Genomic DNA, 72,089 nt, shown 5'->3' on the forward strand with positions numbered 1-72,089 from the left:
AAGGGTAACGTGATAAGAGTGTGACGAATCAGGGAGAGACATGTTGTGATGGAGAAGACCCAAACAGGGACAAACAGGGTCTGTGCCATCGTTTCAAAAAGTCTCTGTTCCTGCCTGTTCAGACAAAAATGCATCCTGGAGTTTTCAAGCTAAAACAGGCCCAGCAGTGTTTCCAAAAGTCTCAGTTTTAAGGGCTTAAAAACTCTGTAGTGTGGACACCAGGTGTAAACAGAGCAAAAGTAATGCTTTTTAAAAATGTGTGTGATTAGCCAAAGGCTTTATACATTTGTTATTTCACACTGAGTAGCAGGCTACTTCTTGTGACAGGGAAACTTTATATGTAGAATTAGTGTGGTGCCCCCTCGTCACATTATAAACAGCCTATTGGTAAAATAAGAGCAAATCTCTGTGGCATCTTCAGTATGAATGCACACCACGTGGTTTTCAGCAGTAATCTTTATTCAAAACTAACACTTCACAGATTAAACCTGATTTGGAAAGACAAACATGAAAATGAGAAACTTCCTGCAGCATATTTTCTCTCCCTCATCTCTCCATTCATACTCTATCCTGCCCTCCCTCTCCTCCCACCTATCCTGCCAGCTCCCACCAGTCATTATAGTGGCCTGCTCGCCACTGCTGATGCTGTAATCATCATAGCTGTGGTGGCCTGCTCATTACAGCAGGGCTGTGCTGTGATTTGGACAAATTGCGATGAGATGTCTTCGCTTCTCCACGGGTGAAAAACACTGGTTGGGACACATGGAGCTGGATCAGGAATAAAGAACGTGGACTGGAGAGGGAAGAGAAATCTTCTTATTGTCAGTCAAGATGGAGAATGTGATGTCTTCTTAAACTCATCGTCTTGTGACTGAAATATTGTGATTACACAGTCTCACTGAATAGATGCTGAATACGTTCATACTGCTACTGCTATACTGCGTCATGTGTCACATGTCACATGTTATCATTTCTTGGAGCTAAAGATGCTAAAGCTGTAATGTGACCTGCAAAGAGTTAAATCTGGTGAAAAGTTCTTTCAGCCTATAATCATGGTTCTTGATGTTCAGTGACAAACTAGTTTACCAGGACAACTAGTGTTGCTATCTTGACTTTTAAAGGTCAGCAAGGCTAATGTGCTAATTCTGTAATCTGCATTCATGTTATAATCAAACCCAGGTAGCGAAATAAATCTGGCCCATACTTGGGTCACAAGCTTGTTTTCTTCTGGCCCAGCATACGCCCGTTTCCACAGCTCGAATCTGGCCCATACACAGCATGATTGTAAGATGCTACTTCCACATCTGAACCAATTCTGGCGCATACACAGAAAATCTTCCAGCTGTCAGACAGTACCAGAGGATATCAATAAAAAATTTAATATTCATTTAATACTACTTTATGCATTAATGTGAAAATGAGCCAAAAATCATCCTGATGTTGGCAGAACATCAATGATCACTCTGAACATTGCTGATCAGTGGGATCACTGTCTGTCAGCACCACCCTGTAGTGTTTGTATGTTACATCAGACTAAAGCTGAAGTGAGAATAATGACAGCTTTTTCTGTTCTTCCCATTTTGCTGACTTAGCTTGAATGCTACGTTAGCATAGCCACTTTGCGTTTTTGTGTGACACAGTCTTCATGATATTAACCATGGTTTTCTCCACCGGCCACGTTCACTGGGCTACAGCTACTTTTAGTCAGGACAAACTGTTGATTATTAAGGCTATTATTTTCCAAAGCATCTCTGCCTTGGATAATGACGTTATTTTCCAGTTTGCTTCAGTAACTTACAATAAAACCAAAGCTGCTGAGACTGATTGGAGGGAGCTTCATTTCTCCCTGCATTAGCATGAAAAAGACAAATAGCATATAGATGAAATATCTGCATGTCTGCTCTCAGCACATCTGTAGTTTTGTTTATTGCTGACAAGACTTGCCGGTCTTTGTTTGAGTTGTATATATACAACACGTCTGCAGGTGCATACTGACTTAACCAGTCTGCAGGATGATCCTACCCACCCATCCTACAGCGATGAACCAGTCTGGAAAGAAATGCTTCTACTTTTTGTCTTTAAGTTACTGGGCGTTCTTGTGAATCTTGCTGCTGAAATGTACTCCTTAAACTAATAAGCTGGCAGATGTGAAAAGGTCTACTGTTCCCTATATTGTGGCCTGAAGCTACAGCCAAGTCTGATGTCCTCAGCACTGTGAGCCACTCATCTGTATTCTGAAAGCGCGTTTGCTTTCCTCATCTGATGTTTCACATTCTTCAGTCTACATAGTTGGATGGAACCTCCTCAAGACTACAACACAAATGCTGAGTAAGGTTTGTGACAGACTCCAGGACTAAAAGTTGACCAGGGTCAACCTCACAGATCAGAATGTGGCCTCCACTGAAATCACAGGTTACAGATGGTCAGTTTGCAGTGGGCTCTACGTGGACCGAGCTTCACCCAGAAAGGTTGGACACACCTCTGACCACAGCTCATCTGGCCAAGTGGTTGCACAGAGGTGTTATCACCTTGGCTGCGCTCCTGCACAAACCAAATGTAACTGTGAAACACAAATTAATGCACAAACTGTTAGAATTCATGTTTCACTCCTATAAATCTGAAATCTTTCTGACCAACTTCTTGTGTTAATGTTGTTTTGAACTGAACAAGTAGTCTACTGTAATGACTGTGTCTCAGAAGTTAAGCTGTCATCCACTTCCTGTCAACTTTGTTGGACTACATCTGCTTCAGTTAGTGGTTTCCACTTTCCCACCATGACATGCAAGAATGAAAACGCATCTTTGCAGCTGTAATACACTGGAGTTTACAGAGTCTGTTGTCCCATGAAGTTTTACCAGTATGGCACTGTGAGTCCTCTATGTCATCATAAGTATTTCTTCCTTATTTATTATATCTACTTACACTATTTTCTAATATTCTCTTCCCCAAAAACATCTGCGTCCTCCCTGTTGATAGCCAAGTGCAAAGCAGCCACATGATGTAGCATAAAAGGCGACAAAGTCTATACAAGGAGGAGGTCATGGTAGACGGATGGGTCAACAAAACACATGGCTTTCAAATGAGATTGGTGTTTGTTTCCCTTTTGAAACCAACAGGCATCATTATTTCTTTTAACCATTACTGTTCCACAACCTTCATTATTATAACCATGGTAACAAGGGTCCTGTAACCTCCAGGAAGTCCAAGCAGTAGTAGTAGTAGTTTTTATGAATAAACTAGGTCTGTCATACGATTCATTTTTTCTTAATCGCAATTAATCGTTGAATTTCAATAGTTAATCGCATGTTCTATCACATGATTAAAATTCTATTATTTTGCATTTCAGAACTGTTTTTAAGTCCGCATTAACAGTTCTTACCAGTGTATCTTGATTGGGAATCAAATGAATGCAAAGAAAGTAGCGTAAGTAACGTTAGCATGTCTAATGTGTAATTATGAAGATGTCTGATCATTTATTTATCCGTAGACGAGCTCTGGGTAAGTTACATTTTTATTTTCCAACTCATTCGGTCCTCACCAATGATGATTCAGGCATTGGATTTAAACACTTCAGGTCTCCCGACATGCCCCTTCATACAGACCGGAACCGTCCCCCTTTTGCTCCCATAGATATGAGCTGCCATGAAGTATCTTGCTCCACCATGTAAAATCTTTGTAGCAAGTGTCTGTGGCAGCTTGACAACAAGTAAGGGTGGGTCAAAGGGTCAAAATAGTAGCAGCCAAAGATTCTAGAACGTAACGCTGTAGAATCGTTGGTAACAGCAGCAGTGACGGTGGAAAATAAAGAATCTTTGGCAGCAGGTGGTTAACTGGATAAAATAAATAAATAAATAACGCACTATGTTCGGTCCTTAATCTCATCGCGATTAACGTGTTAATGCTGACAGCCCTAGAATAAACCTAACCAAACTTTGACTACTCCATAAGCGTAACCACATGCACATAATTGTTACTATGACAACCATAGAGGTGTTTTTCAGGAAACACGCCTATGGGTTGTATCAGAGGGTGGGGACAAAATAACCTATGTGGTCGTTTCGTTTGGAAGACTTGTTGCTATAGGAAGGAGCTTCCTACTGTCAACTGTCTTTTAGCTGCACTGTAAATGCCCTGATGTGTAATTATGTCGTCATCATGCAGCCAGTTTTCCAAATGAATGAAAGAAATCACCAGCAAAAAAACAAAGTGTCCTGGAACAGTGAACTGAGAGCAGTTTTGCATAGTCTGGCGTTAAACACTCCGGTGAAGGAATTCTAACTGCTCAGAAACCCAAACCATCAAAACAGCAAAGCCCAGTTAAAACATGTCCATTCTGGACAGTTAGCTAAAACATGCACTTCTAGCAACCTAACCACTATTAACACCCAATCAAATGGCTGTTCAGCTCTGCAAAACCCAAAGAGCTGATCGTATTTTTACACCCTGGCTCAAGTCACAGCTCAGCCAATCATGGTGGCATCTGGAAAAGCTGCTATTGTTGTGTTTCATGTATTAGTGACCATAAAGAGGCTTCATAGGGCCCAATAGACCCACTGTGGGATCCCAGGGACTACACACAGGGGCCACAACTGGGAAACAGTTGTATTGTTATTCGTAGTGGCAGACACTCAGGTCTCTCCTTTGAGCGCCGTTGGGGGATCCACCGTTACAGGTAGTTGTGAAGTGTCGCTACTTGTTGAGATGAGGGCCCAGTACACAATGAACTGCTGCAGGGTACAATGACTTCAAATAGGTTTCAAGGTAAACTCCCTCTGCACAATAGCGGGGCCCGGGCCCGTCAAGTCACAGACACTGAGGGCCACGTTGCGTATTGAGCTGTGTATTGGTGATTTGTTGCTTTCAGGGTTTTTAGAGTCGTAAATGAACAGAGTAATAACATGTCTGTGCCACGTTTTCCAGTGAATGGAGGAGTGACCCTGTGCGACCCTTGTTGTGATTTAACCTGCTCGGGAACCCGGCCCAGTCTGAGGGTCTGGACAGGCTCACAGTCTGAGTGAACTTTAAAAGATGAGCTGTTATAACCACATATCCTGCTTCCGCCTGCTGCCTTTCTCCAGCTCCTGCATCATGAGGTAACAGCAGCTTTGAGAACATCACTAGTGTCCTCTAGTGGCAGTTTGTGTCAAGTGCAGGAACACAAATCAACTTCTAACACTCCTGTCACTCTCTCTCACTGTAGCTTTACATGAAGAACAGCATAAGGTGAAAACCTGTTTTTAGGTTAGACAAGGTAATAAATGAGAGAGCACATGAACAACAAGCACAATAATCAATAAATAAGACAAATGAAATAAAAGGCCTCATTTTACATCAGCACCATAGAGCTCTTCCTGTTTCCTCACCTACACCATTTGTGCATGTAAGCATTGTTTGCTGTCGCTGCACTGATAAACAATCATGGATTATATTCACAGAAAGGTGTCATCACTGATGTGTTCAGGATTTGACCTGCACAAGATTTGTTATTAGGAGACATTCAGTGTCGGTTTGAGTCTGAGCATTGTATTTGTTGACAAAAAGAAAAATGCCTTTTCAGTTGTGAGACCAGCTGTGAGCATCTGTAGTTTTATCCAAATCTGAGGCTGAGGCTGACTGGACTGTATCATATGGAAACAGGAAGAAGCCAAGAACTATGGCTCTAGCTTTCATGATAAATTTTCCACAAGATATAAATGATTAAGAGCTGTGTAAAAATGAATGAATTTGGGTCACAAGAAGAAGTTGACAATTTTTAGCCTGGAGCTTTGAGGGATCAGTGTATTGTTTTGTATTTTTGTTTATCTGTGTGATCATGTTTTAATGCTTCATATCATATTTATATTCCAGCTGCACTTTGGGTCTGTTTATTTTGTTTTTTTTATAGATGACTAAAGTTGCTTGAAATTGCTGCATACTTTGTGTGATGTGGTAAAACATGGTAAATGACAAAAATGCAGCGTGCAGTGTATAAATGCTGTTATGTGGTGCTGTTGTGTTTGTGTCATATTCATGTCTTTTGTTCAGATACATTCCTGATAAAAGTGATTATTATTAAAAATCACTTTTCATTGCTCATCAAAATCTGGGAATGTTATTGTGTTAATATTGTGTTACACCACATTTGCTGCTGTGAGAAATCATCCAGGCTGCAGCAAAAAGACCAAACATGTCCCTGAATGCACGAGTGAAGTTAGGATGCTATTAAATGGTTAATCATTCACCTTTCACCCTGACAATAGCCTTACATTTCCACTTACAGCACACACACACACACACACAGACACACACACACACACACAGACACACACACACACACACACACACACACACACCGCTCATCCACATCAAAGCCAACAGGTGGAAAAACACCGTAACACACACACATTGAGGAATGAAAGGCTGCAATCAACATGTGACTGTCTTTAATGATGTGGGAGAATAAACGTGAGCTGTGGAGCAGAAACCAGCTCAGCTCTGGAAACAGCTCAGATGCTTATTGGCCAGCCACGTTAGCATACCAGCAACTGTGGCTGTGTCTGTTGTCCCAGGGCAAGGCAGTGGTGATTAACATTTAAAACAAGCCCAGGACCCCCACACTACCCCCACCACCAGCTCTGGAGGAGTGATGCATACTGGGATTTCACCTCTGATATGATTGAGGGTTTGATTTCTGAGCAACAGCTCAGAAATCAAACCCTCAATCATATCATAATGATGACATGATGATAGAAGGTGTGGACAGCTGAACAGCACAGGGTTGTCCAACAAATGAAGCTGACCCAGGCTCAATGTTCAATTTTGGCTTCAAAATACAGATGAGATGAGGAGAAAGTAGATGAAAGGCTGTTTTATTGGAGACTTGTGGGGTAGCAGAGGCTGGACTGTCAGGGGAGGTGGACAGAATTGTTTCTGGTCTGGCAGAGCAGGGCAGGCAGACGTGAACCTTTGGCAGACAAAGGTTCAGCTGGGTTCAGGTAAACACAGGAAAGAACAAGGAAGCAAAGACTGAATGAGCTGGTGAAGGCTGGAGCAAAGAGCAAGGGTTTAAATACTGCAGCAGCTGGTGGAGTTGATGAGGTGACCAGCTGCAGGTGTTCAGGTGGGCAGGTACCGGCCGGCAGGACGAACCCACAGACAGCCAGAACAGACCCAGTGGGGACAAACAAACCACGTGAGGGAGGGGACATTGACAGGGGACCAGTGGGACTGACGGATGGAAACAGCCAAACTACAACTAACATCATCAGGCTAAATGCTGCGTCAGCCAATCAGAAACATGCAACAGCAAATTCCTGGTGGATCACTTTATAGCTTGAATGTTTAGTTGTTTGGATGTTTATTGGCCCTCAGTATGTTCCAGGTACAGACCTCCTCATGTATCGAGTATTTCAGTATGTCTCAACAGTGCAGATGTGGGCGTCCAGTGGAGATTATACAATAGGTGTCAGTGTCCTCACAAAATATGAAGCTGCAGGCTGCAAAAAGCTGACACTGTCAGTCAGAGACAGATGTCATTTACACAGCTGGTCCCTGTGGTTATCAGACACTGATGTGACCGAGTGTATTCAAATGGGACATAGAGACGTAGTACAATGAACGGCAGCAACAACTTCTTTATTTTTACTTACACATGTCACAAGCTGGACTCCACCAACAACTCCTGCCTTAAGGGGTCACACTACCTCAGAAACTGAACCTACACACTTTACCTAGGGTTAGGGGTTAGGGGTTAGGGGTGAGGGGGTTGTACCTGATTAGGGTTATTAGGTATGTACACCAATGTAAAACTGGTGTCAGGGCTGTCTCTCCTATGTGTGTTCACCAGAACCAGCTGTAACATGGACTTCACAGGTACAGGTGGAGTCACTAATGTGCAGCAGAGGATTCTGGGATGAGTCAAGCCAGTTCAAGTCCAGCACTCAAAACAGGTGAAGAAGTATTTATGTGACACCACGTCCACATGAAGCCAGTTTTTTCATGTGACAGAGAGAAAACACCCAAACAACTGACAGACAATTCATCTCTTCTTCTTCTTCTTCATCCTCTTTTTAGTTAACAAACAACAAAACTACAACATGGTGAGGACTGAGACAGACAGCTGCTGATATACACAATTTAATGACATCAGCTCTGCTGTGTATTTAAGTAAGTGACATTTAAAAATAGCCTTACAGAGGACGTTAGAGAGGACTGAAAGTTGTCTTCTTCATGTTACTGTCACAAAAATATGTGGTTACAAATTCTACTGGTTTCATGTGAATCAGTCACTGGTTCCCATTTTGACTTGAGACCCTTTATATACAAGCCTTACCTGCTCAAATGTGCGAACCCTCATGTCTGCAAGCTGTTGAGCAGCTCATCCAAAGAGCTGGCTCATCTCTTATCACCGATCAGCTTACTTCATTTGCTTTGATTTGTTTTCAGAGGGCCTGAATGAGCAAAGCTGTGCAGCTTTCACAAGAAAAAAACAAACACACTAAACAATACATGCAACTCTCCCTGGGGATTCCCAGCCTGCACCTTGGTGTATTTATGTGAGGGGGGAAACGTGTGCATGGCCACAGAGCTGTCTGAGTGGCAGCATGGTGCCAAAGCATAAAGAATAGGCCGGCCCAGTCGTAACACACTCTGTCACAAAACACTTCAGCCTGTAGCAGAGAAGTGCCACATTCATCAGCTCTCTGCCAGAGCATTTACACACCCGCCATCAACAGCTCCGACAGACAGAGGACACAGGGAAAGAGACGGGTAATGAGGACCTGCAAAACCTGACAACAGTGTGAGGAGTGATTTGTTTATGAGGCAAACTGTATGAATAAGGATAATAACTTTTATTATTAAAGGTCAAACAGAGGAGAGGTTTTCTTGTTTCAGAGCTGAAGAAACACAAAGCTGTTTAAGCTGCGTCACTGTGAATGAACAGCTCTCCACACAGGAAGCACTCGGTTCTATTATAAAGCATTTTTCATTTAAAGCTCTGAGTGACAGTATTAAAGGAAAAAGGTGCCCTGAGAATGCCTCTTTGTTCTGAAACAGGTCTTTAAAAACCAGATCCAGACAGTCAGAGCTATGTGGAAGTACAATACACTTCTAATCTCTAATTAACCCTCCTAATGTGTTAGTGTTACGGGTCAAATTTGACCTGTGTTTCAAGTTATTAACAAAAACTGACCGTTTAAGTTACTTATTATACATCCATTTACTTACTTTGATATTTTCTGTAGTTTAGACTCAAAACTCAAAATGTAAAAATAGTTTTTAGTTCAAGATAGGCAAAATTGACCCATTCTATTACTTATTATTGTTTTGTTGTCATGTTTTTTATTCATGATGGTTTGGTTTTTCCAATAGGCATTTAAAAAAAAGAAAAATTATCAAAATGTGTTTTATTATATTTAGAAGGTCATTGTTGAGGATATCATGAAGTCTTGTTTTGATTAGAAAAAATATTAAAGGTATGTGTCACAAATCTAAACTTGAAAACACAATAGGAGGGTTAAATCTATGATCGCTCATTTTAAATACCGTTGTCGCTGCTGTCACTACAGAAAACTGATTATTCTGTCAGGCGACTTTACAATCATGTAATAATGACTTAATTATCACAGCATAGCGGCACAGGAATTACTGTTTGTCGGGTGTTAATTATGAGCCATTATAAAGTGACTGTTTTATACTTGCACAGTTGTCTGTGAACAGAAGAAAAAAACAGTTGAATTGTGAGTTTATGTGGCGCTGACAAGAAACATCCCTCTGGTGGTCTTTGGAGCAGAGTGATGCTCTGCCGGACCACACTGAGGTGCGGATGAGGAACCTGATCTTTTTGTCAGTCATCACAGACAATGTCTGTTTCATTTAGCTAATTACACAACACAGGTATCATCATTTACAAAGTGTATCTCTGTCTTTTATGATTTTATGATGACTGCATGGACATCAAACAGTGATGTGAGTGAGCGTCCTGATGCATCAGTGTTGAGCAGTTCTATAACTGATAGTTGTTGTTAGCAGACAACAACACCTGGGAGGAGCCTCCTCTTCCTCCTTCTCCTCCTCCTCCTCCTCCTCCCAGATGGAGGCAGTAGATGGCCTGATGGGCTGCAGCTGTCAGACAGGTGCTGATGCTGCAGTTCTAAATAACCCCCACAGGATGGAACAACACTACTGCAGCATTTACATCAGATTCCTCATTCTTCTCTTCTCCCACCTAGTCAGACATGCATTTGTGCTTAACAACTATAATATCATAGTTCTATCTCAGTTTGACTTGGTTTGATGTTCTCTGTGGTCCCCTCCTCCTCTCTTCCTCTCTGGTTTAATTACAGCAGCTGTGAGTGGCTGTACTGTTGCTCCTGGATCATCCATCCAGTTTTATTACTCAGTGACGTCGCCTCCACTCGATCTGTCACCGGCCTCGTTCCATGATAACAGACATTTGTCACTATCTTGTGCCTCCCTGATGTAATACCATCAGAGACCGGTGACAGCCACTTGGCAAGGGACACCGACACACACACACACACACACACACACACACACACTCACACACACACACACACACACACTCACACACACACACACACACACACACACACACACACACACACTCACACACACACACACACACACACACACACACACACACACACACACACACACACACACAAACAAACACACAAACACACACACAAACAGAGGGAGAGAGCTTGTATGACCGGAGGGGAACACTGCAATAAAGATCACCAGAATGCTTATTAGGGACAGAGGCACTGCCATTAATTACAATACTGAGATGTGCAAGGTGGCATTTGTGTGCACGTGTATATGTGTGTCTGTGTGTGTGTGTGTGTGTGTGTAAGTGAAAAGACGGCTTCATTGTTTTGGACCTCTATTAGAACTATGGAGGTGGTTTTTTTATAAGTGGGTTTTGTTTATCTCATGCACGAGGACACATGAGGAAGTAAATTCACTCATGTTGGTTTCTCAGTGTTTGGTGAATAACACTCAATATAAACACAACTATACTTTGTTTTACAAGAAAACTAAACAGCACCTTTTATCAAGTGTAATCAAGTAAGACTGGACTTTTATAGGACAGTTCCCCTTTTGACCACTGGGGGTCAGGAGTGAGTCAGGGTTGGTGTTGGTGCTGTGTGTGTGTGTGTGTATTCGTGTAATTGAGTGTATTACATAAAAGCCTCAGGTGAGTTGCTTTTAATCAATAGTATCAGCCTGTACAAACCCTGAGGCCTGTCCCACAGCACGCACCTGGACAGGTGTAAATAACTGATGGGTGAGTTCAGGTCCAGGGTCCTGGTACTGTCCGTGCTGGATCACTGTCACTCTGCTGTGTAAAAGGCCTCTCACTGGATGACTGACTCAAGTGCATCATCCTCTGCATCATATGGTGACACAGACTCATGAGGAACACATGATCAATAAAACAAACCACATGACTGTGTTAGAGACCACACACACAACCATAAAGATCCCATCAAAGATGTTGAGCTTTAATCAGTCTGATGAATCCCAGACTCAGTGTTCACAGGTTGAGCGTGGTCCTGCTGTGGGGGAAATATGTCGGGATGGGAGCTGTTCATATTGTTCTCATTACTGTACAGTATGGTGGCCCAGAGAGCTCAACACACTGCAACGTAACAAAACACATGCAAATTCAGGAAACATCTTCATCAATTTGACAAAACATGCACTGCAAATTTTCTGAACACAAATCCAACGCACAATCACTACACAAACACTAAAAAATGCTGAACCTGGCTGGGACGCAGTTGTTCATTTGTGACTTTTGAAGGTAAAAGCATTGAACAACAAGTGCATATGAATGCATTATAAAACATTGTTTTATTATAATACATCCATGCAAGTGTGTCCTTCTCTGGCAGTGACAGGAAAGTCAGGGAGAGAGAGAGGATGACATGCAGCAAAGAGCCACGGGTCGGACTCAAACCCACGAACCGCTGCCTTCATGGTACCTGCTCTACCCGCTGCGCTCCTCCTCATCACTGTTGTTTGTCCGCTGGAAACACTCCCATTGTGTTGTGAGTATTTCCAGTGCATTTGTGTATTTGGTTGTGTTGTGAGTATTTGCAGCATGTGTGTTAAAGTGATGAAGATGTTTTCTGAATTTGCATGTGTTTTCTTACATTGAAGTGTGTTGATCTCTCAGGGCCACCGTAGATAGAGCTGAACACTGACGTGGACGGAGAGAGAGTAAACTGTTTGAGAATAACAGTCAGTTCTTAAAACACACCAAGACATGACTTTATAGCATTATTCAGGTATGTAATTATCTTTAAAAAAGGGCTGATATACATCCTGTATGTGCACATATTCATGTATTCAAACACACTGGATTTTGCTGTTTGTAGGGAACACACTGTAGTCCTTCACAGTACTTCACAGTACTCTGATACAGTCTGTAAAATGACTGCAGAGGGATTTTATTTCATTACAAGTCAAACAATATTAACATGTCATATTACTTTACAGCCAAAAGGAGATGATGTATTCAAAAACATGCATAAATATCCATAGATTTTAGATCATTTCTTTACTGCAATATACAGATTAAAGATGAAAGATTAAAGATTAAAACATGCAACAAGGTTAATTTCTGACACTCATGCATTCTGCACACTCCCACAAGCTGCTGTGTCTACATCCACAAGCTCAACCCTGTGTGTTGCCATGCCAACATGTGGGACACTTGTGTTTACAATGTCTAGCTAGCTGCTAGCATTCAAACAATGAAAGCAGGTACATGGTAGCTTGCAGCTAGCTGCGCTCATTATATTACAAACACAACTAAATGATGAAAGTGCCATAACAGAACCCCCCCCACCCCCCACCCCTCCACCCCCCACTCCCCCCACCGCCCCACCCCCAGTAATGCTAACCCCAGTGTTATAAATGTCTGCTGAGGAAAAGCTGCAGTTTAAACACAGACTCCAACATTACATTGATAAAAAGTTACCAGGACTGCATACTGAACTGTAGCTTCGGCATTGTTGTGTGTGTGTTACCTGAGTGTGATCCAAGTCCAGCTTCACCCAACAAGAGCCCACCGAGTCCATGTGAGGTGGCGTTTGGTGAATGTGCATATATCAGAAGACATGAATGTACAAGAGGAAGTGATGAGTGCTTTTGTAGTCCCAGTGGGAACCTGAGGCTCAGTTAAGGTACAGAAGAAGAGCTGTCGAACTCCAGCGATGCATGTTCCATTCCGCCGTAACCGTTCATCTTCTTCAGCTTCAGCTGGTCCACGTGGAGCAGGCCCTGGGTCTCTAGGACCGCCTCCTTCTTAGAGAACATTCGGCTGATCTCCATGAAGGTCTTGTTTTTGGTCTCTGGGATCATGATGTAGACGTAGATGGCCACGGACAGACAAATGGTGGCAAACACCAAGTAGCAGTAAGACCCCGCCGACATCTGATGGACGGATCGAGAGAAGAAGATAAAAGAATGAGTTTGAGAACATCATCTTAATAAAGCGAGTAAACTGAAGTCATCTGTACTTAATCTAACCACCCTGTTGCAACCTCATTTAGTAATTCACCTTAAGGTTCTCAGTATCTACGTATTCATATTATATCAAACCTTAATTATGACCCACTAATTAATTCTGATGTGCTCTGTTAATAAATGTTCACATCTCTTAGTCTCAATTTGATGCATCAGTATCATTAAAGTGAATATTTTTTGTATATTGGTTCCAGTCCATTGTACCAAAGGTTTTATAACATATATATGGAATAATAACAAATCATGGATGAGATGGAATCAACTGTATTTGTCATATGATGGTGCAGCAGTTTCTCAACTTCTATTGGCCTTACTTTGTAAGAGCAGCAATGTTTTGGTTCTCAGACTCTTCAGATATTCTGGGGTAACAACTGAACAGAATACAGCTAATTAAAGAAGATACACAAAAGGGACTGAAGGAAGCCACTGTATATTAAAACAGAACAAATACTATTATAAAACATCTCTATAACTCACATCAGATTGCATATACACCTATGAATGCCAGTCTAAAGAGGAGAGAGTTTGTCTCAGAGGGGCTCAAACCAGGAAGAAAGACTAGGGGCAAGGTTTAAGAATTGATGACATCATGAACACACTGACGCCTCTCGTCAGCCAGGTATAGACAGATCAACTTTGTGCTCAGACTACCCTCTGGAGCTGATCTGTGATGTGAACAATTGTAAATCATGAACGTGGAAATCTCTCCCACCCCCACCATCCATACCACATGACTGAACACGTCACAGATGATCTCAGACACTTGTGTGACTGGTCAAGCAGATGTGACATAACATCCCAGCAAGGACAATTACAACAAACACAACGGCAACCACACCCTCAACCAAGACAACTAAACCTTTAGAAGAGGAAGAGGAGCAACAGTAACGTCCCAGGTTGGATCATGTCACAGTCCTGTGTCTCATTATAAAAGAATCACACCTGTTCTGGTGAGCTGCTGGCTTGTGGGAAAACATCTGTATCTCTGATGCAGTTATTCATTTCAGCTTCAAGTATCATTTCTCCTGCAAAATGACTCTTTTTGTTTATGAGCCTCTGATGGTGGATCAGAAAATCAAAAAATGCAGCAAATGTATGTTTCAACAAATGTGACATATGAGGGAGATTTTAAACTGGCTGATGTCATTTGACCTTTCAAGCTGCTCTGTGATCAGTCAGGAGAGAGCTGATCACAAGTTTAAGGGAACATTACAGCTCCCAAAAGTAACAAGCAGCTTCTGCTGGGAGCTTTCTAAAAAGGACCTGTGGTGGTGAGCAGGGCTGTGCTGCATGTAGCTCTCACCTGTAAGAAGGGGAAGACGAAGCCCACAGTGAAGTTGGATAGCCAGTTGAGTGATCCTCCCACAATGTAGGCTGCTGGGCGGTGGGACTGTTTAAACAGCTCTGCTGTGATCAGGAAGGGAACCCCCGCTGGAACAGGGACAATGTCAAACACAGAAAAACATCAAGACAAGTTTACTGAGAGGGACAAGCTATGGTTTAGCATGAGTTCCTTCATTAGTGTGGGCTGCTTCTGAGACAGATTAAAAAGAGGGACAGCCACTCTGACTGAGACTCTGTTCTCAGAGGCCGAGTGTGACAGCAGCATGTGTTCCTTCCCTTCAAGTCTTCTTCCATACAACATGATGTTCTTTTTTTAAAATTCATAAGTTATGCTCCATTCAGAGGAAAATAGATGATAAAGCAGAGTATGCTCTAGGGCGGGGCTACCGTGTGATTGACTGACTGTACCACACACAGTGACCTGCCTGACAATCAGGATAGAGTAGAGAGCAGGTCAGATGTCTCCCCTGTCTCCCCTGTAGCTCCGCCCAGGCTGCACCTGGCCTGGGAGGGAAGGGTTTAAAAGCTCTGGTGCCAGCATCAGTAAGGGCAGAGGCTTCTGGCATGGGGAATGTTGGTCTTGCTGCCTCTCAGCCTGGGTTTTTGGTTGTTGTTGTTACCTGATGTTATGCCTCCTGTAGTATTAATTTGGTGTCCTGGTTATTTGTATATTTGTGTGAAATAACTTCTGTGGACTTTGTTGTTGTACACTGCAAAACTTGCATTTTTTGGCCTAAAACAGTCATTTAAGTTGGCTAAACTTGAAAATATAATTATTGACATTTGAGGCAATAACATTAGTGAGCACAACAAAGCAAGCCAGTTGTGTGCTCCAAAACAACTGGGTTGGATGGTAATACTTATATCTTTAAGTTGGAGTTCAATACAAGGGACAACAGTTCTGCAAACTCTTAATTTTTTTTTGTGAAACGCGGGAAAGCCAACTTTCCGAGTTGGCACTCTTGAAGTCTCACTTTCATTGTGGCCATTCCGCCTCGATGCTAGCGGCGCGGCATCAGTTAGCATTAGCCGCTAGCTTGTCTGGGTAAATGCCGGCCTAGTATCTTCTGACTGGTTGGTATCGTGTCAATTCATGTACGATAACATGTTACAGCCAGTAACCATCAGGGTATCAATGCCGATTCAAAATTGTGGTCGCAACATTACCTGACATTTCATGGCGGTGTTACTAACACTCGTACCAATTTAGCATATTGTCTATGCTCAGGACCGCAGCGCAGGCGAGCTGCAGGGTGGTTTGACAGCAGGGACGGAGAGCGGAGCCGGAGTGGACCCGGAGACTGAGCCGGCCACAGGCGGCGGCTCGGTTCGCTGTGCAGTTAGTTTGCTGTCAGACTCTCTACTCAGTTCTCTTTACCGGCTGCTGGAACTCGGATAACCGGTGTGTGCATGTGTGAAGTAGGCTACAGTTATTTTAGCGTGTCCTCCGTATTTTAGCCGGTCGCTACCGGAGGTTTATTTAAAAAAAAAAAGAAAAAAAAAAAGGTTTGGGTTACACAGTGCACCCCTTCATTAATATAAACCTCAACCGCAAAGCTCTCTGTCCTCAGACTGTCCTGACCTGTCCCTGAACATCTCACAGAGACAACATGGAGCTGCTTGTGTGACTGGTTGAGTTTTATGAATGTTTACATCAGGCTGACTTCTATACTATATGCTACTGTGATTTTAAGTATTAGAATAATAAGATGTAATCCATATCAGAGTTAATATCATCATAATAGTGTAGTGGCAAGAAAGACCGATTCACCTGTATGTATCAAATATTGTGTTGGTAATAATATACCGATATGTTACTGCTTTGTTTTATACTGACTGCTGACCTTCTTAACCTAGACTGTTGTAGGTGTTAGTTAAGTAGTGTCCTTAATTAATGTATGTTAATTGTAATTATTCTTATTGCAGTAAAATGTATTGAAAATTAAAAATGGGACAGAATATTATATTGTCAGTCTTGTCAACCCTTGTCCAGTCTATTGTTTACATTGTCATTAAATTGATAAAATGTTTAAAAATTCTACTGACTGCTTTACTAATACCCAGCAAATTGTTATCTTTGTTTTTCAGATTGAAATTAATGCAGTGCAAGTTCTGCAAGTTCATTCACGCCATTGAAGCTGTTCTGCTGAAACACTGTCGACTGCATCACAGAGGCTCAACCTGGCCTTGCATCCACAGGGACTGCTGTTGCACTTTCAGAACCATTAGTGCTTTGAAATCACATCTTTCAAGATTACACAGGACTATCCCCAGGCAAGAGAACTTATCATTTCAGTGCTGGTTGTGTGAATACAAGGACATTTGCTGTAAAAAAGAAAATATTAATTCATTTGCATCATCACCTTAGACGCAAAGAGATAGTGTGTTGCCCATTTGTGGGGTGCAGCTTTGAAACCAACCGCCTTAATAGTTTTACTGGACATACATCACGGAATCATAAAAACCATAATCTGAGAGATTTTCTGACACCAGTCAGAGCAGTTAGTGATTTTCAGTCTAATGACACAAACCAGCCATGTAATGTTGATCCTGAAGCTGGGTTTTCTTTGACAAGTTGTCCTAGATTGGATTCCACAGAAAAAGGTGAACCCGATCATGTACAGAATGTAGACTCTGAAATACTTCAGCACAAATTAGCTTCCCTTTTTCTTCGTATGCAATGTCTGCTACATGTGTCGAAACATGCAATACAGGCAATTATAGAAGAATTTAATGATATTTTGTCCCTTTCCAAGTTTCATACAACTGAAATTCTCAAAGAGGTTTTTGCAAAACATAATATTGAGGTTGAGGAAGAAATTATTCAAGAGATAAGTAACAGTGTGTTTGACAAAAATCCCGTACTTGTTACTACATCAGAAAAAGGTACATTATCAACAGATTATAGGAGAAACAAATATTTCAGGGAGCATTTCTCCATCATTGAACCAACTGAGTTATTGTACGACCGGACTTCAAAAAAAGCCTTTGTTTATGTTTCCGTGAATCAGGTTATTGAGCTTTTATTGAATAGAGCAGAGTTTCTGGAAAAACTTGTTTTCACTGAAGAGTCTACTCCAGGGTTTTACAAGACTTTTCAAGATGGTTCTTACTTTAAACAAAATGAACATTTTGGAGAACAGGAGCTGTCTATTTCACTAGCTCTCTATATAGATGATTTTGAATTGTGTAACCCATTAGGCACATCGAAGAAAATTCATAAGATTACTGCTCTTTATTGGGTTATTTTTAATTTGCCCTCAAAGTTTCGTTCCACTTTACACTCAATTCATCTAGCTCTTCTTGGAAAGACTAGTGATGTTAAGCAGTTTGGTTATGAAAAGTTTCTCAGTCCCTTACTTAAGGATTTAAAGTCACTGGAACAAACAGGTCTCTTTGTGCAAACTCTTAATAACTATGTAAAAGGTTCAGTATTTTGTGTCTGTGCAGACAATTTAGGAGCTCATGCACTTGCCGGCTTTCAGGAAAGTTTCAATGTAAAGAATTTCTGTAGATTTTGTGTAACAAATCGAGGTGAAATAGCAACTACTGCAATTTCTGATTTTCTGCTACAGCTTAATAATGAAAATGTTCCACATGTAAATGGTGTTAAAAGTGAATGTGTTTTAAGTAAGCATCTGTCATATTTTCACCCTGTCACTGGTTTTCCACCAGACATATTGCATGACTTTTTTGAAGGTGTTATTCCTGTTGAACTGTCTTTGTGTCTGAAAAAGTTTATTTCAAAAGGCTATATTACTTTGGACAGACTGAATAGCCTAATCACTTCATTTCCTTACAAATATTCAGACAGGGTGAATAAACCAAAGGCAATTTCTAAATCAAATGTTGAAAAGGGTAACATAGGTGGCAATGGCCATGAAAATTGGACCCTGTTACGATTTCTCCCTCTTCTCATTGGAAAGAGCATACCAGAACAAGAACCTGCATAGGAAATGCTGATGGACCTCAAAGAAATTGTTGAGATTGTTGTCTCACCTGTTTTCTCAGAGGAAATATTGCACTACTTGGAGATCAAGTTGTCTGATCACAGAAGGCTGCTCACAGACACTTTTCCTGATTTTAGCTTGCGTCCAAAGCACCACTTTGCTGAACATTATCCTTACCTTCTACGCTGCTTTGGGCCATTGGTGGAATTATGGACAATGAGGTTCGAGTCAAAACATAGCTTCTTCAAGAAGACTATGCATGATGTTCAAAACTTTAAAAATGTACTCCTCACGCTGTCCTTAAAACACCAGCAGATGATGGCATGCCAGCTTGATAGTCGGACTCTTTTCAAGCCAATGTTACATGTGGAGAAAGTAACTGACATCAAAACAACTTCTTTGGATGCTGCCCTGCACACAGTGATTAAGAGAAAGTATCCACATCTTGAAACTGTGTCCCTTTCTAAAGACATTTATTTTCATGGGACCCGATATGTGGAGGGTATGATTCTTTCATCTGGACACTGCAGTGGACTGCCAGAATTCTATAAAATCGTGACCATAGTAGTTGCCCCTGAAAAAGTAGCCTTTGTTGGCAAAAAGCTCACATCATGGTACCTTGAACATTTTAGGTCTTTCGAGCTTGTGGAGAGCATCTATGCAGACATTGATATTTTTGATCCTTAGGCTCTCAATGACCATTATCCATTGGTTGCATACACAGTGGGAGGGAAGGTGCTGGTGACTCCAAAAGTGTGCCTGCTCCATTGAAGTGACACAGAATGGTGAGTGAACTCTGATTACACGTTATATAGACAAAACTATGTTGCTCTCACTCACATTTTCACCCTTTCTCTCATTCAAACAAGATGCTGTCACAGCTTGTCTGTCATTTTATTTTTGAAAGATTTTCTGTTAGTTTTACATCCTGTGTTTTCCCTCCTGAGTTGATTTCCTGATTTGTTTCATCTGTGTCTTGTTTCATTCACCTGTGTCCTGTTTGCAATCACCCCTTATGTGTGTGTTTAGGGTTGGTTTTCAGTGCAGTCTTTGTTGGATCCTTTTGTAATTTGTGTGTTCTTTGGCTGCACCAGCTTGCTCTGCCTAAGGAGACATCTGCTTTTTTTTTTGGTCAATATCTGATTTGCTTGTTAGAAGCACATATCTCATTTATTATAATGATTTGCAGGTAGAATACAATGCAAGACTTTGCTACATTGTTTATGAATTTAACTTTCAAGTAATTGTCTTGAAAGTCTCTGCAACCTGACCCCTCTGTGTTTTGTCCTTGTTTCTTGTGACACAGGCTGGATTATTGCTGCTGGTGAAAATCTCCCCAAGAATGTCCCGTAAAGTGGCACTTCCTGAAGTACCTGAATCAGTTGAACAGTTGCAAAACATTCTTCAGGAAAATCTTCAACTTCAAGGCAGCTTCACACTACAATATGAGGACCCAGACTTTAACAATGCTCTCTGTAATTTAATTGACATCCATGAGTTGCCACCTGAGCGTGCCATCTTGCACATTCTTTGGGATGAGTCTGCACTTGTTCAGCAAGAGTCAGACTCTGTTGATTCAGTGTCTTCCCTGGACACAGCCAGTTTATCCAGCAGAGAGTCACTCCAGAGTCCCTCAGCTTTTATCAAGAACAATCTGCAAAGTGTATCAGAGTGGCCTTCACCTTTTCCCATCCCATCCTTCTCCTACGATGTGGAGTTGAAGTTGCGCAAAGGCAAAGAGGCATATGAACAGACCAAGAAAGGTATCAGCCTAACAAGAGACATGAAGATAGAGATTTTGGACAAGATTGCTCAGGCAGTTTTTGATGTGAAAGCATATCCTGATCAAGACCAGATTGAGTCAGTTGCTTCTTCTCTCATCAGTAGACACCCCTGCCTTCGGGAACTAGGCAGTGAGACAGACAGACAAGCTGTGACAGCATCTTGTTTGAATGAGAGAAAGGGTGAAAATGTGAGTGAGAGCAACATAGTTTTGTCTATATAACGTGTAATCAGAGTTCACTCACCATTCTGTGTCACTTCAATGGAGCAGGCACACTTTTGGAGTCACCAGCACCTTCCCTCCCACTGTGTATGCAACCAATGGATAATGGTCATTGAGAGCCTAAGGATCAAAAATATCAATGTCTGCATAGATGCTCTCCACAAGCTCGAAAGACCTAAAATGTTCAAGGTACCATGATGTGAGCTTTTTGCCAACAAAGGCTACTTTTTCAGGGGCAACTACTATGGTCACGATTTTATAGAATTCTGGCAGTCCACTGCAGTGTCCAGATGAAAGAATCATACCCTCCACATATCGAGTCCCATGAAAATAAATGTCTTTAGAAAGGGACACAGTTTCAAGATGTGGATACTTTCTCTTAATCACTGTGTGCAGGGCAGCATCCAAAGAAGTTGTTTTGATGTCAGTTACTTTCTCCACATGTAACATTGGCTTGAAAAGAGTCCGACTATCAAGCTGGCATGCCATCATCTGCTGGTGTTTTAAGGACAGCGTGAGGAGTACATTTTCAGAGCAGCCCTTCATCAGCACACTTGGAGGCTCCTGAGACTCTATCGGGCGAGGAGGACAGCTTTTTCATCTCAGATGGATCAGATCCTTAACAACCTGGATCAAGAGGTGAATTCTAGATGTAGTAATTTAATAGCTCTGAACATCATGGATATAAAAGGAATTTTGTCTTTTCTATGAAGCTGTTGTAGTAATTTTAGTTTGCAGTTGTTACAATGTTAAGTGATCCTTGTAGTGACAAACCCTCAAAATAAATGCATGTGTGTCTAAGGGACTGACATAATAGTACAAACAAGTAAACCAATTCAGGGAGTGGTTGATCAAATACATAAAATTACTGAGATACAGTGCTTCTTGTTAAACAAAGGGTATCTTAATCTTTAAAAAAATATCTTGCTCATTAGGGATCCTTTTCATAATGTTAGACACTGATAATATAAGCCTGTCAGTGACACAAAAAGCACTTACCCTTTAAAAGGAGTAAACCTTTGATGTGCAATCACCAGGAATTTTCTGCATTTGGAAGAGGTAAGCTGCTTGCATGTTTACTCTACTTATACAGTTTTATCTTGTAATGTTTCATGCAACTCTTTGTTTCAGACATCTGGCATCACTGCACATCGACAAACTGCAGCATTGAAGGGCCTTCCCTTGTATCTCCGTGACAGTCAGAAGCTCTTCAGGAACTGTCTTGTGAGTGGTTATAAATATAAATTGTTATTATACTGTATTTATAATACTGTATTTAATGTTGACTTAAACCATTACCTCTCTGTCCTCCTTGTTCCCTTCATCTTTCCCAATATCAAGGGTGTCTTCAATAGTTGTACTGTCCTGGCTATGACTTGATGTAGCCTAATAGTGTAATTATTCTGATTCACAGGATTTTAATGACAAATGTCTTGCACTTCATGTGTTGGTCTTTTACTGTCTGTCAACATAAGGACACTGACCCAGAAGTGGGGCAGACGAAGGGCCTCATTGTGGGTATCCTCTATGTGTTGGAGGATGATGACAGCGCAGCTCCTCAAAATGTCTTGAGTGTTGCTGTTGTTGTGGAAGAAGAGATTTTCCTTCAATCTGCCAACCGCTTTTGCTCACCTCTTTGGACTGATCTATGCTTTAAACCTTAAGTACCCAAAAGATCTCAGGTACACATTTGAAACTGTTCAGAAGGTTTTCATGGAACTTGGCACAGACCTCTCTGCAAGAGTCAGATCCCTCAAAAACAAACTCCTTCAGTGAATCCACAAGTTAACTGACAATGTCAGATCTAGAATTGTTGACCTCTGAACACCATGTTAATTTACTCTTCCTGTTATTCACCCTCAACTCTGATGTACCTCGAACTCCCACTCTCTTACATTTGTTTTACACTTAATTGGGTTTTCCTTAAACATATTACATGTTAAGATTCAGTGTTTGTAAATTGTCACATAGTATTGAGCAGTGTTACAAAAAAGAATTTGCTGATCATTTTGAGACCGGAAGTTCTGGCGTTCAGTGACCTTTAACAGATTTGAGATTCATAGTTGTGTATCATACTGGTTCTGTATGGTATTATATACATGACTCATTTTTGATATTTTGAGACCAGAAGTTATGGCACTCAGTAACCTTGTTAACAAATGTGTTAGATTCATAGTTTACACTGGTTCTGTATGGTCTTGGATATATCACTAATGTTTGAACTTTTATTCATACTGGTTCTGTATGGTCTTGGATATATGCAGTATGCAATGTAGCGGAAGTTGACTGCTAGGACTTGGACAATTGGGTCCCATTAGTTTGCATTTACTTGGCCCTGTTGGAAGGGATTTGATGCTGGTACAGGTTAAATAAAACAAATGTTTTGAATGTACATGTTGCATCTGTAATTATTTATACATTTGATTAGAAGTTATTGGTATAAAATGATAAGGTAGTACAACTTACAGGAGAGTTAGCAGAAGTAAGGATTAAAAGTTATTACCAAGTAAAATTATAAGTTGGTACAACTTAGGGGAGAGTTGACAAAAATCAGAATTCAGAGTTGAGCAAACTCAAAAGCAAAACTAAAAATATTTAGTTTAATTGCCAAACTTAAAATTTTATCGAAGTTTGTTGCCTTGAAATTTTGAGTTCACCCAACTTTTCTTTTTTTTGCAGTGTAGAGGTGTCTTGTGAGTCTGATTTGGGTCACTAATGGAGTGTTGTGTGCCCCTTCAGGCCCTGACTGATGACTGATCCTACATTTCCCTTAATGCAACTAATCCAACAACTATTGCAACTGTCTTTCATTATGTCCACATCTACTCTCCACTCCCAAAATCAGACTTTCCTCCGGCTCTCAACGAAGGCGGACGCATCTTCCCCCTCTCTCCTCTCCCTTTTTGTCCCTGCCTTGCATCTCACGTCTCGTCCTGTCTTGTCTAAACCTTGGAAGCCTCTCTCCGCACTGCTCTCTAAATCTAAAATCATGGAATTGGTCAACTGGTCTCTCAACGCAATTGACAGGATCTTCTCGACGAGAAGCCCGGGTTCGGGGGAACCTGTCTGCCCTGGCGGAACGTACGCCGCTGGTTACATGAGGGACTCCTGGGAGGACTGGAGGGTCGTGTGCCTGGCGATTCTTTCCGTTGAGGACATCGAAGATCTCTATATATTCAGAACTGTGATATCAGGCTTTCTGCTGATTGGATTAGGCATTGCCCTGGTGTATCGGAAAATTCGGAAGACGGTGACAGCAGTCCAAATCCCCACGCTGCCCGACATAATTGATGGAGTGAGTAAAGCTGTAAGCACTCAGACTGTGATTGTGAACCGCAACTTGGGAACCACCTTGGAAGGAGCTGTCAACACCCTGTCTGTGGCAATAGACAGAGCTGTTAACGCTCAGACTGTGGTCATAAATTGCAATATGGGTCACATCTTGGAGAAGCTTTCAGCTTTGCAAAGGAGAATGGATGGAGATGACCAGAATGGACTAACAGAGTAAGCCGTGTCTATTGAAATACGACTGCTCGCCCTAACCCAAACAATCATAATCTCATCTGCGTTCCGGCCCCCGTAGCACCAGCCTTGGCCAAGGCCGGTGCTGGAACAACTCCCCCACGAGATCGCTGCAGTGAGACGCTTCTACTCCTACCCCCCCCTCCTTTCCTCCACGGACATCTGTTGATTGTTGACTCCGTCCGGGACCCAATCAAGGATGTCTCCATGGCAACTTGCTGTGTTATCGCGATGACACCCTGCGAACTGAGGCACTGATTGTGAACTAGACGAAGCGACTCTCCAGGCCTATGCACACACACACATTCACGGCACTCCTCACATGTACATATGCGACACACACCCCAACCCCCAACCCCATCCCACGCCTTCGCCGCTTGAACCCCCCCCCCCCCCCCCCCTTTTTTTGCTACAGTCATCCTGCTATGTTATGTGTTGACGGGGTGATTGTTGTAATTTCGCTGCAATTGTACTTGTTACTGTTACAGTGACAATAAAGCCAATCCAATCCAACTGTTCTCACATGCTGAGTAGTTCAACCTTGACAAGTAAACTGACCTTAAAGTGTAAAAAGCCTCTTTAGTCATTTTAAATTCACAAATTAAAGTAGTTCATGTTTTCATTGTTGAGAGTTAATTATCCAGAGTCACTGCAGCACCTGCCGAAAACTGCTGTTTTTCATAAGATTGAAAATAATTTTTTCAGACAGCACACAGGAAGCAGCTTCCTTGAGCCACGTGGAGGAAGACGAAGGGTTAAACAGAATGTTTTTCTCACACAAATCAACTGCTGTGTGTTTTTTATAAAGGGAAATGGAGATGAGCCTCCTAACAGGATACGGGCGGCTTTGTGAAGAATATATTATTCATGTCCCTGATTTGTTTATTCATGTTCATTCATCATCTTTCACACCAATAAGGTTTATGAAAAGCTAATTAGAGATAAACAGAATCAGCCAATCCGATGAGGCTCAGGCCAGCATGTGGACATGAGAGTCATATATCACAGGATACATATTACTAATATTTTATTATTAAATTCTATCATTAAAATTGAATTATTTGTCTCTCTTACTGGGGGCATGGAGCATGGATTTGTCAGCATGCATAATTGCAAGGAGGAAAATAAACAGGCATATTCATCACTCACTGTGGAAAGCCTTACTTACAATTTGAAATGTACGATATTATTCCTATACAAATAAATCATAGATATTCTTATGTATAATAATACTTGTAAATATTATTAATTAATTAGAAATGAACAGATTTGACCATGAGTGAAAATGCAGATTAGCACAGCAGCTTTAGGTGTTGAAGGAGTAACAGTGCGTTTAGTGTTATGTTTAGGGTTTGACCTCCAGAGGGCGCCAAGCAATAACACAAAGCTTAACAGATGAAAGATTAACCAGGTCAGTGGGACTGTTCATCACCTGGAAAATGGAGACGTTGAACAGAACGAGTGTGATTTTAAAATTGAGCTGTAGTTAAATAATGAAATCATCAAACTGACATATTTTCATGGTTACAGCAGCATCTCTCAATATAGTTTTGCTTTTATTTGACTTCAGCCTCCACCCCAATACAGCAGAGAAATGTTGAAATATTTAAAATATTAATTTCAGAGTCTGTATTTATCAAACTGTACAGAAGTATCTACAGTGTGAGCAATGAGACACATTTATCAGTGACCTCCTCATACGTACAATAGAAAAGTCACTCCTTACAGTTTATTTAGGGATTATTCAACAGAACACATGAGAAATCAGTTTAATGGTGTCCTGTTTACAGCTGTAGAGCATCTTACCTGGACCGATGCAGAAGCCTGCGATGATGCCGACCACGCAGCAGACACTGATGTAGCGCATGAATGATAAGTGAACCTGCAGGGAGGGAAACAGCACAACATGAAGAAGTCAGTTTGATCACACTGAGTTATTTTCTCCATCACTGCCTCTCCCTTCAGTCCACTGCTCCATGGCTCTGCATGTAAATCACTGTTCCACAACACAAAGCAGGAGTACAGTGCATCCTGTCAAGTGAAAGGGAAACAGGCGCAGCTGCTCCTCCACACACTTATCCTCCTGCTGAACATCTGGGATTCGTTCATTTGTCTTTGCCTCTCCTCCCTCAGTGAGGAAGGGAAGGGAGGAGAGTGACTGACAGAAGAGCAGATAAGAAGCCAGTCTGGAGCCTTCTGTGAGGAGTTAGAGTGTCCTCATGGCAGCCTGGGTTTCTTCCAACAGAATCATGCACTCTGTGTTTGTGTGTCCGTGGTGTTTAGACTGGAAACAGCACTACGTGAACAAACACACAACTGATTTAAATGTACTATTTACCATATAATACAGCTGCTAAAATCACTTTTAGCAGCTGTATTATCTAGTGAAAAGTTAGTTTTAAATATGAATTCACCACATACAGCTATGTCATGTTCTCACTAAGTCTCTTTAAAAGTCCATATTTTAACTTCTGTGTTTTATCTGAAGTGTCGATCTCCATCAGAAGATATATCTGTGGTTTTAAGAACCAAAAACCATCTCAGTGTAGTTTTACATTTCCTCTCTCAGGCTGCTCTCTGGAGCTCTATCAACAACAGGTCAGTGAGCCAATCAGAAGAGAGGCTCTGATCCTCTCTTGTGATTGGCTGACTGTTTTCTGAGCAACCTAATAGAAATATAGGAGATTTCAGATAAACACTCAGGGAAGCCAAATCCTGCAAGGTTGGATGGTGGGTCCAGGTGGGCAGGGCTTGGGGTATGGCTGAGAGAGGTGACTGCTTTGTTGTGACATCACAAAGTTACAGAAGTCCTGCCGGCTGGTTTTAAGGCTCAGTTTCTGAATACAGGCTGTGCGCATTTCTCTGTGGACTGAGGCTTTGATACTTTCACAGTATTAATATAGAACCTAGACCTGCTTTATAATCACAAACACATGGACATCTACCTTTATACTATATGGGATCCTTAAACTCACACAGGGAGAAGAAGAGCATTCCCTCTACTGCTGAAAAAGCAGTTACTGAGGTAGGAGCTTGCTTACTGTCACTACATCTCACTGCACTGGAAAGATTCAGGTCACAAGAGTTTTAGGGAAATACCCTCTCACACACACATACACACACCTGTAAAATGAGCGCACATGTGATTCCAGCACTGCAGATGCCCATCATGGCAAACCCCCCGATCATGAGAGGCCTCCTGCCCAGCTTCTCTATGGTGAAACACTACAGGAGACACAGAGCTCAAATGAAGACACACTACAGAAGACAGAAGAACACAAACCTCACTGAGCTTTAGTGAACAGTGACTGATATCAATGTTCAGATGATATCAGTCTCATGTCTGTGTTAGGCACAGAGATGGAGCCAGGACATAGTTAGCCTATCTTAGGATACATACTGGAAACAGAGGCAAACAGGTAGCCTGGCTCTTTATTTCAGAAGTACATCTATCAACACTGATGAACATGTTGTGTCTCATTTGTTTAACAAATGTAGTTTGTGTTTGTGGGGGCAGTTAGGAGTTACAGTATGTGCTGGAACTGTTTCTTGAAATTACATCTTATATTGATATTTGAACTGTGGACATCTGCATCCAGTCTTTATGCTAAGCTAGGCTAACCATGTCCTGGCTATCACTCAGAAATTAGGCTGATCCATCATCTTATCTCAGATCAGTCAATTATAAAAGATTAAATAAAATGATAACACCAGCTACAGTATAACTGCACCTCTTTAATTTTTAAGTTTACCCCAATGAGTCCAGCGATGATCTCTATGACTCCTGTTCCTGCTGTGGTGTACTGGATCTCTGGAGCTGGGATACCAGCATTTTCAAAGATATCATTGGTATAGAACCAGATCTGTGGAGGAAAAGTGCACAAAGATAAGTGAGGTGAAGTTCATTTCCTCAGTCCCGATCAGTTCAGGGACCAGTTTGTAAAACATCTCGTAGTCATGACTGAACACCAGTGTCTCAGTCTGTGGTTACTGTGGACTCTACAGCCTACAGGTGTGGCGCAGAGTCAAACGCTCACTGCTCAGTGTGTTGGAGACCAAACACACTATAGTTTTTTTTTGTTTTTTTGGTGCTTGTACACCAAATAGAATCAAAACAGTGCCATCATACATTATAGGTGGGTGTGTTAGAGGCTGTGACAATCATGGCCACTCACTTTCGCTCCTCTCATCCCCTTTAAACACCGAACCCTCCCCTTCATGTTGCACTGACAGTGTGTGAAGAAACGTATTATTGTCTCAGAGCAGATGGTGTCTCTTTAAGTTGAATTCATGTTTTTGGACAAGTTGAAAATCTTATGATCATCAGGTTTTCTGTGTGCGATTTTCACACAATAATCCATACAATAACCGTGTTCTGTTACATTAGTCTAAAATGCATTCTAGTTTTTCATATTATATTTTCTCTTTTATCTTCTGAAATTATTTTGAAAGTTTCCTTCAGTTAGATTTTCCTGTTTTACATAGAAAATGAAAACTACGACATTTTGAGTGATAAGTGGTGCTGAGTAATGTGGTGTCACTGTGACGCCACCTCTGTCTCATCTAAAGCTGATACTATGTCAGTGTTGTGTGTAAAGCTTATTCCGCTTAGTGGCAAAAATAATCAACGAGTACTGTTTTACACTTTGCTAGTTTCAGACCGACGCAGTTGCCATTTTCCTGTCCACAGCCCAACACTTGCACCCACCTGAGCGCCCATGGGCATGTTGGTCTCAAAATTAGGTGATATCTACAGGCAGAGTGTGCCACAGCGTTCCCCATTCATTACTAAATGTGTCACAATTCACAGTGAACCAAAAACCTCTCTACACGTCTCATGATATAACATAAAATATGTTAACGTTGTGACTCTTCCTTTCACCTCAGTGAGCACAGAGCTGCTGCGTGCATGTGTCAGGACTGGGTTCACTGGTCAGTCACAATATGTAATCAGCTCGCCACAAATATATTCTGATTCTGTGTGGAGCATCATTATAATAGCAGTCTGCCAAGGTGCAAGTGCCCCTGGCTTTTAAAACAAATGGGAGATGGCACTCTGATATCTTTATTATATGTTACGTCCAAAACATGATTAATTAACATGATTAATTCACTAAGTGTAACCATTTTGAACCATGAGTCTGGAGCAGAGACTGTTTTTCCACTGTTAAAATATCAAAAGTGACATGGTCACACTCTAAATGCATTTGTGCAACGCACTTTGGACTGTTAAAATAAAAAGTTCATTGTGATTATAGCATCTTTCAAATTATTTTGTTTCAAAGAAAATCTGACGGTCACTTGAAGATTGATGGAGTCTGAGTGCTGCTTTCAGCCCTTTAGAAGTCATCAAATATAAATATGGTCAAATCCTAAACATAGGCGCTTTAAGATCCCCTGTATGAGCACTTGAGCTGTCTGAAAACTACTGCTGTGACCTCATGAGTCACTGAAACGTCCAACCAATAAAACCACCACAATTTCCAACAGTCTCACCTCTCTTCGTCCCTCTCTCCACACCAACAGTGACTTTAGATTGAACCCTTATTGACCAGTGGCAACAAGAAAGATGTCACATTATGGAAGTAATGATCCCTTTTCATGGAGCCTTTAACCTCACCAAACCCACACCTACTGTAGCTATAACCAGCCAATGACAGTAAAACAGAGGCAGCACCACTTCTGATGACAAGCCCACACATCCGTCTGATACACATTCCTCATGTCCCAGTGAACACTGAATGTGTGAACTGTGCACCGACTCTGGAGGTCAGTGTGGATTATTACACTTGACGAAATGAACACAAGTGAAGTGAAATTTGTTCCATTGAGGTGGGAGAGCAACATCAGTGACAAAGACACAGGCTCATGAATCCCTGACAAATCTGAACTGCAACAGTTTCAAAAACACATTTGCTATTGGTGCCTGCCTGAAGAAGAAATAACAGTGGTGTAAAAATGAAAATGGGGATGCAGACATTTAGGACCTGCGGGCTGCACAGGTGGTGCAGCACTGCCACAGAGAGACAGCAGACATTTGCTCACATTCAATTCTATTCAATTTGAGGCTTCAGGGGGAGCAGGACAGGACAGGAGGTGTATTAACTGGAGACGGCAGACGGTGACGGGAAGAGGTGCAGGCAGATCAGTGCACCAACACAAACAGCTGGCATCAACTCACGCACACACACACACACATACACACACACACACACACACACACACACACACACACACATGGTCTGGTTGTGTGGCAGGAACTGGAAGACTTCCAAACTGTCAGATGCACTTGGGACTAAAGATCATCTCAAACATCTGCTGCTTCATGGTCACAATTACTGCCACCATCATCATCATCATCATCATCATCATCATCATCATCATCACCATCATCATCATCATCATCCTCATCATCCTCGTCATCACCATCATCATCATCATCATCATCATCATCATCACCATCATCATCATCATCATCATCATCACCATCATCATCATCATCATCATCTAATCAGTGTACTCAAGAACGTCCTAAACACAATCAAATGTTTTTCCAGGTCACATTCGTCATCACTGTCATCTTCACTGTAATCATTATCACAGTCAACATCAGGAATGATTGGGATCATGTTTATTAGCTACCTCATTCTCATCATCATCCTTATCCTTATTACTGTATTCTCATTATCCTCCTCCTCATCTTCATTATTGTATCTGTCATCCTCATTATCCCCATGATCATTATCCTAATCATCTTCCTCTTCATTATTCTCATTATCCTCATCTTCATGATCCTCATCGTCATTATTCTAATTATCATCCTCTTCCTACATTATTCATCAGCATCATCATCATTATCATCACACTTATTATTATCATTCTGATCTTAATTATTCTCATTATTCATCATCCTCATCTCATCCTCATCAAACTTAAGCAGTATCACCTCAATCACTGCCATCCTCACTGTATCATGAACATCAAAGCTGTTGTCAGAGTTCAGCAGGGATGATGCATTTGTGTAGGCAAACCTGGATGTTAGCACCACCCTGGCTCCTGTGACAAAAAGCCAATGGGATTTTTCCTCCATCCATCCATCATCTATACCACTTATCTGTACAGGGTTGCAGCATATAGGCATATGACATATAGGAGTTCAGGAGGCTCACTACCGATGGTATCGGCCGCGGGAGAAGTCTGGTTTTAGGACTCACTCCTGCAGCTCTCTATTGTCAAGCACAATCATCACCTTTATCATCACCATCTCTGTTATCACTGTCCTCATCATCATCACACAGGTCATAATTACACATAAAAGTCATTACACTCTCATAAATTATCCTCTCATTCTAGTACCGTCATCATCACCACCTGTAACCCCATAACCCTCCTCAGTGCTGCGCTCAGTAAATGAAAGTTTCAGCACAGCTCCACCGTTGTGGGCAGAGCTAATTAGCAGCTAAAATACAGCCTGGAGAAGGGTGTGCTAATGAGTTCGGCTTCACATCTTACAGTGTGCACTCTCTGGCCCAGGCGCCCTGGTAATCATTTGAATAATTAATTATTCTCCAGGGCATAATTTAGTGAGGGAATCTGGCAAATCGTATCGGCAGAAAAATGATGACACCAGCTTTTGGCTTTATTCACAAGACCACACAAGGCTTGTAAAACCATAAAGGATCATTTAGGCCTATTTTCATCTCAGTGTCTTTGTCTAATAAGCAAGATCAGACCGGGGAACTGCAGGAATTGGGGGGGCGCGGGGGGTAGATAAGAAGGACATAGAGGCTGAAAGGGCAAAAGGAGTGGAAAGGAGAAAGCAAGTGTTGGTGAGGGAGGAGATTTAGTTCAAGCAAAAAAGAGCCAGAATGAACTAAAATCATCTGATGCTGTTTCATTGGGAGTTTGTGCCAGTTTGCCTAAAGACTCAATTTACCAGACACCATTTGGCATGCAGCAGCTGATGGTAAACATGCACAAAGACGGGCTACACACTCAGAATATATCTGCTGATCCCCTTTAAACACCTGCTGAACCCTGAAACGCCCTGTGGACAGCAACAATCCTTTACACCATTGGAGTATTTAGAGCACATTTTGGGGAAATGCCAGTTTAACTACAGGTTACTACAACGGGTGACATTAATATTATTAATCCTATCCTCAGCTAGAATGATTATTTTTTACTGATTTGTACACCAACACATTTTACGTATGCTCATTTGCATAGGTTGTAATAAAAAGTTACATTGACTAAGTGTCAGTTAGTGTCAGAAGAACAGAGTTACCTTACAATCTAGGTAGAACCAAGGTGCCAGTCACAGATTTAAATCTATAAACTAACATAAGCAAATGGTTTAAAATGTTGGGACAAGTTTATGAAACTGTAGCGAGTCGATTCCTCTCAGAATCATTTTCTCTGACAGTCTGCATCTTTCTGTGACGGCTGTAATTCTTGTTTGACAGATTTTCTTCAGTCTTGCAATGATAGGGAAAGAGTCCTTACAGCATCAATGCCGGACAGCTGCATGCCGATGTTGATGACCACCACACTCAGCACCTGCCAGCGGACCGAGTCGTCCAGCAGCAGTCTCCATACTGACAGTGTCTCCACTGACGACAGGGAGCGCTGCTCCTCCTGCATCTCTTCGATCTCCGCCTGGATGTTACCCTTGGCTCTGTACCACTTCAGAGCTGAGGGACAGGGGACAGAGAGCAGAACAGTTACAGAGCATCATGGAAAAGATGCAGCAGCACATCTGAAAGTCATTACAGTCAGACCAGATCTAACAGGCCAAATGCTGAAGTCGAGTGATGTCAGACAGTCATCAGCACCTTTAATATTCTGTGTGCTACAAGCCTTAATTCCCGGTCCTATCTCTGATAGCTACTACTCTTGGTAGCCTTCATTTCTCTGATCATGCTACACTGATGACACACTGTTGTATTAATAACCCCACCTGTGAAGCTCCACACAACTCAAAGCTGCCACACAGCAATAAACGAAAGCTTGTCTCAAAATGTTTTACAACTAAACTGTTGTTTGAAATCAGAAACTAATTTTGATTGGACCAAATTAAATTATTACTCTAATTTAGTTGAAATTCTTTCCCACAGTGTTAAATGTTCTCTTCTTCTTATAAAGCATCTTGTTGTTGATGTGCAGCACCGCCACAACACTTACCTGTGATGGTGGCGTGGACATTGTGTTTCTCAATCAGCAGGTATCTGGGGCTCTCTGGGAACCATGGCAACAGCATCAGCTGGATGAAGGTGGGTACCACCACCACTGAAAGAAAGAGGGGCCAGTGCTCCTCCTGTAACACAGAAGGTCCAACACAGTTAGACTGATGAATGTGAGCTTTAAAGGGAGGCAGCACTAAAATGATTTCATCTGATGACCGATGATTTATCTGTTGTACAGTTAAATGCTACATTGGTTTTCTTTGGGAAGCATTTAATCTGAATAAATCAGGTGGCTATTGACCTTAGATGTCCTAAAATGGGACATCTAAGGTCATGTTCATGTCAGCTTTACTGAGTCCAGGAGGTGCTCTGATGGGTTAGGCTTACAACCACTGCCAGAGTTAAATGTTGGTGGCATCTTGTCGGGGGTGGGACAGGCGCTTGATCAGTTTTCTGTCGCTCACTTGTATATAATGTCAATCACATCATGCCACCGTCTGAGTTGCAGCAGGCGGGAGTGGGTAATTTGACCACAGGTCTCCCCACTGGAGCTGGGCAGCTCAAATAGGGCACTTCTATTTATGTACAGTTTCAGTATTAACGTATTAACGTATTAACATGCAGTTATTGGGCAGATTTCATATGATGATGTAACTGATGACTTTGACATTTAAAATGTGTGTGTCTTGTATAAAGTGTGCAATAATGTAATAATTAGGTTTTCTTAAGTGTATTTATCTATTTGTGGGATAAAGGATTTATGCAATTTAGTAGTTTGAATTTTTATTTTGTTTGTGTATGCACTATCACCCTGGATGCCATACAAGCTAGAACTGCCACTGCTTACAGCAAGCTCAGCTGGAGGTCTTTGGGCTCTTAGCTTGTTAGCTCTTCAGCCAATTGACCTTGTCTACTGGAAGAGCAGAGAACACATGGGATTTAAACGTTGGAAAAATGACGTTTTGACTGAGGTTTTCTTAATAATTTGTGGAAGTGAAGAACTAACAGGACGTAGAGCCGAGCTTTTGCCCCACATGGCCACATGACTGTTGCTTCACTCCTCTGCACACACTGGCTGTTAGTAGAAAGCAGCATTTGATTACTTTTCCTAGAAGCTCATGTAGGCCGAGGACTTGGGCGGCAAAGACTCCAGTGCCGATGAAGATGCTTGGCACGAGACCCAGGAAGCCTCGCAGGTTCTTAGGTGCAATCTCACCCAGGTACATTGGTACGACACTCAGAGAGATGCCTGCAGTGACAAAGCAGAGAAGAAGATCTATGCAACAAAGCACTGATTTCACACTATGATTCAACTATACCGCAAGAAAATAGATAGGGTTAGGGTTATAGACAAAAGTTTGTGGACACTCAAACCATGTGGATGCCCGAACATTACACCAGTAGATATATGATTGTCCAACACAGTCTTGTAAAGTCAAGAGGGATGGGAGTTCTGATGAAGAACATGATGTGAATTCTCTTGCACTTTTGAAATGAAGCTGCCCTGGTACTTTTCACTAAGTCAAAAGAATATGTTGACACAAACCCTGCTAACCCATCCAACCTGCTGAGCAGACATAGACTCCTTCATTCAGGTCAGAGGTCAGTGCTCTGTGCAGGTCAGTCAAATCCTTCCAAACCAAACCTGGAAAAGTATTTCAGCATGGAGCTGGCTTTGAGCATGGGGGCACTGTCAGGTTGAAAAAGCCTTAGCTGGTGTCCACAAACATTTGGCCATAGTGAATATGACATATGTATATGAAATGGGTGCAGCCTGGTGTGCAGTGGATGTAGAGGTGTGTGTGTGTGTGTGTGTGTGTGTGTGTGTGTACCTGAGTGAATTCCTGTGATGAAGCGGCCGAAGATGACCATCTCAGGTGAACCACAAATCCTGCTGAAGCCCATGAGAGAGCCGGCAATAAACACCAGCACTGTTGTGTTCACCACTGTGCCTTTCCTGAAAACACACATGCACACACACACACACACAGACACACACAGACAGACAGACACATACATAATGAATATACATAAAAGCATATGAGCCAGAGGTTTATGAAACAAGGACAGACTCCCAATAGACATGTATGCCTGTATAAGACCTGATTAGCCATAAAATGCTTTCACAGCTCACGGGGGGGGGGGGGGGGGGGGTCATAAACTGTGATTAGTCATAAGCTGTGATTAGCCATAAAACACTGCTGTGTGAAGGAAGTGATCAGCCTGTAAATGGGATTATAAATCGTCTGCTTTTCATTTGCATTTAAATGTCCACTGAAGTTCTGTGAAGTGGTGGAGATGGATGGAGCTTTTTTCACTGTCCTCTGCACTTTGAGGACTGGTTCACTTCTGGAGAGCAGGGGGGACGAAACAAGGCTGGTGCCCTCTAAATGACGACAGGGCACCGGGGGGAGGGGGTTCAGCAACAACAGAGGACAGAGGTGTGAGCTAGTGTCCTTTGTGCCAGAGTTGATGTAGGTGTGTGTTTCTTTCTCTGTGTCTTATTCCTTCATCTGTATGCTCTTTGGTGTGAGTGTGTGTTAGTGGTGTGTGTTCAGTTTGTGTTGGTGGCAGCACCAGATGCTGCTGAGCGTCTCTCAGGCTGCTGCTGCCAACTGGCCACTCTCCACCCTGGTGGTCGGACAGTCTAGGGAGGTAATTGGTGTCAGGATGGAGTGGATCCAGTGTCCAAATCCAGCTCTGAGGGCTGCTGAGGACAAATGTTCCCGGCATGATGTGAAACAGCAGCCTGAGGAGACGTCATTATGGCCTTTATCAATCTGGACTGACAAACGCAACTTCTTCCCTCCAAAGAAACTGTGTGAAAAAATACCTTTTCAGCTTGAAAATGCATCATGCTTGCATCATGTGACATAATGGAATTGTGATCCCTACTGGACACTGTGGGCCAGCAGGTGGAGGTGAGACTGGGCAGGTGTTATTTAGCCAGTCCACCTTTCAGAATCAGAATCAGAATCAGAATCAGAATCAATTTTATTGCCAAGTATGTTTCACATACAAGGAATTTGTTCTGGTGATTGGTGCAGTTGGAGGTTCTTGCAGGTTCTTGTAAACAACATGTTTACACAGTTTTAGTTTCTGCCTGTATGTGGGAATCAGGTGGACCATGACATGGTCAGAGTGGCCCAGTGCAGCCCGGGGGACGGCGGGATAAGCACCACTGATTGTGGGGTAACAGTGGTCCAGAGTGTTCCCCTCTCTGGTCGGGCAATTAACAAACTGTCTGTATTTGGGCAGTTTGTGGTTGAGGTTCCCTTTGTTAAAGTCACCAAGGACAATAACTACGGAGTCCGGGTTGGTCCGCTCCACACACAGTATCTGCTGTGGCCTGTGGTGGGATGTAAACACCGACCAGGATGAATGAGGTGAACTCACGGGGGGAGTAGAAGGGCCTGCAGTTTATGATGAAAGTCTCCAGGTCAGGAGAACAGTGCTGCAGGATCACTGTCACGTCTCTGCACCAGCCACTGTTTGCATAAAAACACATTCCTCCACCTTTGGTTTTGCCGGACAGCTCTGTGTCGCGATCCGCTCTGAAGAGCTGGAAGCCGGCCAGCTCCAGCGCAGAGTCCGGATCGATCCACACAGCCACGTCTCCGTGAAGCACAGGACGGCAGATGAAGAAAAGTCTCTGTTCTTCTGCACCAGTAGCTGAAGTTCATCCAGCTTGTTGGGCAGTGAACGCACGTTGGAGAGAAAGATACCTGGGAGCGGTGTGCGGAGTCCGCGCCGGCGGAGACGCGCATGCGCACCAGCACGTTTTCTTCTCCTCCGGCGTTTCACTGCGAGAGCAGCGGTCAGTGACCTCTGACCAAAATGTCCAATAATTCCACAGGTGAGTCGAGAAAGGTGGAAAAAATCATCTGGAGTTGTTTCTCTGATGTTAATAAGCTTTCTGAACCACTTTCTGAACTAGTTTTAGTTTTGCATTTGGCATCATGGTGACTTGTTGTTTAGAGTCCACAGGCTGAAATGGTTTTTGTGTCTGGGGGGTTTTGAGCGGTGAGGTGATGGGGCTATTCATCTGTACTACTTTCGGTAGCAGTATAATATGTGATAAACTTGACAACAACGAAACATGACAGCAGTGAGGTCATCTCTTATTATTTATGTGTGTTTGCGGACACAGAGCAGGCTGATCACTAACAGGCTTCTGGTCTATCTTATGTATTTTTAACCATCAGTGTCAAAACTAGTGTAAAGATCTATATTTATTATTGTTGAATGTGACTGAACTTGGCTGCTCTCCCTTTCCTGTGGGGTCCAAAAGTACTTGTGTAGAGTCAGGGAAAGATGTTGTCATGGTTCAAAGAAACCAACATTTACTGTTGTAGAACTGGTCCAGGATCCAGAATCCATGTATTATGTGTTACCTGCCAAAGCGAGTGACCAGCATGCCCACGATGAGGGAGCCCAGCAGACCTCCAATCGCGAAGACAGACACAGTGAGAGAGTACATGAGGGTCAGGGTCTCCCCACTGAGTCCCGTTCCATTACGACTCACCACCGTCTTGTTGTAGAAGTCCTTTATGTACTGAGGGTTTGAGGCAGAACGGTAACAGGAAGGAGGACAGAAGAAGAAGAAGATGTTATTGCAGGTGGCAGAAACACTGAAAACTATGACAGAGGAATGAAACTTCTTTCAGGTACTGCTATCAGATTTTCTGTGTCTCTACTGAAAGACAGGACGTCTGCTGGAGCTGGAACTTTGACCGTCACTAGAAGCTCATTTATGTCTCTTTAAAGACACGATCATGTTGAGCAGGAAAAGCAGTTTTTACCAAGCGGCAACCTCCAGGGCTGAGTGCATGCTTGCCACATAACTGCATTCACTCATGTCTTGGCTCCACCTCTTTGTTTGTAGTTAGGTGGTATCAGACACTGCCAAGATGGCAACAGTGGAACAGCCCACTCTGAGCTTCATCATTATCAATCTGTACCAGTTTTAGTACCTGTATGATATGTGATCATAATAAACTTGTCAACATTGAAACATCACAACAAAGAGGTGACCGATGGCTTCAAAAGCACTCTTCAGAAACCTGTGGGTGACGTCATCGAGGCCAGATCCATCTTTATATGCAGTCTATGGTTTTAACACTTATTGGAAAAATCACCTGTAGGAACATCAGATGCTGACAGAAATCAATGTGATTGTGTCTACAGCGTTTTTCAAACATATACGAATATATAATGACAGGCACAGACTGGGGCTTAGACAGAGGAGGAGCTAATGTAATGATGTTTCTTTAGAAAGATTTAGATGGTTGACCGTCCTCATTGATGCTAAATCTGACAGCAACATGAAAGATATCAGAGTGAAAGCAACTTTAATGTCACATTCACACGACAGAGACAGAAGGTTGCTAAATGATTCTTAAAGAGTGCAACAGGAAGAAAAGATAAATCAACTCAACCAGAGACATTATTTCAGTAATCAGGAGCTGCAGTGTGTAATTCTGCAGGACACTGGATGATATGGTAACTACTTCATTTGTCCACTGGTTTGTGTTTCACATCATCACTCAGTGTTAATTTGTTGATGAGATGTAGAAGACTGAGACATAGTTCTTATTTTCAAAGGTAACTTTAGTTTTCACCATGAAGAGAAGGTCATCAACTGATATTTTTCAAAGTTCTTCTGGTATTTTTGCAAATTTGATACAAATTGAGTTTAAACTCATACAGACTGATTTCAGGAAATAGCCATAGCCCACCCTTGTTCTCTAAAGTCGGTTAGTGATAAAAGCTTTCAGCTGCTCATCTTTTACGTGTCACCAGACCAACTGTCAGATATAACAATGAAAGCATTACAACCTTAAACAGTGTTACAAACTCCCTTGAGTACTGGGTTACACAGTTTAGCTTCGGTCAGTGCAGGCGGTGACTGTTTGTCCCTTTAGAGCTTGCCGTAGCTGGTCAGTATTACAAATCCGTGTACTCGGCTCGACTGCTGCTGATACCAGCTCTCATACAGAATTAACCTTTGCTTAACTTTTATACAATTATGAAGGATTCAGATTAAAATAGCAATGGGTAGAGTTGCCATGTAACTTATATTATGGATAGTAAACCCCCCCAGCACCATTAAAGAAATGCTCAGTGAGCTGCAGGAGTCACAGAAGCTGGTGAACACAGCCAGCCCAGAGGCCATGTCAGGGCTTTGACTCTATATTAAATAGTGGACACCGACATTTTCTTTTTCTTTTAGTTCTGGATCAAACAGAACAGTTGTGTAAATGGAAATACTTGTTCTTCTGTTCTCCTTTTACACTGGAACAGGAACGTCTGTATAATTTCACTTTTATTATATTCTAAAAGTAAAGTCACATCTGCTTTAGTTGATTTGAACAGATAGTTGAATGTCTGCTTAAATCAAATCTCAGTATCAGTATAGGTCTAGCTCTCTCTCTCTCTCTCTCTCTCTCTCTCCACTGTACACTCATCCTCACTGACCAAGCCAGATGCCGCATTCCTCCTAATAAAGCCCTGTATGCCAGGCATTTCACATTCCTCACAACAAGCAGCCATTCTCAGACACACACACACACACACTGATATAGAGCTACAGTCCATAAAACACACACACCCACTCTCTCTCTCTTCTTCCCAGATCAGCTACTGACTCTATTCGTGTAAGTCGGCACAAGCTGAAACATTTCCAACTCAAACACAGAAACCTTCAGCTGATTCACAGCAGCAACATCAAATCTGCTTGTGTTGGGATCATTTCTCTCACTTTGTTTGGATCCACGCTGCCTGTAACACAAATTAAATCTTTCTCTATCTCATTAAAATGGTGCACAGTAACATCTGAGCTCTGCCCACCTCAACCACAAATACATACATTCTTCCAGCTGAAATAATGACAACTGTTCTAACTTTGTAGAGAACTGTGTCTGTGTACTTGTACTTGCTACATAGTAAGGACCAAAAAAAGTATTTTACTAACAAAGTGAGGACATTTTGGCCGGTCCTCACTTTTTGAGACACCTTCAAATCACATTTTGAGGGTTAAGACTTGGTTTTAGAGTTATGGTTAGAATTAGGTTTAGGTTAAGGTCAGGGTCAGGGTTAGGCTCTCAGTTGTGATGGTTAAGGTTAGGGTAAGGGGCTAGGGAATGCATTATGTCAATGAGTGTCCTCACAAAGATGGAAGTACAAGTATGTGTGTGTGTGTGTGTGTGTGTGTGTGTGTGTGTATGTGTGTGTGTGTGTGTGTGTGTGCGTGTGTGTGTGTGTGTGTGTGTGTGTGTGTGGAATGCTGTTACTCATAGTAAGAAACTGATGGGGTTCCCAGGCCAAATAGATACATAATCTCTCCAGTAAGTTCTGGGTCTACCCCAAGGCCTCCCAGCAGTTGGATGTCCCTGGAACACCTCCAATGGAAGACGCTCAGGAAGCATCCCAACCAGATGTGTTTTCTGTTGTACTTTTTAAAGATATTGGGAGTTTATTGAGCCTAGTATCATTAATGGAATTGCATCCAACTGTGAGCTGTCTTTATCCATTCTAATCAGTAGTACAGATAACCTCCTTTGTGTCAAAGTGGGTGACTGGTCAAATGATGAGCAGACAAATTGACTCATAGTTCCACTACAGAGGCAAAAATCTGATCTTTGAATATGAAATCAAAAATATCTTCCTCACTATTGTTTTTCTAGAATGCATCATGGTCATAGCAGAGTCACATGACCACCTCATGGGGCTGTCAGACAGAACATGATTTGTGCTGCCCTCACCACTCAGGTCAGGACAGAGCAAACACTGGCAGTTTTCCAAACTTCTAGTGGGACACGTCACTATGAAGCGGGAAGCTCCCGCTGTGAGTCTAGAGTCAGAGACTTTAGAGTCTGTTGCTGCCAGCAACAAAAATGTATGTTTCTCATGCTAAAAAGCTAGCATTAGCACTGGCCTGCTAATAACAAGAAGAAAGGGAGCAGAAGGGAAGAGACTGTGGGTGTCCTCAGGTACAGGGAGCAGCTCAGGGAATTTAGTCTTGTGAAGGATCTCCGTGTCCACAGTGACCAGTTGCAGGTCTACTTTCTGTTTACTTTGTGTGCCAGGCTGGATGCCTCACTTCTGTTGGCCAAGCAGGTGTTTGTCACAGCTTGTCAAACCATGTGCTCTGCTTCCACTTGCCCGTCACAGCGACAGACTGTCGTGGTGCAGTGCAAGCTATTGGAAAAAACAGGATTCAGAGCACAGTGGCTAAACTTTCCTGTTGGGCCCACACTGTGATAACTTGATGTATATACCCGGTGAGCACAGGGCTCCTCTACATGACAAAATAAGCTAAAACTGATGGGTACACCTTAGTTTGTACTTCAGTGCTTCAAATGCCTTAACAAAGGCTGTTAATTACCAAAAATCACTTGACATGCTGACATGCAGGGAATTTGAGAGTTTGGGCATATTGCCCACTTTGCCTGGTTGATAATCCAGGCCTGGATCACAGTGTGTGTAAATGTAGGTGTGTGTGTGTGTGTGTGTGTGTGTGTGTGTGTGTGTGTGTGTGTCTTACCACAGCGGGGGAGTTGACCACAGCCAGATTGTAGCCATAAAGCATGGAGCTCCCGAAGGAGGTGAGGAACGCCACCGCCAACAGAGAGCCAGTCAGGTGCTGCAGAGGGAGAAGGAGGTGTGTGAGGAAGAGCAGGACTCTGAATGTAGTTTTCATCCTGAGATGGGGGGGGGGTAATGTGACTAATGGCTTTTATGTGACACCAGTTGAATTGGAAGTAGGGTTGTCACTGTATCAGATATTCATTACACAATTATCAAAATACCACAATGGCCAAAATAATTCAGGATAACAATATTATCACAATAGCTTTAGAAAAATTGAGAAAAAGAAAATAAATAATATTGCAAATTCATGTTTAACTTTGTTTATTGTGTGTTTTGTCTCTTTTTTGGCAAATGACTTGGACTCAAATACGAGTGTTGGGAGGTGAGGAGTCTGTAACCAGGACTGTACAAAAGCAAACAAAAAGAAAAGGCAACCAGATGAACTGCCATCACAATATTATACACAGATGATATATTTCATATCATATATGTATTATTAACACAATATCAGTATTTCATTTTTAAATATCACCGTTATTGTCATGTTTCATCAAAACAAGCCAAATCAGCAGGAAATCAGAGGTGCAATTTTCCACAGTGAGGAAGTCATTCCTGTCTGTCCCATCTTCTTCATGAGAGCTCCAGATAGGAGCTGCCCTGGAACAGTCACGGTGTTCATGTGAAAAGAAGTAGTTCTTTGATGCCTGACAAAACAGAGCTTGAGAATAAGTCCAAACCCCACCTACTTTTACTCCTAACAGCCGGCCAATCACTGAGTAAAGCGGCCGTGACTGTCACACTAGCTTTGTCCCCACCCGGACCGTCAGAGTGCCGCGGGGATGATGTATTTTTGCAGGCCAACCCGGATGTTAGTGTCACCCAGGTTCCCTCTGCAGAAAATAAAATCTACAACAAGGTTAATGATACTGACACATTTTGTTCTATACAATCACCATTAGTAAAAAGCTAATGGTAGGCTATGAACAAACTTTACCAGGGTCATATGACTGAAACATCACCACCATTAAACTTAAACTTGGAGCTTGATTTAGCTCTGAGCTCTTCTGCAAAAGCCCTTCCAGTTCGTAGTGTGAGGCTGTAAAGGCGGACTGATGAGGACATTGGTTTTGGACTGATGACATTTAACATCTGGAGCTTGTGTCAACCACAGACCTTATTTCAGTCATCTAACCAAAAACCCATTCAAAAAACCCACAGATGAGGGCACTGGAGGTGCTAAAATGCCATAAAATACAATGCTAATACAATGCTATAAAAAAACTTTTTCAGACTGATTCCTGCGAGACTGTATTTCGGTTCAGCCTTTGTGGTCTACAACAGCTATGGAGGCAACACCTTCGTAAAAGCATGTCCTCTGAAGGATGCAGCGTCCATTCTACCGAGGCTTTTTGCTCTATGTCGCCACCTGTGCCCAACATAAAATGCAACGCTGCTCCTGTTGCCTAGCAACCTCAACAGCTTGGGTTGGACACCATACTGGGAGAAGTTAAACCTCAAGATGGAACCAGAGATTTAGATTTTACTTTTTTAATTTTACCGTTTGTTAGAGGAGATGGAGAGGCTTGACTGCTGGCTGAGAGAGGACCATGACCAGGTAAAAGAAGTAGGTTAAGCTGCGTACTTTCAGCCAACAACAACTGTTAACAGTTAGTTAATGTGTAATGTCTCTTCACTTTGACAATATATTTCATATTTAAAATAATCAGTCATAGCGACAACAACCACAGTTTCCTGCTCAGGACACACAACATAGCCAGGTAGAGACATGCTATCTTGTGCAATAACGGAACATGAGGACCGGTCGAGGCAGACCCCCCCACCCTGAGCCCGGTTCTGTTGGAGGTTTCTTCCTGTTAAAAGGGAGTTTTTCCTCCCCCCTGTCGCCAAGCGCTTGCTCTTTGTGGGAACTGTTGGGGTTTTCTCTGTAACAAAGTGAGGTCTTGACCTGACCCTGTAAAGAGCCTTGAGATAATGTATATTATGATTTGACGCCATACAAATAAAATTGAATTGAATTGAATTGAATTGAATTGAATTGAATTGAATTGAATTGAATTGAATTGAATTGAGGCTGGAGTGGATTTTGTACATACAAAGTTCAGGACTGTGATAACAGAGACTAGAGTTCACATCCACAGTGCCGTCTGTGGCTTTGGCAAAAGAACTTTAGGAAAGGTTTGGGAAAGAAAGATGGTGGTTTTTGATCAATGTTAATATACAAGTTGTGTCTCAAGCAAGCAGCAACCTCCAGGTCTGAAAATGAAGCCAATACGGAACTGCTAAAAACTGCAGTCCCTCTAATGACCACTAGAGGCTGTCTGCAAAAGTGAGTCAATTCCCATAGACCCTCATGTTACAGTGTCCAACTTTGGTGTGTAATATATTACAATTATATAGTTTATGCACCATAAGGTCAACAGCATGACTGTTCAAAGGTGGTAACCATGGGGACTCTTTGCCATGTCACTCTCACATTATCACCAAGCAACCAAGTGCTGTAAGTGTTCACATCAGGGGTTAGGGTACAGGTCATATAAACAACAATAGGAAAAATTAAATTCATCTGAAGAAGAAAAATAAAACAGCTCATATCTACTTTACTAAATAAATGAACCGAGTTGAATGAAAGCAGTGCAACAGAGTGGCATTAGAGTGCATTACTACACGCACACGCACACGCACACACACACACACACACACAAATTCGTAGATGCTGCCTTGCCTGTGATCAATGATCTAACATCGTAAATCCACAGACACAACATTATCTACAAGCTGTTCCCTTGTTCTCTTGATGATGTTTCTGGAGCGTTTCATCACCACATCATGTTTCAGCAGTGTTCAAACAAGGTCCACGCATGATATGTGTTTGGTTGTAAGCCCAATGACACTGATACACTCAGCAGCTGAGTCGCTGAATGTGGCACTCACATCAACCTGAACCAAATCCAGAAACGTACCGGTCTATGTCTGAATATGAATGAGTCATTAAACATCAAATTAATGATTCTGTGTTAAAAATATGACATTTTTCAAAGGAGATTTGATGCAACAAACTGTTTTCTCACAAAGGCTGAATTACAGTCTACTGTGGATTGTTCACTTTGTCCAACTCCACACACCAGTAAATTCACCAAACTTCCAAAAACTGACTATTTTTGAATGAAATCAAAGTTTTTAAGGTGTGGATTTTGTTTATCACAGTAAATGTTGTGATTTTGAAGCTTTGACTCACTTTTTCTCATTAGCAGTTGCTGAGTGGAGCCACTGATCTACTTTGTCACAAGTGCAGTGCTACAAGTTTAACAGCTGGTAGTAAATGCTATTAGCTGCAGGGACTCTGTGTCTGAAACAATGTGGGATCAGTCAGCTGATGACCCTGGCTCTGGATCTGACCTGAGTCATGCAGACAGTCACAACTTACCGAAGTGGCTTTCCCCGACGATGGAAGTAAAACTTCCTCAGCCATTTAAGAGTCCTGTAAGTCAGTCCAAACAGCAAACAGCAGACGGGTTCCCCTCTACACTGCGGAGGATCTCATGGCTGCAGCAGCAGCAGCAGCAGGCGTGGTCAGACAGGTTAAAGTGGTCAGGCCTATTCATGTGCAGTGTGTCGAGCAGCAGTCCACAGGCCCCCAATAACAAACCCGCACAGTGTCATCACATGATGGAGAGCAGCGTGACGGACTGAGAGAAAAGCCTGCTGGAAGCAATTAGCTTTAAGTGAATTTACAAAGAAAGAGACAGAGGAGAGGAGAGAGGAGGAGGAGAGGAGAGGAGAGGAGGAGAGGAAAGAGGAGAGAAGAATAGAAGAAAAGGAGAGGAGAATAAAGGGGGGAGGAGGAGAGTATATGAAGGAAGGGAAGGAAAGGAAGGACACCAAAAAGGAAGGAAGTGAGGTGAGGAGTACAAGAAGGAGAAGGGAGTCAAAGAAGGCAGAAGTAACGAAATGGAGAGAAGAGAGGGAGAAATGGGGGTAAGAGGGAGAACAGAGGAGATTAGAGCGGGATAAAGTGGAGTACAGGGGGAGCTGAGAGTGTAATGCGTTAGTGTAACAGACAAATGAATGGAAGCCAGTGATGTGAGGATGAACACGTCCAACATGTCAGTGGTTTACAAAGCAGCTCACTGTCAGCTGAAGTATCTGGGACGTGTAGAGCCATCAGTTTTATCTTTTTTAAAGTGAAACTTCTGAATTAATATTTTACTGAAGTAAAGAATGAGAGTTCTTCCTCCACCTCTGCACAGTGAGATTATCAATCATCAGATGCAGCTCCCACAATCAAACACTCAGCATCCACTCGCTGATCATGTGCTCATGCTGGTTGCAGTTGAAAGAAGCAGGGCAGTGTTTTCTGCGAGTGATCATTGGGTAACAATCACCCGCCTCGCATTACACATTTCTTAATCCTATGACTTTACCTCTGCTGCTGCATGAAAGGGAGGTTTTGTTCAAAAAAAATCCTGCCCTCTGGCAACCAACTCTCTCTCCATTAGCCTACAGTTCATCCCCAGCTGACTGCAGACCTGCAGTACTGTATGTCACGAGCAGATACGAGCACCATCCGCTAATTAGATCAGACTCTGATTTTCTCATGCAAACTCTGGATTTATCTTGGTGAATACGAGGCCACGAATCATTTCCTATTGAACGTCTTATTTAAATGAAAGTCTAGTGTAGTTTTCCATCACCTATAGACGTGTTGTTGTGAAATTCATCACAGCAACTGCGTCTCCTGGAAATGATTTTATCTGTTTACCTTCAAATCAGTTTTGAGGAGATGAAATTGCTGCCTTTTACCTTCCAGTTCATTAAATTGCTACTTTCTTTTACTACACAGTAATGAGGTAATGTTATGAGGAGGTGTTCAAGGTGGAGGAAGGGTGTAGCAAGATCAGGGCCAGATGCATAAAACTCTACATAAAACTGTAGATTCATGACTAAAACCATGTGCATGCACAAAACCAGAAATATGCAGATGCATGCTAGTGGTTGGAGTTATAAAGGCGTGTGTAGAATGACTCCTTTTATAAATCTCACTCATTGAGAAATTGGGTGCACGTGCACAAACCTCAATTCCACTCCCACAATTAGCCATAAATGGATGAAGACACTCCCACAACCCATCAGTTTGCAGACAGTCTGTGCCACAGGTTATCAGGCACGGCCCAGAAAACGACAAAGAGAAACACAACTTCACAGATTGTTGGTTGGATCACAAACAGGAGCTCATCAGTAAACTTTACAACTCCAGCTGTGAAGTCTTCATTCAGCTCCAGACAGATGTCAAACTGTGTCAAACTAACCCTAACCCTAACCGTCATTACAATAGTCTGGAAACAGTTCACACAATGACTCACAATCAATAATGAGGATATAAGATTAAACAATGGTAAAATAAACATTGAGCACACAAACACAGTTATTTCACTTTATCAGTTGTTAAATTGTTTTTCTTGTTTAAACAGCAAAACCTATAATAATAATAATGAATGAAGCTCTGTGAAGTTGTCTGTTTTGTTCTATGTTAATTTTCATTTCAGATCACTGTATCTAACTTGGTTCACTCTAAAAAACTTGTGTACATGGTGAAAAGAATGATGAGGTAATCACAGTCTCACCACACATTCTGTGTTCATAAATGGCTACGCATGTTTTTTGTGCATCAGCGTCACTTAAGCATCTGGTCTCAGGACATTGGAGACCTGAGTTGACGTCCTGAGTCCTGGATGTGGTTCGTTTCAGGCAACAAAAAGTATTTTGATTATTATTGATGGTGGATTCGGTTTATTATGGAAGTCCTCTGAAGTTGGTTTGTCCATGCCCTCCAGAACAATGCCTGACGTCTCTATCAGTAGGGTGACATTGTTGCCGTAGTTACAGAAATAACTATATGGTTATGGTTAGGGACTGATGTTTCTTGCCCTCTCATGTCAGATTACTTCTCCTAAAGAACATCTTTGCTTTTGTAGTTTATCATGATAGAAATGTCATTTCTAGGAGACAGGGTTGTATATAAATACACAGCAAGTATCTGCATCTCACCTGCTTCACTCATGAGTCTGTTGAATATTGTGTATCTGATCCAGTCTGGGATTCAGGACACTTGGCCTGAGATCAGTTGTGTAGTCTGTGCAACCTAATTTTTTAACATAACAACAGTTGAGGACATGTCTTGTGGTTTGAGCACAGCAGCACACAGAAGGTCAGGGGCTGGTTGTGCAAAACACCTTTTGGTTAAATTTCTCTGAGGGTGTTACTTAAAGGTCTGCACACAATATCTTAAAAGTTTTCCTTAGCTTTGCAGCAGTGAAAGAGATTTTACAGCTCAAAATTCTACTGTTTCCATGGAGACCATTGATTTGCTGCCATTAGCACTTGTGATACCTGTCATCACCACTGATCTATGGACATGAAACCCTTCACCTACACCTGACCGGAAAGATCGTAGAGTTTCCATTAATCTGCAGAAAGTAGAGGCATCCAACTCCAGACGGACGGACAAATCATAAACAGACTGCAAGTGAAACCTGTGATGTAAAATCAATTCCTCGTCATTGGGGGTGTTTCCCAGTTGTTCTAGGGATGTGTTCCTATTCTATAAACTCAGCCCTGTTACAGTTAACACAGCGTCAGAGGCACCTCTGGTTTTTTTCCTTAGTGTGGTTACTATGGTCTTCAGTGTGGTTGACTTTAAGTGATTCCTTAAGTATCAGACTAAGATAAGGAGAAAACCTTAAATACTTAAGTGAACATTAAGGTACTTTAAGGAAAATCTTGACTTAAGGTGTTTTGTGCAACCAGCCCCAGATCTCAGTGTGTGTTTCCAGGTGTTGGGGCGTTCTCCTGTACAAGTACAAGCCCTGTGCCTGTCTGCTGCTCCGCCTGGACTCCCCACCTGCTCCTCCCAGCAATCCCCCCCTCAAATCTGTACAGCCTAAACCCCCTCTGCCTGCTCCACTCCACCATACCCAGCCCCTTTGCCAAATACTATAAATTCTCAGCTCAATCAACAGAACCATCCGTGATCCAAGATTACAATAAACTGCCTTTAACCTTTTCTGTGCCTCCTGGTCTGTGTGCACATCTGGGTCCTCAACTGAACTGTTATATCATCAGATCTCAACCCCAAGCTTGGTGATCATATCAGATCAGAGTTTGTGGTGGAACAACACCTTCCTAACACACTATCTACTGTGTTTTTTTGTCACCTTACTGTATTTGTCAGTATAGTCATAGTAAACATGTAAGCAGATAGGTATTAGAGTATGCATTTGCAGGTACGTGTGTTTATTCTGAGGGTTGGTGCGGGCAGTCACCTCTATTGGATACATGTAGCTGATCCAGACAGGAAGCACAGAATCAGAATCAGAATCAGTTTTATTGCCAAGTATGTTTCCACATACAAGGAATTTGTTCTGGTGATTGGTGCAATTGGAGGTTCTTGGAGGTTCTTGTAAACACCAGGTTTACACAGTTTTAGTTTCTGCCTGTATGTGGGAATCAGGTGGACCATGACATGGTCAGAGTGGCCCAGTGCAGCCCGGAAGGGAGGGCTCAGGGAGGGCTCAGGAGGTAGAGCGGGCCGTCCTCTATTCACAGGGTTGGCTCCTCCTGTCCACATGTCAAAGTGTCCTTGGGCAAGTCACTGAAGCCCAAATTGCTCCATGCGGGCAGAGCCAGGCCCGGCCTGGCATGGCACAGCCTTCATGGTTTTTACATTGTGTCATACCCAGTTTCAGGATTTGAGATCTTCAGATTTCCATGTCAGAGTATGAGACTCTACAGCATCTGAACCAGCTCGGATCAGGAACAAGCATCTGGACTAACAGGAGTGACTCTAAATGTAGATAATGTCTGATACCACTTCCACTCTTCCAGTTCTGGCATCGTGTGTGTGTGTGTGTGTGTGTGTGTTGACCTTACTTGTCCTTTATTCATCCTGCACCCTCTTCCTCCCCATGAGTCTAGCTCCAGGTTAATCATTAGTGGTAGACAGATTGAACTGAATTGAGAGCAGTGTGGCTCTGGTTAAGCTCATGGCGGCACGCCTTCATACCAACTCTCACTGAGTCCAACTCGTTCTAGATCAGTTACAGCTGAGAGCCAGTTACAGTTAAATGGGGCAGACAAGGAGTTAGACAGAGTGTCTTCTATTATTGATTAATTTTATGTATGAAAACTACAGTGATATATATATTATTCAGGAGTGTATAGAGTGAGCACTGAGAGCCATGGTGGCTTATGCATCAGGTAAACCAGCCCCAGATCTCAGTGTGTGTTTCCAGGTGTTGGGGCAGGAAGCACAGGTAAATTCACAGTGTGGTGTATTTCCCATAAATGTACCAGGGCGAGCTGCGTGATCCTCCTACAGACAAACATTCACATTCTTTTTATCATCGGATATTTTTTACCTGGGGCCAAATATCCGACTTCACTGTGATTGTGTCTGTCAGCTGCTGTAATGTCAGATCACACTGGGTCCAATTACAATTACTTGATTAAAAATGTACTCAGTTCTTCAGTTAAAATGTACTCTGACTAAATGTTACTGCATTATATCTTTAAAAAGGGGAAGAAGAGGATTAAAAAATATGGTGATGATAATAACATATAATGAAACTATTAAATTAAATAACATCTGTAGGCTATCAGGTGTATGCATTGGTGTTTCATTGTATAGCCTATATGTACCAGTTGGCAGTTTATTAAGAACACCTAGATCCCGATCATCAGAATGTGGTGTGTGTTGCTGTTGAGCTGTACTACAGTACACAGAGAGGTGTTTCCGTTGTTCAGCTGCCTTCTGTAAATGGCACAAAATAACAGAAACATCTCCAGAATTAATAGCTTAATAAAGATGATGAATAAAGCAGAGATGTATAAACATGAGCTCCACAGTGGCTCTGGTACGTTGTTTGGCAACTCAGTGGTTTGTGACGCTGTACCGTGTTGCACACACCTGCCGGAACGTCACTCTGCGTCTTGTGCACCATTAAGCCTCCTGCTGTAAGTCCAGTTTGTCCGCCAGTTCTCAGTCACAGCAGAACGATCCACCGTCGGTGTTTTAACATTTAGCATAAAGCTACCCGAACTAAATATCGACAAAATATTAATGACAAGAAAAATAATAACAAAGTCCTGGGCAAAATTCTAAGCATAAATTATTGACGGACTTCAGTGTACCATCCCAAGCTAAAATAACTGATAGCAAACCAAATTTAGAAAACAAGCACTTGCTGTGGTCGCGGGGCGGCACCTCAATTCAGCAGCTTCTCTGCCCCAGCTGCTGATTTGGCTCTTTCATTTGTTAAGTTCTCACAGTTTAATTAACTTCAACAAAAAAGTAAAGATGTCAACTTTAAAAGTAGCAAAGTAAAATACTTGAGTTAAGAAAGACTTAAGTAACGTTATTGAAATATTTCAAAAAGTACAAGTACACAAAAAATGACTTTGTTACAGTGATGAGAGTAAATGTATTTCATTACTTCCACCCTGACAACCAGATGTTAGTGTTTACTGCTGATGGCTCACACTTGTATTGTAGCTGATCCCTCTAATGAAATCTTCCAGAATGAAGATTCTTGGTCCAGACAGCCTCGCTCTTTTCTTCCAGATCAGATCACACTCATCTATTCAGGTCCCACTCTCTGCAGTTTGACAGATGTAAGAGATTACATGCACACACAACACATCAGCATCTGCACAGTTTCTATACCATTTCTATAGTGCACATGCCCTGCCATGACACTTCTGTGAATACATAAAAAAATGCAATAAAATAGCATTTACATCAACCTGCAGGACAGTACATCAGCCTCATTCCATGTATAAGCCTCCCATAGTATAAGCGTCTGAATGTAGGTTGTTATTTCCCCTTCATGCAGTCGCCCTGGTAATGTGAACATAATGTTTTAAGCTGCAAATTCTTGTTTCATACAGTGCTTCTCTTACTGCGTGAGACCAAACAGGACACTAACCACGATCCTGTTTATTTTAAAATATAACCTTGTTAGCTGGTTATCCTCACTACACAGCTAAATATACAGTGCAAGTGACAGTCAGACTAACTACAGCCAGAGCAAACTGTAATCTAATCATTTTCTCAGTGAGTCAAAATGAGACTCATTATCTCACAAATCTGGCTCAGTAAGGAAAACTGCTGAGTCAGAATCTTTTTTTCTTACCATTAATAGTTGTTTTGTTTTTTTTTTCTTTTTTTAAAATCACTATTTACTTTCATCAGTTGTCTGTACTGACTGACACTGGCTGCCAAAGACCAGGTTAAATCTTTAAACAGTCTCAGTTCACTTTGCCGTTGTCCTCCACTTTGGTTTAGTTCTTTTTCTCCTCATCTTGGATCACAGATGTCCCTCATTTGTTTCCTCACAGGACCATACCATACAGTATCTCATCTTGAGTGTTATGGAATATTTATATGGTTTTATCAAACATAAGAGACTCTCTGTCATTTAGTTCTTCAGTTATCATTTGTTCCTTTTGCTCCCTGCTCCACAATTAATCTCCCTCACTACTGCCTGACTCTCTCTCTCTCTCACTCACACACACACACACACACACACACACACAGTCTGCCACTGTAGGTGTGCTAACACTGAGTCATGGAGGCCCTCTGGTGGCCATGGTATTGACCTGTGTGACGGGAGGCTGTGTGTGCTCTGAGACATGGGAGAGCCGAGTAAAGTCAGCAAGCCTGGCTGAGATTGACTGTCACATCTGTTACACAGCTGGATAAGACCTGTGCAACAAGAAAACAAGCAACAGCAGAAGCACCTAACACTGTGTCAAATGCTTCAAATGCTTCTTCTGTGTCTGTGATGTTTTCATGTAAAGTAACAGACAGTGGCTCTGTGCCCAAGATCAAATTTCCCTTCAGGGACAATAAAGTTTATTTTATTTTAAAAGATAAAATCAAGGGAAAAAAAAGTAATTTATATTAAGAATTTAATTTAAAAAATTGTGCGAGTGTCTGTGTGTAACTGCACATGTCTCCTGTGTCTCCATGTATGTGTATTGTTGTTGTATTGTTGTATATAGAGTGAATCAGATGATTCATAACTTGGTCCTGATTGGAGAAATTGGAAGCGTTACAAGTGACCTTTTTTACAGACGGCCCCAGTCTCCCTTCAATGAAGTCGCATTAGCAGGTTTCCCACATGAAATCTACATATTTATAGATCTATATCACGTCTCTGATATAGATATCTATATCACAGACCTGATATAGATATCTATGTCAGAGCCATAATTTTAATCTGCTAAAATAAAGCTGATTAAAGTTTGAACTGAAGTTTCCCACAGCCTGGCTCTGCAGTGTGAGCACGTGTCTGCATATGAGAGAAGAAATTAGAGTGAGGATATGAAAAATATTTGAATGCCCATTGACTCTCTCTCAAGCAAAACAATAACAAAGGACGGCATTGGGTGATGTCGTTAAATAGCATGGGATCATCGGAGTTGTTGTCTCCACCACCATTGCTTCTCCCAGTTTGGATTTCTTCAGTGTCAGTGGTTCAGGAGGTTTTTACCTGGAGCTGAATTATCTACACAGGTCTCCTCCTCTCACCTGGTGATTATAACCGTTAAAGCCACTGAAAGCAGTTTCACATTTAAAGTCTGTGTTTCGTCGACAATGTAAGGTGGACACAGGACACCAGGGAAGGGTTGAGAGCTCAGAGTGCTAATCTAACTAACTAACTGCTTATTAATGAGTTTTTTTTACTGGCAGCCGAATTATCTGCAGAGCTGTCCTCCTCTCCATAACAAACAGACCAGGGGATTAAAACAGGTAGAAACACCAAATAAAGCAGTGTCACTTAAAAAAATGAGATTCACCAGGACTCTGTGGCAGACACAGGGAAGGATCGGGAGCTGAAACTGCTAATCTGCTAATTTATGAACCACACATTTCTGAGTTTTTCACCAGCAACCGATTTATCCGCAGAGGCGTCCTCCTCTCCATATCAAACGGACCAGGGGATTAAAACCAGTGGAAACATTGAATCAAGCAGTGTCACTCTAAAAATCGCCAATGCTTCTCAGCAGACATGATGCCTTGGAATGGCTGGAAAGTGAGACTCCTTACCATTTTCTATAACTTAATGGGCCAGACGTTCAGGATGTTTTTACAGGCACACCATGTAGCCGCTAATCCACCAAGCAGGCAAGTCCAGTGACTCTTTACTGCACGTCATTCCCCTTCTCTCTGTCACTCTTCACTAGTTTTTATCAGCAGCCGATCTCCATAACAAACAGATCAGGGGGTTAAAAGAAACAACAAATAAAGCAGCTTCACTTAATAAATCAGTGATTTGCTGACGCTCTTCAGTGGACACAGGAAATCTCAGAGTTGATGAGTGGATGGGACCTGAGCTACCATTTGCCTGTTTTCTCTGATAACTTAAATCCAGATATTGATGATTAAAATCCTTCATTTGGTTAAAATATAGCTGTAAAAGAACAAAATGTAAAAAGTGTATCTTAAAATGTGGCTTAAAACAGGATAAATGTCAATTTTGAGCTTCTGGAAAGCAACCGCAACGCTTAAAAAAAATTCTTTATTGAATAGCAGTCAAGGGAGCCACAACGCTGACGCATGCACATAGGGGATATGACATCATTGACATGGAGCGTTCCCATGACTGGAATTCCTATTTCTCTGGTTTGGGAATTGCTAGAAACATTTAGGATGATGTAAGTACACAACTCAGAAAATATAAAACATAGGTCTAGTCAATTTTCGACATTTGAATGTGGAAAAGTGACATATTATAACTTGAATTATTGTCAGTAATTGTAGCAGCAGCAGCAGAAGCAGCAGTAGTGGTAGTAGTAGTAGTAGTTGTAATAATAACAGCAGTCGTGGGAGTGATAATTTAATAATGAGTCTGTGCTTTTTTTTGGTGTTGGGTCTTTGTGACCCTCCCTAAACCCCCCCACCCCACCTCTCGGTGGAGGGTTAGCTGCCGTTTCATTGGCTGATGCCCACCCAGCGGGTCGCCAGCCGGTCGTTAGGAGGAGTGGCTCGAAGATGGATTGCCTGGCACCATATTGGCCATCAGGACCAATCAGCAGCCAGGCAGGAAATGGATGGCTCTCATTTGTTCTCATTATTACCGTAACAGCCGTAATGCTCAGAAAGACACACACACGCCATTCGCTGTCACCACCATGAAACGTTCCCATTAGTTATGCTGGGAGACAGCCTGTGTGTGTGTGTGTGTGTGTGTGTGTTTTAAGCAGGAGGCTCCTCTCAGTGCAGTGATGTATCATGTCATTATTCCTGCAGCACAGACAGTCTGAGTGAACGAGTGTTCATCCAGCAGAAGATGCTTCACAGGGAGACAGACTTCTTCACTCACAAGCACAGGAGACTTGACCAGTGCTGACACATGCAGTTAGTCCGGTCCTTACTTAGTCTGACAGTGTATATGATACAGTTTATATTTACCGTGTTTTTATTATTCTGGTAAAAGTTGAAACCACCAGTGTCTGATAAGAGTTTTACGTTCCCATGTTCAGAGGCTTCATCCCTGAGAATTTTTTTTTCAAAGATGTAAATCTTAAAAGAGTCAAAGGTCAAATTTAGATCATAAAAAGTAAGTAAAAAGTAGAAAAGGAATACTAGAAAAAAACTAGAGCCTTGAAACTCTATAGGGTGAGAAGAGCGATTGGAGGGAGGAGGGGAATTTGATCATTCTGGTTGTTTCTAAAGCCGAATCAGACAAGAGTCTGATCAGGAAGCAGTAAAATTTGTGTGTGTGAGTGGTTTTAGTTGTCTAACCTGAAATATGTACCCAGATAGCAAGATGAAGCCAGCCCATACATGGACCATATGCTTGTTTTCGTCTGGCCCAGTATAAACCCAGTTCCATGGCCCGAATCAGGCTCATACACAGCATGATTGTAAGATGCTGCTTCTACATCTGGACAAATTCTGGTGCAGACACACAAAAATCTTCCAGCTCTCTACTGGAGGATAACAGCTGGACTCAGATGTGGAAGTATATGGGCCAGACTCCCAACTTTGTCTCTCTGACTGGACGGTGTCTCGTCTGTGAGGACTGCAGAGCCATTCTATGTGCCATTATTATGCAGCACCACGTGCCAAAACGTAAAAGAGGAAGTGGAATGTTTGTTTTACTCAGTCTGTGAGCAGTCCGGTATGGTTAATAACAAGATGAACATAAGAATATTTTTCATAAAGAGTGAGGTGTGGACAGATGTTACAGGTCTGGGCTTAGCCCCAGATCTTGTCAACTTCTAGATCCGCCCCTGCCTACAGATAAAACTTTGCACATACCACGATCTCAGTTTGAGTTGTCATTATTATGTTCTTGGCATCCAATACACATTCTTTTTAAAGAATTTTGATTTATGAAAAAACAAATTAAAATGCTATTGATTTTAATACATGTTGTCCACTGGTAATGCATGAATTAACTTCAAATCATATATATATATATATATATATATATATATAAACAGGTCTGAATTCAGTCATCTCCAAATAAGAGCTTATTTATTTCTGTGAGACAAAGAAAAGACAGAGAGGTGTAACAAAGGTGATAATGTTAGAATGGATGCCGTTGTTTGTGGGGCTGTTGAACTGTATTGGTTTATATGAACAAGTGTTTCTATTATTTCATCCACCTAATGTATATCAGTGATTCTAAATAACAGAAACACATTTGTCTCCAAAATGATCTCATAGCTGAATCAACACCTCTCTGAACACTGAAACCTTCATGAAGGATTTACTGCTCAACTGTATTAGACTTACTGAGACTCTGTCCCCATGTGGACTTAGACAACAGATTCCATGTATTATGGTCTGGTGCATGGCTGATCCATACCTGAGCTACAAACACACCACTAACTACAGGACACCAGCAGACCTGAGTGTATTTTCAAAATAAATGCCTGAGACCTTGAGCTGTTTTTTTCTTTTCACTTTGTTGTTTGATTGACAGTTGAGAGGGGTCAGTTCACTCTGTTCCTATCCAGGCTGGAAATGTCATGCAGGCAGGAGAGGAACGCCTGCAGGCCTTAATATACTTTAGGTTGTATTGTGTGTGTGTGTGTGTATGTGTGTGTGGGTGGGTGTGTGTGTGGGTGTGTGTGTGTGTGTGTGGGTGTAGCCTCCAGGGTCTCAGTAAAGGCTGCTTTCCAAAATGGAAACACTGATTAGATGTGAGCACTCAGTTCAAATGTTAGTGACCAGTTCACTCACTCTCTCCCTCCTTCTCTCTCTCTCTCTCTCTCTCTCTCACACTCACACACACTTAGAATCCAAAGAGTAAAACCCATCAATAGTACCTATAATGAATGATCTCACAGAGCACTGACACACTTCAGTATAATTTTATATCTTATAGATCCAAACAAACTCTGACCTACCCTTTTATTGCACCACAACAATATTTTTAGACAACAATAAAGCACACATGTCATTTCTTCTGTTTTTATCAGTCAAGCCAAAGCTATATGAAGAAAGGCACCTGACCCTGCCACAGACCAACAGAAATCACAAATATGTTGAGCAAGCACTCAGATGTTCTTCATCATTCTTCATCCTAATGTGTGTGAACTGGTAATAATGGTGCTAACAGAAAAATACGTGGACATTTCCCCTACTTAGGTATAAAAAATATAGGCTACTACAATTAGCATCATATTATAGTCAAGTTCACATCTCAGTGTGATACAAATTTTAATGCAAAAATCACACCTACATGTTGGAGAGTTCAGTTAAGGGGCTTCTCATTCACTTTGAATGTGGTGAAATCGGCTGTTTCGCTTTAATTCCACTGGTTCAGTAGCAGTTGAGAAAAGTTGAATGAAATCAGGTTTATGCAGTTGCAGCCTGGGATTCAATGTCGCAGTGGAGGAGAGGTTGCTCACTGTGGTGAGGAATCACTCTGCTCCGATCAGAGTTTATTTATGTTCCAGGACACAAACCAGAGAAATCGAACCTGGAACAGGATGCCAGAGGCAAATGGTCAGTCTGGTATGTGTTCTTCTGCTTGTGTTATTTATTTCCCATGTACTTCCCTTGAACATTACATGGACAGCTAGCATGGCCCGTTATTGCACCAAGCGTCAGACACGCCCACTGTCGTGCACGTGTGAGTGCTCTGTAACTGAACCTCCAGAAAATAAAATTAAACTTAGGTTACTTCCCTCCACTCCTGCTGTTCTCCTGCTGTGTGAATACTAGTCGGCTGGTTGATGGAGGTAAACAGCTGGTGGAGCTGATTCTCCAGCTGGTGCCATTAAACCACTGCAGAGGAAGAGGAAACAACGAGATGAGGTCATTAAAAGAGCTGCAGTCAAAGCTCCAGTGATGGAAATGATTTCAGATCATTTACTTGTTAAATCAAAGAGAAGGAAGTTTGCTCACATCAGTCAATGTGCGGTCCAGTGGAGAACCACTGGACCTCCAAATCCAGTGGGGAACCTCCAAATCCAGAGGTCTCACTCAGTCGGTCAGTCAGTCAGCCACAGTCACGTTTGTAGGGCTGGTCCTGCTCTTGAGGTCCATGCAGATTCATGCAGCTTTAAATGACAAGATATTTAAAGAGATCAGCACCGTACATCAACTCTGCCAGCGTAACGATCGAGTTGAGCTGTGTCCTGACCGCTCTCGTATAGAGGCTGGTACTTGGGTTCCAGGCCCTGGTGTTGTCTGTTGGTCCTACAGAAGGTTTGTCAGTGCAGGTGATCAAAGCACAAACATTCAGCTACATCAGACAGTCTCTCAAACCAAATGACAGAGGGCACTTAGACACAGACAATGTTACAATGAACTTGGCCTGACATGACTTCTCCCAGGTCAGACTGAAGCTTTCTGAGCCTCTGACCAGTACAAATTCTTTGCTTGTAACTCACTTTGGATGAAAGCGTCTGTCAAATGAGTGAATACAAATGTAAAGGGCGGACGACAGAAAAGTCCGGTGGAGTTCACCTGCAACATTTGATCACTGTTATTATTATGTCACTAATCACTGTTTTTGTTATTTAGAATTATTGTATAAATCAATCTGAACTCACTGGAGAGTGTAGTTCACTGACACTTAACATGGAGGTCAACCAAACGAGCTTCACTGGCATCAATATTAATGCAAGGTTACTGTGGTGTCACAGATCCTCCCTAAATAAAACAGACATAAACGAGCCGGACTGCTCAGAGAGGAGTGTATTATTAGTAGCAGCATGTGTCTGTACACTCATAAAACACAATGATGTGGTTATGGTGGTTATGATGTGTGTGTTGTGGGTTTCTGCCAGGCCAGTCTCCTAATTCTGTGAACAACACACACTCTGTTAATTCAGGCAGATCATATGAAAACATCTGACAAACAATATGCTCCTGGGATGTGGCTCCCTGCTGCTGTATTCACACGCGCTACACGAGAGCGCACAAGGTCGCGTGTGTTAAGAGGTGGTAATAGAGGTTTATTTAAGCCTGTAACAATTAGCATCAGGATGATGGATGGAGCCTGGAGTGTGTGTGTGTGTGTGTGTGTGTGTGTATGTGTGTGTGTGAGTGTGTTGGCAGACTCAGCTGCTCATCAGGGATGGGGCTGGTGGCTCCTCCCACCAATAATAATAAAGTGTGCACTCATACACACATTGAATCTGTCAGGCTGTGATCAGTCAAAGCTGCTGCAGACAAAAGCTTCACGCGTTCTGGACAATAAACTGCTGCATTTGCATAGAAACTGAGAGTAGAGGCTGATAGAGGACGGCTGCCTGGGATTCATCTATTACTGCTGATTGCACACACACAGAATGTGGTTCTTTTTATACAATGTGTCAGATAACTCCATACAAATATGAAAAAATAAATATGAAAAAAATATGTTTCAGAGCATGTAGACTATGGAAGCATATAGTTATTTATGTAGAAGCATACCTGCAGGAGCTGGACAAAGCTTTAAGTGTATGAGTGGATTTAATTTTTTTGGTTTGTCCATCATCCCTCTCAGTAATAATGAAACTCATCCCGTAACAAATCAAATTCATTTTGCGCTCAACATACATGATAATCACTGAGATTAAACCTTGATTGATGCTTCTGGTGGGTGATCAAGCCAATAGATCATATGACAACCTCTTTGGGTAGAATCACAAGCCATGATCCGCACCCTGTTTCTGCTTTGATTTTATTGTTAACACCAATACCTACACAGCTGTTCCTGGTCTCTCTCTCTTCTCTCCCCTCTCCTCCCCCTCCCCCTCTTTCTATCTTCCCCTAAACCCAACCGGTCGAGGCAGACGGCCGCCCACCCTGAGCCCGGTTCTGTTGGAGGTTTCTTCCTGTTAAAAGGGAGTTTTTCCTCCCCCCTGTCGCCAAGCGCTTGCTCGTTGTGGGAACTGTTGGGTTTTTCTCTGTAACAAAGTAAGGTCTTGACCTTACCCTGTAAAGTGCCTTGAGATAATGTATATTATGATTTGGCGCTATACAAATAAAATTGAATTGAATTGAATTGAATTGTGAAAGTCCCAACCAGAAGTTGTGAAGTTCATATATTTCTGCCACTTTGATGCTTTTTTCAGCTGTTTGTCTGCTTGCTCCAGCTGCTTTTTTGACAATGCTGTTTTCTGGTACAAACTGCGTAACAACTAATCACACTTTTTGCTTATTTTTTTGAGTATTTGTTTAGACAGCGCTGTTATTCATCTATGAGGTGCTGTATGTGTTTTGATATGAAAGTTGATTTGCTGCTCTGCCTCGTCCTCATGCCTGGTCCCCAGCTCTAGGTTCTTGTGTTTTAAACCTACAACCCACCCTGACCACCTAAAAATAGTAAAAATGTGAATTGCATGTAAAAGCCACAGTAAAAAGTTGCCAAAAAGTCTGGAACACAGATTTGGGGAAAGTCATGGTAGTTTTTGTTCATTATACGATCACCATCTAGAGATTTGCTGACTCTGTGATGTAGTGTAGATGTATTGCCTGAAGGTCAATAGATTCTAAGAAGTTTATTTTTTCCAGAGATACACCGCAGCTCTTCTCTGTGTATGGAGAGACATCTTCTTCCACCTCAGGTTCTAATTGATGTCTATTCTTAGCTTTAACTGGTCAAGCGCTGCTTATTGTGACGGCCTGCCACTGATATATGTAAGTATTTATATGTAGTGATGGAGGAATATGGAAAATATGGAGACAAAAGAAATATGGAGATGCAAGGTTTACGCCCACCAGCGACATTAGTGTGAATATGTGTGTGTGTGTGTGTTTGTGTGCGGACTGGCAGGTCTCCACACTGGGAGCTGTGTGGACTGTAATCCAATTACAGGGGCATAGCAGATATTTTTTGACACTTCTAATAATGTAGCAGTTTCCTGATAAGCTGTGTCTGTAATAACTGCACTGAGCCAGGGCATAAATCCGACAGATTTAGTGTGTGTGTGTGTGTGTGTGTGTGTGTGTGTGTGTATGTGTGTGTGTGCTTTTGACACAGTCACCTTCATAGTCACAGACAGTGGTGTGGTAACGTATCACTGTAACAGCACATCAGTTCTGTATTTTCTTACGGTTTAGTTTAAATTTCATCACCGTTCGAGGTGTTTACTGTGACTCTCTGTCATGTTGGAAAATCACACATTGAGTTTGAACAGTGGCTTGACACTGTGTAGTCAGTCTAGATGATTAGTATGAGATGTTGGCCTGTATCACTTCGCAGGACAGGTGTGTTATCCAGCTATCGTCTGGTATCATCAAGCTGAGCTCAGTTACCAAGCTAGGTCGCCATGGTAACAGATGATGGCTAACCACCGCCAGAACAGGATCAGATCAGTGAAAAAACAGAGCCATCATTCATGTAGATTTGTCCTGTCGTGACTGTGTGAGTCAGTGATCACACCGACTTCTATCCGGACTGTGAGTTTGTTATCGTTCAACGTGAGACATGTAAACCTGCCTGTCGGGACGGAACTAATCGATCACAGAGCACATCGATGCTAACTTAGGAGAGTGTTTTACTCTTATCTCATCATCTTATTTCAGGCCATTAACGTTCCATCAGCAGCTTTACTGCACTGAAACAAGTTCAACTACAGTGTGATGGAAAATGTGGACCTGCAGAGCCTCTTCCATTTCACATATTATCTCAGGCAGCAACACCTATGAGAGGAAATACTGCCCGACATGATATCCCCAGCCACTCATCCTCAGATATTGACCACCTGCTGTGATTGGCTGAATAACATGTTAATCACCTTTGATCTGCTGGGCTTTGTGGGAGTAATGCTGCTGTCACATGGGAACAACTGGGAGAACTATATGATGGTTGAAACCAACATCTTGGATGTGGTCACACATTTGAAGCTGTTGGACTTAAGTTGCCTCTCAGTATTTTTTCCATGTGTAACATTCATGCATTAGCGTGTTTCCACACCTAATACCAAACCAAGCACTGCAGTGTTAAACCACACATAAAAACACCTGTAAGTTGTCGTTGTCTGCTTCACTCACTGTCTCAGGAAACAAGCACAGATGAGACTGATGCAGTTGCAGAGGTTGTTGTAAGGAAACATAAACTTTAAAATCTACATTATCTGATATTTGACACAAACTGCCTCTAGTAACCACGGCAACAGCTTCCATAACAACTGAAAATGTAGATTGTTTAGGACAAAAATACAATCCCCCCACTCACAACAAGAAATCAGCAAACAGGAAACAGGAAACACAGTGTTAGATGAACCTGTAAGTGACAGGAAATAAATATTTTAACATAATTCTTTAAATTGACTCTACTGGAGGAGACCTTTACTAGTGAGAGGAGATTGTGTTTTTGTTACTTTGCATGAACCTGACATTGTTTGTTTCCCACCTTACTGTATAAAACAATTTAGTATTGCTGAATGCAACGTTATTACTTGGGAGGATGAACTAAGTGGACTCAAGACACTAGAAGTGCTGACAAATGTCTCTGTCATCACATCTAAACCATCAGTCAGTTCCTACACAGCTTCCACGGGCATATTTAACAGACTGAGGGCTGCAGATCATCTAATAGGATCAGATGTGGCCTGTCCAAAACCCAGCAGAAGGTGATTTATCAATGTATTCATCAAGCACTGTGCGTCGATGGCTTCATTACCATCAAATTAGTCCGAGGAATCATTGCAAAGCTTTGAAATGATGTGGAAAGACGGCACTGATGAGATTAATGGTAAATACATTGCAGATGTGCTAGCAAAGCGCCAGGGTGATTGATGGTGTTGGCATTAGCCACATGGTAGCATGTAACATTGCAAGGATGATGGATGGACAGACACCTTAGCTGCGTTTTGTTAAAAGCAGCAAAATGATGTCACGCTTCTTTTTCTTTTTCTAAAGCAGAGAAATAAACTGCAAAGAAATAAAACAGGAGATGTTTGCTAAAAAGTTTGTAAAAAGTTGTTAGAAACCCATCAAATGAAGAACAATCAGTCCCCACCTGATGGGAGTGGTAACGCAGCACCAGCTCTACCTTCAGCTGAGCTGCTGTGTGTGGAGGAAACCACACTCAACGTGGGGACAAAGCTAGTTTTTCACAGTCCAGAGGGTTTCACTGCCGTCATGGGGGGAGAGAAGAATGAAACATTGACAAAGGCTCTCTACTGCCCCAGGCCTCGTACATCTGCCACCACGATGGATCCAATGAAAGCAAGGAGGGAAGGGGGTTGGGGGGAGGGATTGGCCGATGGATGGAGATGAAGGGCAGTGTTGCCACTAGATGAGAGAACAGGAAGCAGACAGGAAACATGGGCGGCAGTGGCTCAGGAGGTAGAGCAGGTGGTCCACTGATCAGAAGGTCGGGGGCTCAGTGGTGGTGAAGTGTCCTTGGGCGAGATACTGAACCCCAAAATTTCCCCTGATGTATCATCAATGTGTTTGTAAAGAGCTTTGAGTGGTTGACAAGACTAGAAAAGTTGTATATAAGTGTTTTCTCATCTTTACCAGGACATTTTCTAAATACTAACATGCTGCCGGTTGTGCTGCTACAGATTTTATCTTCATAGAAACAGTTTTTCAGATTGTTCCCTGGAGTTTGTTGCTGGGCAGTGCACCAGAAACACTTTACCACAGGCAGTCTCTTTAACCAACTGTCCAAACCAGCATCGTTGAATTTAATCTCCTGAAACTGGATGGACCCATCAACAGTAGCCTACTGTCTATTGTAGTATTTGTGTGTCTCACAAGCATGTTCCAGCTGATTTCACTCATTGGGTGAAAAAACCCAATGAGTTCTGAAACTAAAAACCAAAATATGCAGTTTCTTGTTCCCTGTAAAGAGAAATTCATAACTTTAATGGTTTGTCAGAACATCCCAAAAACTGATCCAACTGATCCAAAAAAAAAAAATTAATATCACAAAGATGATTCACATGACTGTTTCCTGTCTACCACTGCTGTGAGTAAGATTTGTTTATTTCAGCACAAAAACCAGTTGGCTCAGGGAAAGTTTGGGTTCAAAACAACTACTTTGGATGGTAAACCTTTGTTGTCACTGTTAAAAGAACAACTACTTGATCAAGGTTAGAGTAAGATTGTAGCCGTGGTTAAAAGAACTGAACCCAGACATTCATCTGGAAATGGGAAACAAACAGCAGTCTCCCGTTTTCAAAGGTCACATCTTCCCTGCAAGGTTTTATGGATCACACTCCTTCCACCTTTGCTTCAGACAGCCATGAAAAAGTCTTTCTCACCATCACTTAGAAAGGAGGAGCACCACTGATCTGTTTGGTCTGGAAGGTGTGGAGATGTGCAGTACTCTCTTCGCCATCCAAATCTGGAGGCTACCAGATGCCAGTGTCAAGATCAGGAGCTGCCATGAATATGAAAAAAAGAGGGTTTCACAAGGCCTACATAATGTTTCCTGATATGATGTACATGCTGTACAAATGCTGGAGAATATTATTCAAACAACAGGTTGCGTAGAAAAGGTCTATGAAATAATGCTAGATGAGAAATTAACTTTCTATGCAAACATCGATAACGTTGATAAACTTAAACCAAAGTTTGTTTTTTTTATTTCTGCTTTAAGATCTGCTGTCCCTCTGCTTCTTCAGTATCTTTAATCTGTTCTTGGGTTATGGTGACATCCTGTTCATCAGACTCACGACTGCATACTGTAGGCCTGATCCTGTTCATCATTCATCTCTGTATCATTCTGAATGTTGCTTCACAAACATCACTGTAATTTCTGTGTTAACTGAAAACAGAGACTGGTTCTCTCAAACACAGACCTCTTATCTGGATGGACAAAAATCCTCCAACCTTACCTATATCATTTGCTTGTCTTGTTATGACCAAAAGGAGCATACCAGCGCAGGCATACTGTATCATAGTCGTCATGGTAACAATAATATGAGCCATAGGGGCATACCAGTTCAGACGAACTGGGCCTTTGTTCTCTCCACAACATCCTTGCAGGCCAGAGAAGCAGCTACAGCTGCAGCCAACGTCTCGTCTCGCTGCTCTGCAGGACCGAGCGGCTCAGGAGATCCTTTGTCCCCACTGCCATCAGACTGATCAACACCTCAGCCGAAGGAAGCGGCTCATGACACGGACTGTAAATCTAAACCGCATATATGTGCGAGCTGCTGGACAACTGAATTTCCCCAAAGGGATGAATAAATCTATCTATGGTAACAATAATAAACATAACCTTGTGGTTTGGGATAAAATAAGCACTTCAGGAGAGCAGCTTGTGTATCTGTTTCCAGTGCAACCAAACAAACTCGCCTTGCAAACTCGCTGCGCATGGCTCCAGAATGAGACCATCATCTTACAATTCAAAAATAGTCACAGACCAATATGGCCACAAAACAAGCATGGCTGAGACTTATGTGTAGGTTGGTGTAAGAAAGAAATCTACATTTATCTTCAATTTGTCAGAAGGCATCAAATGGCTTGATGTGAGGAAGGTATAAGGTTATAAAAAACATGAGTTACTTCAATGGAGAGGTGGTGACTTCCATTCATGTCAACAGGATCCAGATCCATGTAAAAATCACGGATGAAAGATTCTCTATACCATAGACACTTGGGATATTGTCAGATCTGTTGATTACAGTGAAATCATTTTTTTTTTATAACTGCCAGTGCTTCACCCTCTTCCTTGACCTGTGCTGGATGTTTAGGAGCTACAACATTACACATGATACAAGCACTGTGAAAGATATTACATCCATTGAGCTTTAAGAAACTGTAACAGTGAAAAAGAGGATGAGTGGGAGCATTTACTGTGGTTCATGATATTATACGTCTGACTTTTTTTCTGTAGAAGCTGCAGTTTTTATTGAGTGGTACCCTGTCTTGTCAGTGTTAGTCAACATTAAAAGAATCAAGTGCCTTTCTGAGCATGGTGGTGTGTTTCCTGCGCTTTTAATTACAATTGCAATTAGTCCTTTAATGACTTAAAGTTGCTGCTGTTGGCATCAGTGTGAATTATTATTTAAACTTTGTCTCTGAGAAATCATATTGTCTCTATCAGCTTGGTATGGCAGATCAGTCTACTACAATAGCCATGAGTTGGCATGGTTACAGAGAAGAAGTCACCTTGTTTTATTGAAAGAAGTCAGTCAATAATCACATCATATTTCAAATATTTATAATGTTTCCATATAATCCTTATCAGCTTTCAAAATAAAAGTCTTGTTTAGTTTTAGCTTGGTGATATTTCTCAGAGAAATGCTTTCTGGGAGTTGTGATCCACTTCTCTCTTTATAGTTTTATGTTCACATGATGTTCTTTCTGACATCTGTTATACTGATTATTTAACTCATCCAAGACTTGGAATTTCCCTAACTGGTTGTCATCTATACAGTTCTACACTGCAGAAATTAAACAGAACTTCTGACCTTAAATAATTCCTCTGACTTCACAGTACTTTTGTTTATGCCAGGTCTAAGGAGGAGATTACGAGAAGTTTTCAAGCCAGAAAAAAATGCTTTGGTCCTAAGTGGTAAAGTTTGGTGTTGCTGCAAATAGTGTGCATGGTAATTATAGTTGAGGTTGTAGTGAAATCACAGGAGCAGCAGGAGGGTAATAGCCTCTCTGCTTTCATCTCTTTCTATTTCCCAGCCAGCGCTGACATACCTCACCACACAGGCACACAGCCGAAAAATTAAGAGTGAGGGGACGCTGATAGTTCTCGCTAATGTTACAGGCCGAGAGGTTACAGAGTACCCATGCACGTGCCCTTTGCACATAGTACTAGTGCATTCATGTAACAATGCAGCTCATACAGTTTGATTTAAGAGCTATTTTGGGAACTTTGTTCTTCATAAATCTCAATGTGTCACAGATGAAAGCCTGCAGAGACAGGCTGATGCACACTACCAACTGGCCACCACTAGCAGCCATGCATAGGTAGGGAGGAGCGGGCCAGACATCAGAGAGGATGTCATCATCAGCGTAATGGTCAGTTGTTGTGACACTCTTGTGTCTGGCCCATTGGCTTCTGTGGTCAGATTCAATTTCAGCCAGTATGACTGTGGGCCGCTGTGCCATTAGCTGACAGCTACGTCTCGCAGCTACAGACTTTGGGGGTCTGGCCAAATTTTAAGGCCAATTGACTTTTAATATGAATCACGCTGGGATGCCAAGGACTCATCCCATCGCTGGAAATTAACACCCTGGAGCACACACACTCTCTTACAAATGGGCATATGTGATGCACATACACACATGCACACACACATACTGACTCCCAAACAGTTATTAATGGCTTGACTGAGTACTGTGATTGTTTTCCCTGCAACTAGACAAGCATCATGCGGTGCAGCCTATGACACTTGTGGTGTTGTGTACAGTAAAGTCAGACCTTTCCATTTAAGGCTGTCAGCCCCGCTCACTGTACACCTCTAGCCTCTGGCTTCTCCCTCCTGCTCTTGTTTTTAATGGCCTCCCTGCCAATTCCTACTCATCACTGTTATTAACCTTTAGTTCATCTTTTCTGGTTCCCTCTCTTCTTCATTCTTCATCTCTCAGGCCAGCTCTCTCTCCCCAACCTTTAATCACTGACATTGATTAAAGGGAACATATCATACTCATTTTTTCAGATTTCATTTCATTTCACCCCCTTCTTTCTCCCTTTTCTTTCTTTTTTCTTCCTCTTTCCCATTATCCATTTTACTTCCTCCTTTTCCCTTTCTTTCCATCTTCTTCCTCCATTCTCCTCCCCCTTTCCTTTCTTTACCCTTTTTAATTTTCCTTTACCTTTCTCATTCTTTTACATTTAAAAAAAAATAATTTTAGTTTTCTGCATCCTCTTGTAGAGTTTTACACCATGGACAATAAAACAAACCCTTAAAATACAACACATTGTTAAAGATTAAACCAGTGGTTTTCAACCTTTTTTGGCTTCAGACGTCTCATAAATAGTGGTGGGTCATCTTGGTCACATCTCCAGTTGTTAACAGCTTCACCAAATACAGATTTTTCTCTCTAAACTCCAGATATGGTTTCATTTGATATATGTAATAAACCACCAATCAAAGATTAGACCTGAAAACAGATTTGTGTGTCAGAACTTAGTTTTTTCTTTTTTCCTCTCCTGTTAAACATGTGACAACCCCTCAGACTACGTCCACACTTCTACGTTTTAATTTAAATATATAGTAAAGTATATCATTTTAAACTTTAAAACGTCAGCAATCTCCATCCAGACGGCCGTTTTAACTCCATATCAACAATAATCTCTGTCCACACCAACACACTAAAAAACGCATACATACAGGACATGGCCATTCACAAACACTAGGCCACAAAATACAGTGAAGACAGTTGTAGCATTAAAATGCTGAATTTAACTGCACAACAGCTGCTGCAAAGACAACAAGGTCAGTGACATTGTAATTCATTATCCATGTTGCTTTCACCACTAGTAGTCGAGGCTGATAAGACCCAATCAGGGAGTGACTATGGGCGTCTACATCATCATTTCCAAAGGTCTCAGTTTTTGCCCGTCCAGACTACAACACAATCCTGGAATCCTGGAAACAGGGCCAGCAACTTTTACAAAAGGCTCTGTTTTAGGGGCTCGAAAACTCACTCAAAAGCTCGAAAAGAGTAGTGTGGATGGGAGGAGTAAACGTAGCAAAAGAGATGAGTTTTAAAACTAAAATGTATTAGTGTGGATGTAGCCTTAGATTTATCTGTAGATCAAGCAAGCTCCACGTGCAGCAGCTACAACAGTAACACTCTGCTGAAATGCTTCAGTATTACTCATCTAATTATGTCATTTATAATAATACATCAGTCAGAGGGACCAAACCAGTGCTTTAACTTTAATACAAACAAAAACAACATTATCTGTGTAAATCGTCAAAAGATTAAATTTAAAAAATAATTGAAATGCAATGATTTTTTCCCTTATTTCTATTACTGCACATCATGTTGGTCACAGACAAGAAAGACAGTCTTAAAACCTGACAGGTTACATCCTGGACAGGAAATCACAGTCATACCACCGTTATGATAGACGTGTTCAATATAGAAAGTTGAGCTTTGACAACTTAGATACATTTAGTGCATAAGATGATTTATAATGATGCTTCTCCACCGTTGAAGATCTGTTCATCTGCTGTGAGCTCTGAGCAGAGGCTTGGGTTCTGCTTCAAGAGGAGACTGTAGTGTCACTAAATGAGGCTCTGCCTTTTGTAGTGGATTTTAGGTAACCGCTGTTTTTATAACCTTGGACACATGTATGTACTCTTTTGATATGGATATTTTGTTTTGTGTTTGTGTTATTGTGTGTTTGTGTATGTGTTTGTGTTTGTGTATATCTGTGTGGTTATCTATAGGATTTTGGCCTATTTGACACATACTGGAACTACAGGAACCTTAGTTACTTGTAATGGAGTATTTTTACATAGGATCATTATCTCACTTTGTTGCTCATTAGCTAGCTAACTAGGACTGGAAGATGACTTATCTCTCTACTGGGTTTAACTTTTCCTCCCCCTATTTTGTCCATTTTCCTGAAGGCCTCGATCTTTTCATTATGAAATAATTTGAGCTAATAATGACTGAAGCTGATCCAGTTTAGCATTTGCCATTTGGATCTTTCTCATGATTAGTTTTTACTCCTCAGACAATTGTTGCCATATTCATGCTTGTCAAAGCTTCAGAGTATTTGTTTGATACACTTCCAAAATACTGTAGATCAGTGGCTCTCAGACCTTTTGTCTCAGGGTCCCCACCTGATCAGACTTCTGCTTTTAGATGTTTTATTACAGAAAGTGTTTGTATCACCAATATAGTCATATACTCTGTCATTGTGTTACTTACAAATGGAATTATAGTAAAAAATCAATTATTCCCCTTTTTGCTGGTGACCCTGAGGAACCCCCTCAAGGACCCCTGGGGGTGTATCCCTTTGCTGCTAGCCAGAATATCATCAGCAATTTTTTTTTCTTTCACCATTTAAAATGGATAAAATCTTATTTCATTGTAGAGCTACATGCGTGGAATTGATTCACATAACATAATGAGGCATTTCCTCATTATGGTAATAGAAAATCTAATCCAGTTGCAGTTGAAAAAATATTTGCTGTTGTTGTGTAGTTGTAATATAAATCGGTTTCAGACTTGGTGACAACTGTGAATGTAAAAAGACAAATTTCACCTGTGGAGCTCAGCTTGTGGTTTAAGGCTGAACGTTTGGGCTGCTGAGGGAATTAATGCCTGATCCCCTTATGATCCCTACATAGGCTGATATCAGATACCCCTCAGTGGGTGCTTTCATCTGAGGGCTTGTAGGGAGTCATGAGTACATGCTGAACATGGTTCTGGTCCTTGGTCCCGCTGGAACATTAGTACCAGTATGTGTCCATAAAAGACCTGACCGCTGAGTTAGTGTGTGGGGTTACTTTCAACATGTAACCCTAAACATGTTACTGATAACCTCTTTAGACGTCATACAGCAGAGAGTTTGTCCAGCAGAAAGAGTTCAGAGAAAAGACTTGTGTGCCTTTTTTTAAAGTTACTTTTTGGGCATTTTTGTGCCTTTCTTTGAAAGGACAGTGAAGACAGGAAATGCAGGGACAGAGAGCAGGGGAGGGACATGCAGGACAGAGTCCAGCCAGTCGGGAGTCGAACCGGGGACTCGCTGCACAGAGCATTTTCGCCCACCCAGTATGTGCCCTGACCACTTGGCTCTCAGGTCACCCTGGACTTGTGCTCCTCTGTCTAGTATCTTTGTCATCCTCTACTGTACATTCAGCTGTGAGTGGTGAGCTCTGGTTGTCTCTGGACCAGAGATCACGACATCATCAGCATGTTGACATTCAGACCCATCAGTACTCTATAGTCTTTACTACATTATTACCAGCCATCTAGTGTGCCATGAGGGAGACTCCTACTGCAGAAGGAAGGTGTGTAGTTGAGACTAAAATGAAGGCTGAGTTTGAGAATGGGTGCAGTCCAGCCTATGAGCAATGAGTTCTGTTGTAAAAATGTGGGCTAGAAATAACTCATGAGTTGGAATGGTGAGGAGAAACCACCTCAGGCCTGTCTGTACCAAAGGCTCAAAGGGAGGCAGAGCATCCAACAGCAGGGAAGGTCCCAGACATGTTGGGCGCTGCAGCTGGTTGGTCTCTAGTTCCATGGCAGTCTAAGACGCTCAGCAGGACTTTTTTTTCACATACTCAACGTCCTTAAGCTGGCAAACCAACACATCATCATCTCAAGTCCTGTCCTCTCTGTTGGCTAAGGAATGTCTCAGTGACTTGCTATTCTCTAGGAGTAAAATACAGATCCATGTTTTTGTTGACAGCAGCAAAACCTGATTTTTTAATGTGGGATGGGATTCACCTAAACATGTTTGGCCTCTGAACACTCACAGCCTCTGCTCATCTGCTCATCTACAGGGGTTTAGGCTGTGCAGTGTTTCTCTCTCCTGT

The 72,089-nt window shown here is 42.0% G+C and overlaps 2 protein-coding genes and 1 long non-coding RNA gene across 10 annotated transcripts; 2 read left to right on the forward strand and 1 right to left on the reverse strand.

The window, feature by feature from the left end:
• Positions 1-12,908: 12,908 nt before the first annotated feature.
• Positions 12,909-45,829, reverse strand: slc2a15a (solute carrier family 2 member 15a). The gene is made up of 12 exons (XM_071481661.1): positions 45,586-45,829; positions 42,094-42,192; positions 37,943-38,103; positions 35,381-35,505; positions 34,652-34,797; positions 33,547-33,679; positions 32,869-33,056; positions 28,116-28,226; positions 27,487-27,588; positions 26,170-26,245; positions 14,846-14,973; positions 12,909-13,449 (listed from the first exon to the last, which is right to left on the reverse strand). Exons 1-12 carry the CDS (start codon positions 45,628-45,630, stop codon positions 13,195-13,197), a joined length of 1,569 nt encoding a protein of 522 aa, XP_071337762.1. The 5' UTR covers positions 45,631-45,829; the 3' UTR covers positions 12,909-13,194.
• LOC139623425 (uncharacterized) lies at positions 15,012-20,751 on the forward strand. 7 transcript variants are annotated; one of them, XM_071481663.1, is made up of 3 exons: positions 15,012-16,517; positions 16,975-19,621; positions 20,143-20,751. In XM_071481663.1, exon 2 carries the CDS (start codon positions 17,562-17,564, stop codon positions 18,837-18,839), a length of 1,278 nt encoding a protein of 425 aa, XP_071337764.1. In that variant the 5' UTR covers positions 15,012-16,517; positions 16,975-17,561; the 3' UTR covers positions 18,840-19,621; positions 20,143-20,751. The 7 variants fall into 7 exon arrangements, with proteins under 7 accessions (XP_071337764.1, XP_071337763.1, XP_071337765.1 ...); XM_071481662.1 differs by having other exon boundaries at positions 15,012-16,288; XM_071481664.1 differs by having other exon boundaries at positions 15,012-15,960; positions 16,115-19,621.
• Positions 21,365-23,233, forward strand: LOC139623426 (uncharacterized). 2 transcript variants are annotated; one of them, XR_011691506.1, is made up of 3 exons: positions 21,365-21,480; positions 21,973-22,065; positions 22,317-23,233. It is a non-coding gene; the product is annotated as an uncharacterized lncRNA (long non-coding RNA). The 2 variants fall into 2 exon arrangements; XR_011691505.1 differs by lacking the exon at positions 21,365-21,480 and having other exon boundaries at positions 21,497-22,065.
• Positions 45,830-72,089: the final 26,260 nt, after the last annotated feature.

Source organism: Trachinotus anak, unplaced genomic scaffold (assembly GCF_046630095.1).
Source record: "Trachinotus anak isolate AG129_WGS33_773 ecotype Australia unplaced genomic scaffold, CSIRO_AGI_Tana_v1 ptg000007l, whole genome shotgun sequence".
Taxonomy (NCBI): Eukaryota; Metazoa; Chordata; class Actinopteri; order Carangiformes; family Carangidae; genus Trachinotus; species Trachinotus anak.

What these genes read in the sequence shown, in the direction of transcription:
- LOC139623425 (XM_071481663.1), top strand. Translation starts at nt 17,562, where the DNA reads ATGCAATGTCTGCTACATGTGTCGAAACATGCAATACAGGCAATTATA.
- slc2a15a (XM_071481661.1), bottom strand. Translation starts at nt 45,630, where the DNA reads ATGGCTGAGGAAGTTTTACTTCCATCGTCGGGGAAAGCCACTTCG. An exon ending in CTGGTCACTCGCTTTGGCAG is followed by an intron (nt 35,506 to 37,942) that starts GTAACACATAAT and finishes GTGTGTTTTCAG; the next exon opens with GAAAGGCACAGTGGTGAACA. An exon ending in AGCTGTCCGGCATTGATGCT is followed by an intron (nt 28,227 to 32,868) that starts GTAAGGACTCTT and finishes TTTCCTCCACAG; the next exon opens with ATCTGGTTCTATACCAATGA.